General features: G+C 32.7%; 8 protein-coding genes across 9 annotated transcripts; 4 read left to right on the top strand and 4 right to left on the bottom strand.

Moving 5' to 3' along the window:
- Window positions 1-2,786: 2,786 nt before the first annotated feature.
- Window positions 2,787-7,941, bottom strand: LOC145595185 (uncharacterized). Its single transcript, XM_081651565.1, has 5 exons — window positions 7,405-7,941; window positions 5,269-5,880; window positions 4,260-4,383; window positions 3,683-3,755; window positions 2,787-3,209 (listed from the first exon to the last, which is right to left on the bottom strand). The coding sequence occupies exons 1-5, from the start codon at window positions 7,706-7,708 to the stop codon at window positions 3,072-3,074; spliced, it is 1,251 nt and encodes a 416-aa protein (XP_081507691.1). The 5' UTR covers window positions 7,709-7,941; the 3' UTR covers window positions 2,787-3,071.
- A 5,568-nt stretch (window positions 7,942-13,509) lies between these two features.
- LOC145593490 (BTB/POZ domain-containing protein At3g56230-like) lies at window positions 13,510-16,252 on the top strand. The gene is made up of 3 exons (XM_081649740.1): window positions 13,510-13,713; window positions 15,197-15,373; window positions 15,794-16,252. The coding sequence occupies exons 1-3, from the start codon at window positions 13,510-13,512 to the stop codon at window positions 16,250-16,252; spliced, it is 840 nt and encodes a 279-aa protein (XP_081505866.1).
- Window positions 16,253-23,473: 7,221 nt separating this feature from the next.
- On the bottom strand, window positions 23,474-25,238 carry LOC145594968 (uncharacterized). 2 transcript variants are annotated; one of them, XM_081651320.1, is made up of 5 exons: window positions 25,082-25,238; window positions 24,948-25,051; window positions 24,723-24,851; window positions 24,248-24,418; window positions 23,474-23,738 (listed from the first exon to the last, which is right to left on the bottom strand). In XM_081651320.1, exons 2-5 carry the CDS (start codon window positions 25,026-25,028, stop codon window positions 23,631-23,633), a joined length of 489 nt encoding a protein of 162 aa, XP_081507446.1. In that variant the 5' UTR covers window positions 25,029-25,051; window positions 25,082-25,238; the 3' UTR covers window positions 23,474-23,630. The 2 variants fall into 2 exon arrangements, with proteins under 2 accessions (XP_081507446.1, XP_081507445.1); XM_081651319.1 differs by having other exon boundaries at window positions 24,948-25,233.
- Window positions 25,239-39,509: 14,271 nt separating this feature from the next.
- LOC145594575 (ribosome biogenesis protein NOP53-like) lies at window positions 39,510-44,135 on the top strand. The gene is made up of 12 exons (XM_081650894.1): window positions 39,510-39,783; window positions 40,419-40,591; window positions 40,675-40,723; window positions 40,820-40,845; window positions 41,922-42,002; window positions 42,088-42,198; window positions 42,300-42,388; window positions 42,780-42,899; window positions 43,007-43,129; window positions 43,458-43,524; window positions 43,637-43,716; window positions 43,807-44,135. Exons 1-12 carry the CDS (start codon window positions 39,624-39,626, stop codon window positions 43,811-43,813), a joined length of 1,086 nt encoding a protein of 361 aa, XP_081507020.1. The 5' UTR covers window positions 39,510-39,623; the 3' UTR covers window positions 43,814-44,135.
- Window positions 44,136-44,743: 608 nt separating this feature from the next.
- LOC145596077 (protein LURP-one-related 10-like) lies at window positions 44,744-46,221 on the top strand. The gene is made up of 3 exons (XM_081652507.1): window positions 44,744-45,001; window positions 45,562-45,792; window positions 46,096-46,221. The coding sequence occupies exons 1-3, from the start codon at window positions 44,744-44,746 to the stop codon at window positions 46,219-46,221; spliced, it is 615 nt and encodes a 204-aa protein (XP_081508633.1).
- Window positions 46,222-48,497: 2,276 nt separating this feature from the next.
- LOC145594965 (uncharacterized) lies at window positions 48,498-52,496 on the top strand. Its single transcript, XM_081651315.1, has 6 exons — window positions 48,498-48,709; window positions 48,809-48,875; window positions 48,990-49,097; window positions 49,256-49,354; window positions 50,158-50,283; window positions 52,044-52,496. The coding sequence occupies exons 1-6, from the start codon at window positions 48,680-48,682 to the stop codon at window positions 52,169-52,171; spliced, it is 558 nt and encodes a 185-aa protein (XP_081507441.1). The 5' UTR covers window positions 48,498-48,679; the 3' UTR covers window positions 52,172-52,496.
- An 831-nt stretch (window positions 52,497-53,327) lies between these two features.
- On the bottom strand, window positions 53,328-54,947 carry LOC145594653 (small ribosomal subunit protein eS21-like). Its single transcript, XM_081650985.1, has 4 exons — window positions 54,835-54,947; window positions 53,962-54,052; window positions 53,729-53,861; window positions 53,328-53,636 (listed from the first exon to the last, which is right to left on the bottom strand). The coding sequence occupies exons 2-4, from the start codon at window positions 54,009-54,011 to the stop codon at window positions 53,574-53,576; spliced, it is 246 nt and encodes an 81-aa protein (XP_081507111.1). The 5' UTR covers window positions 54,012-54,052; window positions 54,835-54,947; the 3' UTR covers window positions 53,328-53,573.
- Window positions 54,948-57,158: 2,211 nt separating this feature from the next.
- LOC145594648 (amino acid transporter AVT6C-like) lies at window positions 57,159-60,578 on the bottom strand. The gene is made up of 5 exons (XM_081650977.1): window positions 60,147-60,578; window positions 59,013-59,165; window positions 58,629-58,832; window positions 57,773-58,229; window positions 57,159-57,691 (listed from the first exon to the last, which is right to left on the bottom strand). The coding sequence occupies exons 1-5, from the start codon at window positions 60,532-60,534 to the stop codon at window positions 57,571-57,573; spliced, it is 1,323 nt and encodes a 440-aa protein (XP_081507103.1). The 5' UTR covers window positions 60,535-60,578; the 3' UTR covers window positions 57,159-57,570.
- Between the last annotated feature and the right edge of the window lie 837 nt (window positions 60,579-61,415).

Consider the following 61,415-nt stretch of genomic DNA (forward strand, 5'->3'; position numbering starts at 1 on the left):
ATGAAAGCTATATTCTTAATGTATGGACCCTAAGTAAGGGACGTGAAACGGTGAAAGCCAGCTAAGAAGGCACAATAATACATGTTACGCTAATTTTGTTACCCTAAATTGACATGCATAATCTATTATAAGTAGTTAAGTACATAAGATTATAAACTAGTGTAGGACAAATTTGATGAAACATCAATTGGTTAAATTTTGGTGATACCATGTGCTTATTCACTAGGGGCTTTTCGATACCAATCTTCGTTGAATTATTTTCATAAACATTTAATAAGAATCGTCGGTGGCTATATAGTGGCTACATCACATTGCTAGCTAGCCTATTATTATAAGAGATAAAACAAAGGTGATGTGGACTAATTATGAAATATGAACTTATATTATGAGAATGAAAATTATATTTAAAAAATTAAATATATGTGATTGATAGTTTTATTTTTATTTGGAGTAGAGAGATTGTTATTTTAAAAATATATAAACGTGTAACTTAGCCGATGATGTATTAGAACTTAGAAGGGTGGTTTTCATAATATATATTTTGTGGGTTAAAATTTAAATGAAACAAAGTTTTTTTTTTTTGTTTTTTAACTCAGATGTCAAGGTAAACATAGAAAGTGTCGTGCCCTTCAAAGTGTAAATAATATGCGTTGCTTAACATACTTCTCTCCCATCAAAGTGCAAGGAACATTTGAGAGTTGTAGGTTGATAAGTTGGCTAGGCTAAAAAGTAAAAGTTACCCAAAAAAAAAAAAAAAAAAAAAAAAAAAAGTAACTTCCGGATAGCAACACTCATCACTAATAATGCACTAAGTACTACTCTTTCTGTCTTTAATTGTTTGCCTCATATCTAGTTTTTACTTTATTAACTTTTATTGAGTGAATTGATGAGAATAGAAATGGTGGGACTAAAAGTAATTTTTGTGAGTGTAAAACTAATGATCCCCCATACACATTTTAGGTATGGTGCAACCTTTAACGAACATCCTTTTATAGAAAGTAGGGCAAACAAATAGGGACATACACTTAATAAATTTAGGAATGACTCTTTAGAAGATATGTTGGTTACAATATATAGACTACCTATAGAGTAGGACTTTAGTAATGTACATTGTACATACTACATTCGTTATCTTTTAGTTGCAACTTTGGGATATTATTTGTGAGATATAAAATATTTCAAAGTTGCAACTAAAAGTTTATATAGTTAAGTACAAGAATCAACCAAGGCATTTGACTTGGCTTTCTCCTCTAGTGGTTGTTCCACAATCCACATGGTGTCTAATTCATTACTTTATTACTACTAATACATAAACAAGATTGATTACTTGTGTATTTTTGGGAAAAGTAATTTTAAATTAAATTAAACATATGAAAAAAGGGTAATAATTAAAAAGGTGGAAAAAGGAAGAAAAACAGCTTTCCTCTTCAATTAAAGGCTTTAGAACTTTCTTCAACAAAGATTCGATTTTTGTATGTTTCAATAAAAAGATTGTACGAAGTATAAATTACACTGTAAGTTGTAGATAAACTAAAGAAGCTGAGTGAGAAGTAAGCTAAGGGATACCCTCATCTCACATGTTGTCCTCTCTTTTTATTATAAGTTCATAGCATCTAATGCTCTCTCTTTTTCTAGCAATTTCATTTAGATCAACAATTTATTTTTGGTTTTATGGTCACTTTCTCCCTGCAATTTTAATTAAACAATATTTTAGTTGACTTATAAACACAGAAGGATTAGTATTAACACACTAGGATTAGATATTAATTAAGCATACTAATATTGGAATTGTTACTTATCATAATAAGACATAACTTACAAGTATTAAAGATAAAAACTACGAAGTATCTATGATTCCTCCATTTAATTTTTCCGCTTGAAGCATACCCTCTTGATTCGTATCTTCCCTCCTACCAATAATTTTGTGATTTTAATCAATTTTTCGATTAAACTTTACTAATCTATTCCTTTTTTTTTTTTTTTTTTTTTTTTTTGAGAAACCTAATCTATTCCCTAAACACATTAAAAAAAAACACATTTTGGTGAAAGAAAAAATGTACATAATCCCCCCTTTGTTGTGATTTGTGAACTCAAGGTCGCAACAAAATACTACCCCATTTCATATTATTTGCAACGATTTGACATAATGTAAAATGTTAAAATGTCTAATCATTACAAATAATATAAAACGGAAGTAGTAAGTTAATTGTTATGGGCCTAGTGCTACGCCCACTACAAAAGGTCAACCTGGCTTGATAAAAATTAGGAGGAATAAATAAGCAAGCCTTAGACTAGGCCCGCAACTAATTGTTACTTGAAGGCTTGGAGAAAAAAGTTAGGGGATGTTTAGTTCATTAGGGAAGTGTAAATTCCCATGAAATTTCAATTTGTGGGAAATAAATTTCATCTTCAAAATCATGGGAATTCAACAACTTTGTTTGGTTAAGAATGGAGGAAGTAAATTCCCATGGGAATTTCAACTTACCGGGGGGGTAACGTAAATGAATTCCCATGTTTTATGGTAAGTCAAAATTCACATAATTTTCAATGCCCCCATATTCACTTTTTTGTGTCAACCAAACAAGAGGGTGAAAATGAAATTCATGGGAATTTTGACTTCCCATAAAATATTTGGCCAACCAAACAAGGCCTAAAAAAAACTCTGTTTTGTGACTAAACAACTTATAATGCAGAAGTAACGTTTGCAGCCATCCACAACCGTCACCCTGAACAATAATATAGTCTACTACTATCGGGGCATAATTCTACTATCAACAAAATTCAAGTGAGGGCCAAGAGTGCTGGAGCATCAGTTAATGAGCACCTTAACTCTCAGATTTGCTACTCACTGAGGTTATCAGTAACAATTTACAGCCTGTATGCCTTGCATTTAACTTCTTCTAAGATTGATGACTTGATGTATACATCGACATGCTTTGATATTAACACTAATGGCGTTACACTGATCTACACTCTAAGTCATGAATTTTTCATGCAGTTCGTATTATATTAGCGGCTATACAAGAACTGGAGTGCCTATTTTAAGAAACCAAAATGATGCTTACATCCTATTACTCTAGCTCGCTTTCTGAAGCAACTTCTTCTGGCAACTCAAAAGCATCTATATCTGCATACATTGCTCTAAGCCTTTCTACCTCTTCTTTTGGCAAAACATGCATAGAATCATCATACTTCTGACGAGACCGCTTCTGCAGATACATAGAGAAATAAAAGCGTTCAATGAACAGAAAAGACTTTTCAACCGAGGTATATCACCACAAGTCCACACAGAAATGCAGTTACTGATGAAAGCAGATTGACTTCTGAGTATCTTGTTAAGAGATCCTCAGTTCATTGCCATACGAATCTGATGACCCCCCTCCTCTCCCCAAAAAAAAAAAAGAAAAAAAGTCGCCAAAAAAGGGTAATTCTGAGTCAAGATGTTAGCAAAATTCAGCAAACAAGATGATGTCCAGGACAGTTTACAAAGCAAACAAAATGTTAATTTTAAGAGGTGTGTGGGGTGGAGGTCAGCTTTCAAGACAGCTCACAACAGAGAAATTTTAAATGCATGCTCAAGTCAGAGAAAACAATATCATAATATGGGAACAGCGAAAGCATAGCATCATACAAAAGTGGATGTTGAATGTAATTTTCAAGCGCTGCTTGTCCAAGTACTAACCTTCTTATGCATTGGAAGAGGGTCTGTATGTGATCCAGGATTGCTATCACCTTGATCATAATCAAGTTCCAACCTGTAGTAAATAGAGTAGTAAGAGCAGTGCAAAGTATGAATGAGGATATACATAGGCATGAGATGCCCAAACTAAAATCTAACATTAAAAAACTATATTTGTTCAGGGAATAGGGAGCTGTCATAGCAGTGATAAAACATTGAAACTTGTACGGAGTCTCCGTACAGTATGAATTAATGGCATTCAAACTTTTTCATGATTTCAAGCTTGTGCCATCAATATAGTTGCCAAATATCGTTCAGAAGCTGTTGAGAAAAGCATCCTTACCATCACACCCAGACACTAACAAAACATACAACAAGAGGAGACTCTCATCTGAGAAGTACCAGAGTTACTTGGCATGACAGAAATTACTCACAAAAGCTTTGCATTATCAGAGAGAAATCTCTGTAAGGCATATGATATTGACATATTTCATGACTGAAATGCAGAAACATAGGGTTTGAGAGGGGGAGGGAAGCTGGGAAGATAGAGGGGTATGTTTAGAGGGAGAGTTTTGATTACCCTTTCTTCTTTATCCTCTGGCCAGGAGGGCAAGTTAAAGGCTCCCTGATCTTTCCAGCTGCATGCTTTCTTCCTTGTCGGGCTCTTCTATGAGTATAGACTGTTAAAGGTTTCTCGCGAGTTCCTTAGCAACAGCAAGGCAAACTCCATAAATCCAAACAGTTCCAAGAAACAACATTGCATATAAGTGATATAACGTAGAAAACAACAAAGCGGAATATATTATACATGTATGTAGTAAGAAATTTTCCAGGATGTAAAGCTCATTTATGCTGGAGATAAACTTGAGGCAAATTCATTGTGCAGCAAAAAAACATGACATATTGATATAAGCAACCAAAAATGAAATGGGTTTCAAAATATGACTCTCTGATCCATCTGATAAAAAAATATGAAAATAAGGATATAAAAGTCTGTCTTTCTGATGTTCAAATTCACGAAGTATTTCATAAGGTTTATAAGAGACTGCTGCACATAGCTAACGGACACATGAGAGTTAAAATAAGTAATAGTAATTGATGCAGGATATGTTACCCCCATCTCAGAGATTGAAGTTTTTTCATCGGACTCATCTCACATGAGAATTAGTTCACGACTCCTTTTTTTATCTACAGAAAATAATACAAACTATAAATACTACATATGCTTCCTAGCAGTTGTTACTAGTTGATGAGCTATTCCTATCTGATGTCTACTTACTTTTTTTGATATAGAAGATTGAAAAGGCTAGGCTAATTTTTTAATATCCAAAATGATTGCCTCACAAGACAAGAAAGAAGCTGTTTCATCTTTAGAGCATATATTATAAGTGTAAGTTGTATGATATACTGACTAGTATTTATTACTCTGTGCAGTGTCTAAAACAGCAGGACACAACTCTGAGAGTATATTGCACTAATTTACTACTCAGCTGATGGTCATAGCCAATAGCTAAACTTTTTATTTGCTATTCTTCTAAAAAAATTTTGGGGATGGGGAAATGGTTATAATATATATATAAATTATTTACCAGAAGCAGCTTGTGATGCATGAGGCGCATGTGGAGTTGAGGGTTCAGATGCCTCGGAGGTAGAAGTCTCTAAGACCATTTTGCCTTTATCCTTCCTTGTTAGTACATGGAGTTTATGACTATAAACTGCAGACGTCTTGGAGAGAGAATCATCCGAGGTGAATGATGATGATGATGATGATGAATGTAAATACTTCGATGCCCACGGGGAAGCTGATTCAATAACGGTAGCATCTACAATTGCCTTTCCCTTATCTTTTATTGTTTGTGTGTGTAGGCTTTCATTCTGAGCAGTTTGATTCTCAGAGGGAGAACAATGACCAGGAGCTGCGGATGATGATATCTGTAAGGAATTAGATGTGGGTAACTGAATGAAAGGAGCATCTGCAACCATCTTTCCCTTATCCTTTCTTGGTGCATCATGTCTTTGACTCTGATCAGTTACAAGAGTATCTGCAACCATCTTTCCCTTATCCTTTCTTGGTGCATCATGTCTTTGACTCTGATCAGCTGCAAGAGTATCTGCAACCATCTTTCCCTTATCTTTTCTTGGTGCATCATGTCTTTGACTCTGATCAGCTGAAAGCCTAGATTTCTTACCATCTACACCACCTTACAAAATCAGATTAAAAAGCTTCAGTAAATGTTGCATTATCAGGTAAGAAGATCAAACACAAGGTGGGATGAATAACTACACCTTTTGATGGATTGAAATTACACTGATGATATGAAAGTAGCAATGAAACTCATGTAGCTGTACCCCCATGCAATCAAAATAATCAATAAAGTTGTGAAGTAGCACAACAAAAGGCATAACCAAACTACCTAAGTCAAATAGTCAACAGCCAAGTGATAACATTATTAGCCTGTTTGGTTGGCCAAGATCCCAAGATAAATAGTTTTTTTTTTTTACATAAATGTCTCTTGTCACTCATGACCATCTTCAAAGTGGCAATAAAAACATATGCAAAAAAGAAATAATCAGGGAAAGAAAAACAAAATCAGGGATATCAGAATGAGACTTTCTATTATGCAATATAGATTTTTACAAGTAAAACCATTAATTATTGCCTGCCAAACAAGCCAGAAACTAAAGTGATGACATATAAGTATAGAACAATTTCCATGCAAGCAGCATGTACAATGGAAGTAAAGCAACAGGATGCCACTGTTCAACAGATCAATTTCAATGTTGTTAAGCAACTACATTCCATATAATTCCATGAATACAAACCCAGCGGCTCGATATCAAGTGTTGCAAGATACAATTTCATTCGCAAACATTTAATTAAGCATCAGGTGCCTTACAACATATTCATATTATCCTCTGCATCTCACAACAGCAAACTGAACCTCAGGTCTAATAGCACCACTACTACATGGGCAATCAAATTCATCATAATACACATGTCCGGTCTCATTGAAGCAAGTAAGCAACACCTCAACAAGCACAAAAAAAAAAAAAAAAAAAAAAAAAAAAAAAAAAAAAAAAAAACGAAACTATAGCATTCAGTCTATCAACGCATCTAATGGAGACTGTCATTTTTGGGATGATGAAAGTAGAACATTCAATCACAAATTCACATATGATCCCCATGTTACTCATCTTCACATCTCTTCCATCTAAACCCTTGTACATTAGGTTTCGAGTTCAATCAAGTGCAGCGCTTATGCTACTCTAATAGTCTAATTCCTCATTTTACCTCAACTATCCGTGCCAGATACTCGACACTCAGACAGGGGTACGACACGTAGAGGCTTCATTACAGATCAAATTCACAGAAAATTCACTTGACATGTTGGACACTTCTAGCCGAGTCCAAATAAGCTAATAGAGGAACACTTCACAGTTCAACTTTGGAAGCATATACTTCCCAAAAATTAAATTATAAAACCCAATTCAGCAAAACAGCTCATCAAACCCAGAAACTCAGTTCAATCCTCAAAAATCATAAAACCCAGAAAATCATCTCCTATCTCATTAACAAAAACAAATCTACAACTAAAAACGATTCAATCAAAGAAACAGCACACATAACAACTCAAAAACCTAAAAAACAATTCAAAACAAAATTCAAAACTAGGGTTTCAATCAAAATCAAAATTAACCAAAATTAGAGAAAGAAAATCACATACCAGCATCCGAAAGAGGGGTAACAGGTGCAGCAGGTTCGGGAGAGCAAGGAATCGAAGGAATGCTCTGAGAATTATTAGACCCAGTACTAGTATTCGATTTCGGCGAACTACAAACAGAAGAACTAGTATTAACCCGCTTGTTATTGACGATATTAGCAGAAGAATTAAAGGGTTTAGGGGGTTTAATTAGGGTTTGCGATTTGGGTATTTTGGAAGAAGATGAAGGGTTTTTCCTTCGATTTTGAAGGGTATTTGTGCAATCAGATAGGGGTTTCCTCTTCGATCTTCGTTGCTCAGCTTCCATTGTTGAATTGAATTAGCTTGATGTTGTTAACTGTGATTTGGTAATGGAAATCGTTGCAAAATTGCTGATAAATTTGAGGAGAGAGAAAGAGTGAATTGGGTTAAAGAAGTTTGAAATGGCGGGAAAATCTTCCGTCTTCGACAATTTCTGGAAAGAGAAAGAGGGAGAAAAGAGTAAAGGTGATAATTGTGGATTAATGGTGAAAAAGCCCAAATGCGCCAAAATTGCTTATCAATGCACTATTATTGGTTTTTTTATTTACAATGAAAAGGTGGTTCGACATGAGTTGAGTTTAGTGTTGGCATGGCCCAAAAGTTGTATTAGTGGATTGATTATTTGATAATTGATGTGATTTTTTTTCTGTTCTCACCCGTTTATCTTTTGTCCATTTAGGCTAATTCAGATTCGAAGTTCAATTTTCGGTGGTTATGTTTCAATTTCGGGATCGAACATGTAGTCCTCCTGTAGCAATAATCAATTGGTATTATTTGCAAAAATTTTATATTCAGTATAGAGGTATATTAGCCCATTTGTGATTAAATCCTTAATTGAGAAAATTTGAATACATAGTAGATTTTAAGTGACAGCCTGTTTGAAATTACTAATCAAACATGGCACGACGACATGACATGATGTGAAATCATTGAATTGTGTCTACGCTAAGCATGATTTAGCTCATGCTTATCTTTTGTTTTTAGTAAGTTTTAGTGTTAATAATTTACTGATAAAGACATTTTACAAAGTTTCATTGACTCAAAAACTTCATGACATAATTGCAAGTGTTATTCTTTTTTAATGTATTATTAGTCATGTTAATAATATGATTGAACCAAATTGTTTGCCAGTTAAGTCTAAACAAATGGTGTTTCGTAAAAAAGTGTTCTAGAGAGTTTACAAAGCTTAAAAGAAGAATGCGGGTCCATTCTAAATACACCATGACCAAATTGGTTGATCAATCAAATCGATCAGTGAAACCAACATATAATTAATAAATTCGCTTGGTGAAATTGGATGCTAAATGTTGCATCAAATATAAAACAGTTGCTCTTATGTTTCTAAATTTTGGTTTGATTGGATTGGATTGATAAGCTTCACCAAGTTGAATACAAGCCTCACACTGGGTGAGATTATGTTCATATATACTAGCATATAAAATTATAAATCTACTAGTATATAAATCTAGCATGGTTTATCAGTTTATGGGGGCATGGACCTCTTCTAAATCGAGCCTATAATAATAGCAACTATATATGGATTTACCTCAACACAATATCCAACCCTTGTCTCAGAAATGCTCATTAAATATCAACTTTTACATGTGACAGAAAATGTTGAAATCCTACTGCTATCCATATGTGAGTTGTCTCACATTACAAAAAGAAAGAAAAAATCACCTTATAAGCTAGAGGAATGCAATTATCACCATTAAATTTTTAGAATATAAACTCCTTTAGACTTATAAGTGGTTATAATATTCGAACAAGTGTAATTCTAAACCCCTGATTAAAATACTCTATTCCTTACGTATATGACTATTAATTCCGAACAAAATAACACTCCACACTCCCATTCCATAGCATCCTACAATTCGACTGTATTATTAAAGCAAGCAAAAACTGATCCCTATGTCAACAACTTTGTGAGGGGGAATCAAGACTAAATTCATGCACATAACCACTAATTAGACACTAACTGCAAAAATATGACTATCTTTATCCAAGCTTTTTAGAAGTTTACTACCAGTACTACATAAAGCCACCGGCCTTGCCCACAGCACGTGACCCATACTCTTCACTTTTTTCCTAGTCCTTTGCCTTATTTTGGCCTTAAAATTAAAAAACCAGGCAACTTGAGCCTCTAGTTTTCCACAAAACTAGCTAGAATTAATGAAAAAAATAAGTAAAAAAAAAAATAATATTAAAATGATACACAAAAAAGAAAATCCAAATCGAGGGGCCACACTTTATCCAACATTTTTTTTTTTGTTTATTACTAACTCATCAAATCTATAAATACCCACATTTTCCTTTCTTTGTTCATCATCAATTCTAGCTCATTACTACAATCTTTCAACATTTGCAAATTAAGAAACATACATTAAAAGAAATATGGATGCCATGCAATCATGGGTTTCTGAGCACAAACTCACTAGCATTGGTGAGCGTCTATCTTTACTTTTTGTAAATGTTGATGTAATTAATTTGATTTAATTTACATGTACTCCCTGTGTCTGAAATTAATTGTCATATTGCTTATTATATACTTTGAGCTAGTAATATGGTACCAAAATCCGAGCAATGGTAGTATTAAAGTACATTAGTAGTATTTAGCTAATTAATATCAATGTAACAATTATTTTAGGATGCATATTAGATACTATGATAAGTTACTAAACTATATAATATGATTATATGAAGTAGCAATAATTTATATGCTCTCTATGTATTGTCATGCAGGAGCATTATGGGCTTCAGCAATTGGAGGATCAATTGCTTATAATTCGCGTTCAAAATCATCGTCCCTCAAGCCAAGCCTCAAGCTAATTCATGCTAGGTATGCCTCATTTTACTATTAAACAAATATCTTTGATTCTTTTTTCGGCAAATCATAAAAAAAATAAAAAATAAAAAATAAAATAAAATAAAAAGTTCTAAGTTTACCAAATATCTTTGCCTATACATACTAGTATAAAATTTTAATATACAAGCTAAGTGAATCAACCAATAAACAATTGTTTAACGAGTAACAATATTGTCATAAGCACAAATTGTTGAGCTAGTATAAAATTTTAATATACAAGCTAAGTCAATCAACCAATAAATAATTGTTTAACAAGTAACAATATTGTCATAAGCACAAATTGTCGAGCTAATGTAGATAAATTGAAATTTGTATTCAGCTAAATACCATGAAATCTTATGAAAAAGAATTTATAATCACAATTTATTTTGTTATTAATTGACAGGATGCATGCACAAGCCTTAACATTGGCAGTGTTATCAGGGGCAGCGGTGTACCATTATTATGAGAAGCGCACTGCTGAGGAAAATACCCATAAATCGGTTTAATTAATGGATGATGACGATAATTTTCGATGATTTATTCATCCAAATTTTATTTCGTGGAAGTCTATTTTTTGATGGCAAAAAGATCCATCTAAAGCCTTGCTATTAGTAATTAAATCAAGTATGATTAAGAACCAAGAGTTTAATTTTTATGCTTGGTTATATTATGCTCTATTATGTACTAGCAATGAGTTTTTCCTACTTTATTTTCGTATGTACATAAACAAACAAATTGTTTGGCATCATTTTTGGTTTTCAGTTTCCTGTTTTTTTGAAAACAAAAAACCAAAAACAGGAAACAAGAAAAAGGTGTTTCCACTTTTTTATTGTCAGTTTTCAAAATTATCATGATTTTAATAAGTATAAATAATTTTTGATTCATTATGTGACATATATAATATACTTTTAAAATACAAAAAACCAAAAAAGGAAAACCACAGCGATGCCAAACGTTAAAGTTTTGATTTTTGATTTTTGATTTTTATATTTTTATCATGTACTCTGTTTATTTTTTACATTCGAGCAAGTTGAGCATAGAGCAATTGATAAAACCACATATTATCGATATATTTGTTGCAATGTGATTCTTAATTTTAATTTCGATAAACTAAAAAGTAAAAAAAACCATATTGACAGAGCTAAAACCTTTATCAAGTGGGTTCAAATCAATTTATAGACATCTTAACGAGGCTTATATACACATTTACACATAAAATGGTTTCACAAAGGCCTACATAATATTTCCTACAAGTACAATATGTTTTGGAGCTCAATTGAAAATGAGACAATTAAGTACAGAGTAATGGATAATATGATACAAAAATGAAAATGACCCAATAACACTTTTTTATTTTGGACTGAGCCCAAAAGTTATTACTAAAAAGTACAAGTCCAATAATCATTTATCATTGATGATAAGTTGCAAAAGACAACCCTAAAGACAATAATTGGTGCGGGCTTTGTGAGTTCCCTGATATGTTGGCCTGGACATGAAGATTACTATTTCATGGGGTTAATAGAAGTTGATGTAACGGACTTGTGGGTCAAACTAAGCACATATACTACTTTTGTTTCTGAAAGTTCGACTTACATATTACTCATGTGGTCAAAAAAAATTTAACCATAATTTTTGAGTTATAAAATAGAACTAAACTATGGCTTGGGTCCTGGATTATGCCGAATTGTCTTTACTACATTGCTATTCATGTGGACATAGTTTTTGCTTATACATGATTGAAAATATTCATACCTTCATGGTTAAAGAAGTTCACTGGAGACCGAGCAAACACAAAATGGTTTTGTCAATGATACGCTTTAGGTGTAATTGGGCCATTAAAGCATTTAGTACTCCGTATTAGCTATGTCTATAATTATTTATGGCAAACATTTTACAAAAAGATTATGTTATACTATTATTTTTTTTTTTTTTTTTGAAAACATGTTATACTATTATTAATTTCTATACATTTTTTTTTAATTATGAAAATCAAGTTGAAAAAGAAAAATGATGATGTCGACAGTAAAAAGGAAGCCAAAAAAGGAGAAGGTGTGAGTTTGAATTAGATGATTAGACCGTTAGACGTGCAAAGCTTAACTCATATCTGCTGTTAGTAAGGTTGGAAAGTCCCTTTCTTTTTCCAAACCTTCTTCATGATTCGTCTCTAAGCTATAAATTATTCTAGGGGCCTTCTAATACTTGCCTACCAACTCTTAACTTACTTTGCTATTTGACCATTTTACCCTTCTATTATGCCATAACTTTTGTTAATAATCAGCTGGCTAAATTTCACCAAACCAATAATTAGTGAAATGAAATACATATATTTTCATTCTCAACTCCAAAAGACCTTGTATATATATTCCAATATTGTATTATTTGATGCATGAATGTCTATTATTAATCACATAATTATTGGTGGTGTTGATCTAAAAAATTAGAAGGATAAGGCTGTGGTTATGGTTTAATATTTAGACATTAACTAGTGTCTATTAAATATCAATAATATTAATTAGAAATAAATTTAACTTTTTGCTAAACTTTATGTTGATTACATTGTTGTTTTGAAAAATACTCCATATAAAAGTAGTGTAAATAAAGGCACGAGGCCCATCTATCAATCACGAAATAGTGTACTGTAGTTTTTCTACTACCTCCGTTAACTTTTAGTTGCAACTTTAGAATATTTTATACTTCGTATCTCACAAATAATACTCCAAAGTTGCAAATAAAAGTTAACAGAGGTAGTAATACGGAGTACATCATCTACTTGTTTCAGTAAGTTAATAAGTTATAACTTTGATATATCATCTAATTAACCTTTAAATCTTTATCAATTTTCTAAGGAATTTTTGCCTAGTTGAACATGATTTAATTGTTTATCAACCTATTCATTGATCTATTAAATCAACAACCCTTAAACAGATAGTGTAAGGCCAATTTTGTCAATTGTCATCCATGCATCTATAATTACATATACCCTATAAAGAAAGCAATCATTAATCCCTCATATTATAATCAAGTAACTAATTAAATTATACTTCAACAAACTTTTAATTTTAAAAAATGAAGGGTACGTAACTTAAAGTAGCTAGTACATATACTTCTCAATTCTCATGACGTTGACTTAGATTAATACTCATCAACTTATACAAACTTTATCATATATCTATATAAACATTCTTCTTTCTTCATCCTCGTCTTTTCCAGGTTTTATGCTCAAATTTATTTCATAAGACATGGATTGTTCAATTTGCACAACCATGCCTTTCATTCTAAGGCCACCGAGGAATACGATTTGTGCAGCTTGCTATGAAGGTGCAAGGAACTTAATCTCCTTGGTTAACAAATTCGATGGCGATATCAATAGCAATCATAATCATAAATTTAGTGAGAAATCAGGAGGCACCAATGTGATTTCATCTTCTAATCCATCTTGTAAGGTAATTACCATCGTTCCATGTTATTATTTTGTGATCATGTTTATGAATTGAATGTTTTTTAATTATGTTTGGAAACCCTTTACTATTTAAGTTGATGATATTATATTATTATATAGTATTTAAGTTGCTTCATATTGGACTTAAGGTAGTGCTTTAGTTGTGAATTGTTATATATAGGAAGAATACTTATAGTATATAAATCAAAATGAAGGACCATCATGTCACAATTCTTGTAAGGCTAATAATAATAATTAAGGTGGTAGAATTTTTCATATGTAAGTGTTGATGACATGATAATTAATAATTATATAGGGGAAGGGACTTTGAAATGAAATATTAAAACAAATACGTGGCTGATAGGGCGAAAAGTATGATGCTACGTCCCTCAAGTCGAAAATTTATTTTTGTTTTGAGCAATTCTTATTACTTTTTTAACTTCCGGTTACTTTCATGAACTAAACTTATCTTTAAAAATTTATATTTTTTAACCCGAACATATTTTCACAAAATTAAATGAATTTAGTGACTAGAACTTGGCCTAAATCATAATTTGTTTCGAAAAACAAAAGATAACTATGGTAAGGTCCTTTTCATCATTTTTTAATTTTCTAGGAAGACAGACGAAACTTCACCAGCCATGCAATTGAGTTCATTAGAAGATATTAAGTGCCATATTGACCTTCAAAAAATAATTTCATATACAATAATAATATAATCTTTAGACCATTTAATAATCTAGTCATAAAATGGTGGAATTTGCTAAATTAAGATTCCCCGTGCTTAATCCAATAATTGCGTATAAAGCGGGTGATGTTGTAAATGTTCATCGATGGCAATATGGTAGGTTGAATTTCCTATTTAATTTGTTTGTCTCTAATAAGTACGATTTTAGGTAATATGTAACGCTCTACTATATAATTTATTTGGTCTTGATGCTAAGTTTCTAACTACTGTACTTAATTGTAGTTTATAACTATCGACATCTAATGTAAGTAATAACCGTTACACGACTTAACCAAGTTGTTCATCTTTCAAATTCAACACGAGTATATCTGTATATGGTGTCTTGTGCACTAAATTGTCTTTACTACATTGCTTTATTTGTACAAGAAAATATTGTGTTACTATACATTAAGCAATCTTGTTTTGGGATGCCTTGAGTATGACGATAAGATCTCTATGTACATTTTTTACTTGGATTTATTTTAGGCTCATATATATCTTGGTCGATCTATTTTGTTTATGTATTTTGAGATTAATATTAGCATTTTTGTGAAATTAGATAACGCGTTATTAATGAATCATATTGATCATTTTGAAATGAATAATAATTGAACATCATTTTCTAGTTAGAATCCTAATTTTTTTTGAAAGGAGTTAGAATCCTAATTATTATTGTTGTTGTTGTTAATTTATATGAGTATTTAATTCAATATATTACTTAAATACAAGTAGTATTTATGCTATTTGAAATTGGCTTCAGGGTTTTGCCAATGTACTTAAATGGGTGAAGGAAATGAAAGACATGGAAGAGGAATTAAATGATAAAATGAGCTTTTTAGGTGAATTTGAAACAGCCTTCAAAGATGAAATTCATACAGATATCCTAGTAAAGCCTGGTAACAACGGACCTCCTATTCCTGCTCACAGAGCATTATTGGTATGTCACTTAATTTACCTCTTTTATTCATTAATTACATTTCATTTAGTTTTGCCTAGTAATATTAATTAGATTTGTTCATTACTTTTCATATATTATTGTATCTTTAATCCACTTAATCATAGTAATAATAAGTTAGATAGGTTATTTAATCAACCTTGGATGTAATTAACTACCTTGTTTTTTTTGTTTTTTTTTTTGGTGGGGGGGGGGGGGGGGGTGGTGGTTAAGATATACCCCGTACTTTGTATTAATTTAGACAATGTTGAAAACAACTAGGCTAGGACGCAACAATTGTTACATGCAAGTGTGACTGAGTAAGTATTGTGTGTCCCACATTAAAAAAATCAGATAAGGGCGAAAATATTCTTAAAGACCAAAGTGTATGTTATAACATAGGTTTGTGGTACATTATTACAGGCAGCAAAATCAGAGATCTTCAAAAACATGTTAGATTCAGATGATTGCAAAGAAGCACCCAATGAAGCCATAACTCTACCAGAACTCAACCACGACGAGCTAGAATCCCTCCTTAAGTTCCTCTACTCCGGGACCTTGCCCATTGAAAAGGTCGAGAAGCACGTGTACTCGCTATCAGTTGCAGCTGATAAGTACGAAATACACTTCCTACAGAAATTTTGTGATCGACAAATGCTGAATTCTCTTAGTTCATCCAATGCCCTGGACATCCTAGAGATTTCAGATGCGTGTTCTAACTTAACATTAAAAGATACTGCCTTGAGTTTTATCGTGAGAAATATGGAGGATATAGTCTTTTCTTCTAAGTTTGAGTCCTTTGCTTTGAAGAATCCACATTTGAGTGTACAAATTACTAGGGCTTCTTTGATGGATATCAAAAATAGGAGAAATTCAATGTAAAATTGTAAATTAGAAAGGAGAAAAATTATTATTATTATTATTATTATTATTATTATTATTATTATTGAAAAAAATTCAAAGAAAATGTGATAGAGTAAAAACATATTATATATTTATATTATATATATAATATAAATATATAGTATATATTTATATGGAGAAGATGGTGGTATTACTTAATATGGAACTTCTTGTATATTTTTCATTTGGAGGTAAACTGTCGTAATGGAATTATTGTAATTTATTATTGAAACCAAAATGGTAATACTTCGTAGTTGTGAGTAGCTATATTTTATATGGAGAACTTGCATCAACTATATGCTTCAAATAACATAACTTTTTAACGTAATTTCTTCTCTTATCATCTCTGGATTCAACGTAAGGAAAGGAATTTGATTTGCTTAGGATTTGTTAGATCAATATATAATGTAAATATATTTGGTAACAATCTAATGAGGGAGACAAATATAGGGTATACTCTTGATGAGGATGACTTAGCCATATATTTTTATCATCAACATTGTTGGAATCGATAGAATATCACATTGAGAATGAATTATAGTGCATGAGAAATTATTTCGTGTTTTGTAGTGGCATAACAATCTGGAGGACATGTCTCATAAATAGCATTACACAAAATTAAATTATACATTAATAAAGTGCAGCAGATAGAACTTGATTTTACAGATTGTAGTTCATTTTTTTTGTATCGTACTCAGTATTCCTGTTTTGGAATCTGTAGTTCTATACCCTTAGGTTTTGAATTCAGAACCACTATTGTGGTTTTTGACGGTTAATAACTAAGCTAAAACACACGAGTACTTCATAATAAGGATAATGTGGAAATTACAAAGAAAAAAGAAAAAAAAAACATGTAGGATATTTCTTACCAAATATTACGTATATGATATGAAGTGGGTTAGAGGCAAAAACTATGCTCAAAATATAGAAATGATTAAAAAAAAAAAAGGCAAGAAATCTTGGTGTGTAGTAGATTGTACACACCAAGATACTTATGAATTGAAACAAATATAAATCAAAATCCTCACAAAACCTTTTTTTTCAATTTGAAGTTAAATAAATTACATTGTTATTCACTTTAGTTAATTAATCCCCCATACCAAACTACTTGTGTACATTTTATATATCGACGCAATATACATTGAATAAAAAGATGACTTTAGTAGTGAATCTAAACATTCTTTCTTTGATCGATTTTCTATAAAAATTTAGTGATGTTGCGTAATGACAATGAATTGCTCCTATATGCTAGTCATTAGTAAATTTCATTAGTTAAATTATGCATAAACTAGTTGCTATTAGCTTAATGCGTATCAAGCATGCCAACTACCATAGAAACATCAACAAATTGTACAAATTGCAATTCTTGACCAATCCAATTATATTAGAATTATTAGAGATTCCATCAACGGAAGTGGAGGATCAAACATCCTAAATTTATTCTAGGCAACTTCTAATACTTGTCTACCAACTTTTAACTTACTTTGCTGTTTGACCATTTTAGCCTTCTATTATTTCAAACATTTTCATTCTCAACTCCAAAAGACCTTGTATATATACTCCAATTTTGTATTATTTGATGCATGAATGTTTCACATAATTATTGATGTTGATCTTAAAAATTAAAAGGATAAGGATGTAGTTATGGTTAAATGTTTAAATCTTAACAAGTGTCTTTTAAATATCAATAATAATATTAGAAATAAATTTAACTTTTTGTCGATTACACTGTTGTATTAAAAAATACTTCATACAAATATAGTTTAATTATGGACATGAGGTCGCTCTGTCAATACGAAAAAGTAAAGTTTGAGTCCTTTGCTTTGAAGAATCCACATTTGAGTGTACAAATTACTAGGGCTTCTTTGATGGATATCAAAAATAGGAGAAATTCAATGTAAAATTGTAAATTAGAAAGGAGAAAAATTATTATTATTATTATTATTATTATTATTAGTATTGAAAAAAATGCAAAGAAAATGTGATAGAGTAAAAACATATTATATATTTATATTATATATATAATATAAATATATAATATATATATATATATATATAATATATATATTTATATGGAGAAGATGGTGGTAGTACTTAATATGGAACTTCTTGTATAAGGTATTATTGTAATTTATTATTCTTCTAATAAATTTATTGAAACCAAAATGGTAATACTTCGTAGTTGTGAGTAGCTATATTTTATATGGAGAACTTGCATCAACTATATGCTTCAAATAACATAACTTTTTAACGTAATTTCTTCTCTTATCATCTCTGGATTCAACGTAAGGAAAGGAATTTGATTTGCTTAGGATTTGTTAGATCAATATATAATGTAAATATATTTGGTAACAATCTAATGAGGGAGACAAATATAGGGTATACTCTTGATGAGGATGACTTAGCCATATATTTTTATCATCAACATTGTTGGAATTGATAGAATATTTGAGAATGAATTGAAGTGCATGAGAAATTATTTCGTGTTTTGTAGTGGCATAACAATCTGGAGGACATGTCTCATAAATAGCATTACGCAAAATTAAATTATACAGTAATAAAGTGCAGCAGATAGAACTTGATTTTACAGATTGTAGTTCATTTTTTTTTTTTTTTTTTGTATATTTCTATACCCTTAGGTTTTGAATTCAGAACCACTATTGTGGTTTTTGACGGTTAATAACTAAGCTAAAACACACAAGTACTTCATAGTAAGGATAATGTGGAAATTACAAAGACAAAAGAAAAAAAAAACATGTAGGATATTTCTTACCAAATATTACGTATATGATATGAAGTGGGTTAGACCGTTAGAGGCAAACACTATGCTCAAAATATAGAAATGATTAAAAAAAGGCAAGAAATCTTGGTGTGTATAGTAGATTGTACACACCAAGATACTTATGAAACAAATATAGAAATGATTAAAAACAATGTTAATATATACAGTAGTTGTAGTAAATCAAAACCTCACGAGCTTTAATCCCTGTTGTTTTCTGGCTATGACAAGATTCGGACAAGATTAATCCATTTGCCCCCTTCCTACCATACCGAATCTTACAAATTCTTAAATGAACCTGGTTCACAGTAATTTATTGCGGACCACTAAAATTTACAAATTCTTAAATGGACCTGTTTCACACTTATTTATTGTGGACCACTAACATTAGAGAAACTATGGCTGTTTTATTAATAAAAAAAAAAAGTCACTATAATAAAATGAAGGTCACTATGTTGAAAATAAAAGTCATTTTGGTAATATATAGGCTATAAGAAGTAAATTTTTTTAATGAAATATTTTATAAGGTCAATATAAATAATAAAGGTCACTATATTAAATTTAGGGTCATAACGTCGTACTTCAAGTTCACAATAGTATTAAACGTTATACAACTTTTAATAAAGGTTACTATATTAAAAATAAGGTTACTATGTTAGAAATAAGGGTCACTATGTTTAATATAATGTCAGTTGCGAGTGTATAAACCTCGGGTCCACGCAAGTATTTCTGACTAAAATTAGAGAAACCATGGTTATTTTATTAATAAAACAAAAAGTCACTATAATATAAAAAAAAAAAAAAAAATAAAATAAAAAAAAGGTTACTATGTTAAAATAAGTCATTTTGGTAATATATAAGCTATAAGAGGTTAATTTTTTTAATGAAATATTTTATATGGTCAATATAAATAATAAAGGTCACTGTGTTAAAATTAGGGTCATAACGTCGTATTTCAAATTCACAATATAATGTCACTATGTTAAAAATAAGGTTACTGTGTTAAAAATAATAGTCACTATGTTCAATATAATGTCGATTGCGTGTGTATAAACCTCGGGTCCACAATAGTATTATTGTGAACCAGGTCCACGCAAGTCTTTCTGACTGCATCTTTAGTCTCTCACTACATTGTAATATTCATAGAGGATCAATTAGTACTAACTTTAGCCGAGAAACTTACCTTATGTACTGATTACTGATAGCTCCATTTGCCCCCTTGCTACCATGCCTGTTATCTTCAGATTATTTTCAGTTCAATTCAGTTTCAATAAATTCAATTCAGTTCTGTTCTGTTCTTAATTTCCTTCTCTCACAAAATATTCAGTTCAGTTCAGTCCAGCTCCAATAAGTTCAGTTCACTTCAGTCAATCATCAGAACAAGCCCTAAGGGAACAAAAAGCTTAAGGATCAAGAAGACCATAGCTAAATATTTCATTCTAACAGACTACCTTCTTCCAACATACTACCTCCATTTCTTTATAGTTCACACGTATTCCTTTTTAGGAAGTTTTTTTTTAGTTGACACGTTTCCTTTTAGGGTAACTTTTTTTACCTTGCATTTACAAACTACCCCACTTGCTTTTTCACTCTCTCTCACTCTCTCTCCTCTCCTTAATATATGTGCCTAAATCAAACGCGTCAACTAAATAGAAATGGAGAAAGTACTATATAATCTGTAGATTAGAACGTGAATATTAGTTTTGGACGGAGAGAGTAGAATATAACTTTCATCATAAATTTAACATATAGTTAAAAATACTATCCTAAATAGACAAGAAGTTTTGGTCCAATTATACAAAAGAAATGGAGTACGTACAAAATAAGAACGGTTTCATACTTGTACCTTGAAAAATTCAGTACAAACTGGATATGTATGTGTACCATTTGATAGTTCTGCATTCTACTTCTGTACTATTGTACATTTTTAATTATAAATGTATCGAAGTTTTGTTTATACGAACTTAATAATGTTGTTATTGAAAGGTGAAGTCATTCTCAAAATATATTCAAGTAACACATACCTATGCTTGTTTAAACCTACTCTCTCCTTAAATTATATATATTTGTACATTTGACTTTTGTGGTAAGAAGTTTAGAAACTTTGTTATAAACATTATCAAAATTATATTATGTCGGATATTTTAGATTCGGTTTGAAATATATTTTCTAAATATAAGTTTATAGAATAAAAAGGAATGAAGAGAGTAAATGTTTTCCTGAGTGGAAGTTACTCTTAAAGAAAAATTCGGCCGCTTTGTAATAATAATATTTGAGACTATTTTTAAATCCATGCAATGAACAATATAGAAACAAAGTGTAAAATAAAGTATTTTTTGTACAAAGTAGTCGATTACTCTTAGTTAAATAGTTACTTGTATATTCTAATCCAGCTAATATGTGATGTATGTTTTAATTTTTTCAAAAATATGTGGTCCAACTTAAATAATATGTAATGCACACTATAAATATTATATATTTCTCGTCAAAAAAAATTTATATATCAACTAATTTTCCTAGCTAAATACTTGGATTTGTATCTAATCAAGTACAAATTTCATACAATAATTAATAATTTTCCATTTTAATATAATTATTGATACAATAGCTAGCACTAATTAATTAATTGATTAGATTTTTTGTAAATAAAAATGTGCTATATATTTTTGTAAAATCTTTTTGATGCTTAGTTGCTTAAATTCAAAGGGAAGCAACAGTACTAAATATTGTATTGGTATCATGAAGTGACAAATAAATATCATTATAAAGCAACAAAAAATTAAGACAAAGTTGGTTCAAATGACAATTGACAAGTACTAAATTCTCATTTATATATGAAATTTTATTCGTTTAATTTCTTGATTAAGTTGATTGGTGAGTCAATAATTTTTCTGTAGGTTGAATTGCATGTATTAGCCATGAAAAGATATGGCATTTTATAATTTGTCGTCTTAGCTATAAGAATCTCCCTTTATACAACATAAAATAAAGTGCCAATTTTTGAGGAATTAGTACTGCATTTCGATCCTAATGCTCCAAGTTATTGATCGTGCTTGTGCATCACAAATTAATCATTCATATATTTCTTCATAAAAAATAAAAAATCATTCATATAATATAATCAAGGGAACATCTATATTCATGCCCTTCACGTGTACACATAAATTTGTTCTTATTATTAGTCCTTTTCTATAAAGACAATGTATAAGAAATAAGGCATTGTGTACACTCACTTTTCTAGCTGATCAATTACAGAGCTAAATGAAGAACAATGACCTCAACTAGAAGTATGATTATTAGAACAATTCAAATTTTGTCATATTCATCATATAGTAAATCTTTTCTTCTCTATATATTGAACCTTTGATTGCAAATTAGCATAATCAAAGTCTTAATACGTATTAACTGAGATTTAGATATATTTTGACAAAGTAGAAACGACTGAGATATTTGAGTATTTTATGTTACAATATACTCCGTTGCTCTTATTGTAAACATTGTACCACCTCTATTAATGGTATCTGCAACTTTGGAATATCTTATATCTCACAAATAATACCCCAAAGTTGCAAATAACCATTAACAGAGGTAGTAGTTGTCTTTGTATTGGATCATGAAAGGCCAAAGAAGCAACGTACCATAAAATCCTAAGACTTTTGAGAGCTAAAACACAATTAATAATTAGTGGATATAAATTATTCCTTGGAAATTCAAAAAAAATTTGCTATTACGTTTTCATCATTCTATTCCACCTCTTTTAATTCACAATGTCATTTACATGCAATAACTCAATGAAGTACTAGGGACCTAGGGTACATATTTTTCAAGTTACATGTCACAATCATAACCCATGGACCAGGAATGTACCCTTTCCAATCATGGAAACACAATGAACTGAGATTGAGTTATTAAAGGCTTTCAATAATAGGTTAGTTTGACAGTTCCTTTTGCCCCCTTTTCCCCTATCCATAAATTGCAATCCACATCTTACATGGTGAAAAAGGATGATAGAACGGTGAATTTATCCAATATTAATCTTAATTGACGATTAATAGTGGACTAGACAAATTTTCACGACTCATACTTGAAACTAGAAGACTCGAACCAAATTTAAATTGATTAAACCTAAATAAGTAAATATGGCTAAAACTTATATAATATCCAATATGAGCTAATTGATACTTCATACTCCGTATTAGACTTGAAAATGTTCTAACCCGAACCAAAGTACTTATCTAATTGACCCAGGCTCAAGAGCCTATAGCATCATACGTAGGTATTCAAGGGGTAAGGATCAATTAATCGAGACTCGACTTGTAAGCTTTATCAATTTTAGGTCGTAAATCATAATCCTGCACCATAAATAGTAGTTACAAGAGCCAAATGAGATATTATTCAATTTAAAGCTAAATTGTGCAGGATTGGAAAAGCTCACGTGAAATCTTCGATTTTTGATTGTGAGCATAATAGCTTCCGTACAAAATATTTAACCTACAAACTCGGTGCATGGTGGCATGAAAAAGGGGGGTAAAAAATAAAAACATAAGCTTGCAATTGATCAATAAGCTAACTGATGATTTACTCATCTTGCTGATCATCAGTACTTGTATTCCAATGCCTAATAGCCTTCAATACCGCCCGCCTTACTACCTGAGCATCAACAATTTTCCCTCCATTCGCGTCACCCTACAAAAACATTGATCAATTTTGAGACATTTCTTATATACTTTAATACTAATTTCAGTTACCAAAAAAGAGGGAAAATTTAAAAACATATAAATAAATTAATAATAGATCTTTTTGCAATTTTTTGTAAGATAAAATCCCAGCATCGGTGCATGATACATGTGAATAAAACAAAGAATATTCACATGTCATAACTTTATATCTCAGGACGAAAAGCTCATTTTGGCCTATGGTACTCACAACCAAAAAAACAACGATCAAGTATGAATATGAATCCAATGATCAAAGGATTTAGCTAGCTGTCTTCTTGGAGTTTCCTTTGTTTTCGCTCTATAATTTTAAGTATCCAAACATCATACTTTTTAGAGGTATGAAAGGCTATACACACTTCGGGATGAAATGTCGAACATGGTTCACGAGTACGAAATATGTTGCAGTATTGGTTATATGATCGTCTATATGTTAAGATAAGTAAAGAAAAGAGGGATCAAGTGAAAAGCATGTCTTACTTCCACACTGACTGCTTCCAATTGAAAATTTTCTGTACAGGAAGCCCTAGCTTCAACTACAGTAAGATTCAGTTCTTCAAAAGCTTGGAGCACAGAAACCAGCAATCCTGAGCAATTCTTTTCTGAGTACACATTTATAAGGAATCCTTTCTCTAGGGTTTCAACTGTGACCTGCACATATTATGCAGAATATACAATTAAATGACTGTAAACTAAAATAATTCGCGTTTCACAAATGCAGTGCTACAAATGAAAGATAGGTAATGAACTAATGATCGATTTTATACTCGATCGATCACTATTGCCAGGACAACTTTAGTTGGTAGGACAACATAGATTGATCCTCAAAAATTGGCAACAGTGAATATTGCCTAGGGAAATTAACCTTCCAAGAAAAAAGGGTGATGAACTTATAGAGACGATAATATTATCAAAAGCTATTATTCTAATTATTTCCATGAATCAGAATAGATACCGTAGGTTGTGAATCTTGGATAGTTGAACTTTGAGCATTATTTACGATATCTTGATTTAGCCGGTCCACCTTCTGTTTTAGGTCTTCTATATACTTCGATGCATCAACAACGATAGCAGTATCACTTTCCTGGCAAAAACAAAAAAAAATTATATATGTAACATATATATTGAATTAAACAAGATAGTTAAGGATGATTATTTATGAGCAGACAGATAGAATTACTGCATGAGAGTTAGTGATGGAGCGAAGTAGTTGCAGCTTCTCATGCAGTGCTGCAGCTCTTTTGTGCTCCCTGGAAACCATTGACTCTCTCAGACTCTAGTTTTTTTTTCTTTCTTTTTCTTTTTCTCTTACGCTTTTCTTTTTCTTTTTCTTTTTCTCTTACGCTTTCGGAACTCCCTATCACACACTCTGCAAGCTGTTCTCTGAAGCTTATTTTAAAAGAAGAGGGAGGGAGGGAGGGGGATGTGCTCTCATATCAATATGATCATCCCTTGTTTGCTTCCCAAATGACTGCCCCAGTTTCATCACATCAATTTTTTTTAAATGCATACATGCTACTGTGATTTGACATAAATGCCCCTCACTGATGTAAAAACAAAGTCTTGACAATAAATTTAAAAAGATATATACCGAGATAATATTCATGACTTATTAGATAATAATGTTCTTTGTGGATGCCAACTAGCTAGCTTATACGTATTAGTTTTGGGGTAGAGCTAAAGGTCCAAGACCTAAGATAAGATTTCGGATACAACATCATTGCATGCATGACTCTCTCTACACCAAACACCAAAAAAAAAAAAAAAAAAAAAAAGGGCTTCTATTCACTAGAAAGCCCAAAGACTGTAAACTCAAAAAAACAAAAAAACTTTAACAATCAACACTTTTATTTTAGCCTGTACACTAAGAATACGTCGACAACACAAAGTATATAATATATAATACAATAACTTTTGTTTTGATTTTACAATGATCAAAGTTAGTATATAAATAAGTACAAAAGTCAAAATGTTGCAATTGTAAACAAGCACCTAGAGCAAACTCAGTATAAAAGGAAGAGACAAAACATGAAGGAATTGAAATGTACAATACAAGTGCTCAATTTGGAAGTCATTCAATCTAAAATAAACTCCTTTTTTTTTTTTAACAAATGAAAAAAGATTAATTTTTGCAAATATCAGAACAAGATTTCATCAAATTAACCTAAGCCATAATTAGAGCAATTGCCAACTAGCACATGTCTAGTTTTAAAAATCTTAATCATAATTAATCTCCCAAGAATCAGGATCTTAGCTAAATCCGTAAATCTCAATCCAAAGGTTATTCAAATAATGTAACTCGACCACATCATTTTCGTGTTGTCATTGTCACCGGCCACCGTCATACCAGCGTTTTTTTAACGTTAATGTAACAACAAAAACCACTTGAAATTCTAAAGGTTAAGGGAAACATATGCTCCTTAATTTCCACCCTAAAAAAAAAAAAAAACTTGTATAAGTAGCAAATGAATTATTACCAATCTATTTTAGCAAATTTGCCTCATGCAAATTAAATACTCTCAATATCCATGACACTATACACAGTGCTATAGTAAATTAATTACTCATACTAATCCAAGGAAAATTAAAACATTAAATCCTATTTTACTTGTAATACTACTAAACAAAATTTCATGAATGATCAAATGTTAGATAAATTTTCTTGTAAAATAAGTAATGCAATTATATCAATACAAGTATAAATTATGAAGAAAGAAGATATATTTGATTCCAAATATACAAAAAATCATTTCTGGTCAAACGTTTTTACTTCATGAGATTTATAAAATAAACATTTGCTTAACTCTCATCACCTATCCACCCTACTAATAATAAACATGTATTATTGATAATATGAGCCACATAAATTAGCCCTGACTGTTAAGATTTTGTTTCATTCTCCTTAAAATTCTATTAATGGCACTATCCACTTGGACCATATCTTGTAAAATCAATAAGGTCACTATCCTTTGGCTTCTTTAAATGATACTGTAAAACATTTGTGCAGTGCTTTCGACAATTCGTATAGTAATCTACATAATAAGTTAATCCCATCATATTAAAGGTCAACTAAAAACAACCTCTACATAATCACGAGAACAAGGTTATGTATATCCGACTCTCATCCTTACCCTGGTTGGCATTTGGCCAAATAAGATCACACTCTTCTATCTATAACTACGGATGAGGCATAAGGACAAATCGCATACGTGATAAGTCTTTGGTAATAAACTCAAAATGTAATAAACACGGTAAGAAATAAAGGACATGAAAACAGGATAAATTAGAGAAAGTAAGAAGAGAAGAAATACTTCGTATTTATAGATATGAAGTCGAATAATAATTATAAAAATAAAAATAAAAATAAAAATAAAACAAGATGGGGAGAGAAAATTAAATAGAAAAGATAAAGAAGGAATCAAAGACTCGTGATGAGAATAAGAGGGGGAGTGTTTGGCACTGAAGAGCCATAGAAAGCAGCGAAGGAAACGTCAAAATGGGATGTTTAGTTTTGGTGATGTTTTTATGAATGCCTCCAAACATTCCTCACGGGGGTCTTAATTTTGGTTGATTGAGTTAAGTGAGTGATAGTGTGTTTGTGTGTGTAGTGTTGTACTAACACCCCCACCCTTGAACCCTTTCTAACTCTTTCTCTCTCTAGATCTCTCTTTCTCTCTCTAGACATCATCTCTTTGTCTTCTCTCCACACGTGCCTTTCTAACCCACCACTGCCACAAAACCCACAACTTCTGATCTAATCATATTTTCTGCTTCTCTTATTAATGTTTTAAGCATAATAAACATTGTTATTTACCTAATTTTGTTGCAGACTAGATAACATAATTTATCTGATTATCATCACCGATCGATGATGATGATGATGATGATGATAATAATAATAATAATAATAATAATAATAATAATAATAATAATAATAGTAATGCATGAGTCATAACCTATTATAATTCGATGAGGTTTAGATGTATGTAACTTTATTTTTCTTATTGTACTAGTCGAACACTTCATTAAGTGATCAGACGTGTATGTAGTAAATTATTTGTCAATATATTTTGTTAAATATAAGTTTCAATATATACTCATACTTTCTTCCTAAATTTCAGTACTGTAATTTGAAATAAGCCACAACATTCATGTATATAAGTTCAGAATTGGACAAGGTAATAATCAATAAGTTATCATACTTTCTCTTATCAACCAAGCTATCTAAAAGTACAATCATATGAATGTATAGTACACTAAAGAAATTAAATAACCCTACTATTATCAATAATGCTAGAAGGCAAAAGGAAGAAACACAGTGAACAAACAAATTACTCCTAAATAAATACTCATCCACAAATAAATTTTATAAAATAAAGGAGAACAAACGCAAAAGAAAAGCAGTGTAATATGATTGAAAGCTCACCAATCCAAGCATATGTTCTATGTACCCCACAAATAGACTCCAATCCCTCTCAACTAGTATTGAGTCCATTTTCTTTCCTCTCATAGGCATAGCAGCCATCCTTCTAAATGTGCTTTAGAATGAAATAGATATCACTAGAAATTTTTATTTTTCTAAAAGAATCATATATTATCCAGAAACCTCATCATAATTACTATCAAAATCATATATCCAATGTGTTACTAACAACAATCAACAAAGCCCTAATATGATTATCGAGTAGCGACGAGCTGTTTAGTGACCGGTTACTAAGGTCAGAGGTGGTTGCTACTCGCTAGTACTATCTTCCATCATGGATTATACAGTTACAACAGGTGTATCAGGAAATAAATGCAATGGTGTGCATATCAAAACATAGTTCCTACAGTTGAACTGAGTATATAGACTTGAAATAACCTCATCTATCCTTCTTTCTTCCCAGAATAAAATTGTCTCCATTCCAAATCACATGGACAAATTACGTACCCACCTATTCACATGTGTGCCATTAATCATCACAACACAACAATATACTCCATACTCATATACTGCTCCAGCCTTTGTCCCTTGCCTTCCATAAAAATGCTGCCTCTGATCTCATAGGTGACTTAGATTTTTAGTATCAGTTTCGGTTGTTCGATCCGTGGAATCTCTTTCTCAACTATGTCAACAATAGCTTCAATAGCTAAATTTATCACAAGATAGGATAACTACCTGTACTTCAAACATGTATCCATACAGTTACTGCGCCCCTAATAAGTTTTTGTTACAGTGCAGTTATCAATAATTCAATAGCCCTAAATAATGCACTTTAATTAGTTTTTATCAAAAAAAAAACTCTTACACTAACTTTAAAAACCTTCAAGAATTAAGGGGGAAAAAAAAAATGTTTTACCCCAATGAACATTCAAACTACTCTAAAACTAATAAGAGAACAAGCTTGATCAGACCCAAAACACCCTTGACTACCTTAGGTCTAGTAACCAGTCAACAAATCTAGCCACATTAGAAACAACTAATGATGAAGAAATTGTACATTATGATCTAACGGCTTATGTTAGTTTTCTCTCAGCATTTAAGATCATACATGCTTTGTCTTACTTAGAACACTGTTGGACTTTCAGGTCAATGTATTGGATTTTGTCGAAGAACTAGATTTGTGATACTCATAGCTAGTTCTGGGGCACTATGTGTTAGAGACTTAGAGGATGACTAATGTAAAAACTACATTGCTCTAGGTCTCCTTAAGAATTGCAGCTAATCTAGTTAGTTCTATTTGACAACAGGGGTAAAATCTACTCAAATACATTCAATAACATATATAACATGTAAAAGTTTATCCTTGTAACTGCTTATAAAAAATACACCAATGATTTACTTGTATCACGGACCTAAAGACATTCTTGCAAATTATATAGTTGGAAAAACCAGAGTACAATTGCAAATTGCTCAAACAGTATGATTAGAAATTTGACAAAACTCAAATTTCAATATTTGTAGAATGAGCGTGACTTGATGCTTATCATAACAATGAGGGTAAGAATACAAACCGGAGGTTTGTCTCATACATCTGGAAACATATAAATATTCCTTCATGATACCAATAAACTGTGATAGTTTTGTATTTATTTCCCTTCAATTCCAACTATTTTGTTTTATTTTATCTAAAAACTTCAACTCTAATTATTGAGGAGTTTTTATTTCTGCTGGCATATATGACTAGTGCTAATAAGGGGGGTAAATGTTTAGCTTAGAATAGAAAAGTTATGGGGTGAAAATTAAATTGGGAAAGATATATTGAATTGCAAACATCTTATTATATTACTTAATTTATAGTTCTAACACACAGATTAAAAGAAAAATAGTTTCTTGAGTTGAGCTTAACTTTGCTCAACTCAATTTCCTCAACTCATTAAACTCCCCATTCCCCAACTAAGTTGGAGTTCAAGCCAAACTTTGACTGAACCAAGTTTGCACAGCTTGCAAGAGAAGGCTAGGGATTACTGTCACCCTTTATCTGATAAACTCTCTCCGCTCTCTTATAAGATATGCAATTTAACAAAATACTGAAAAATGTGAGTGCATCTAAGATAAACAAGGATAAAGTAAGAGTAAAACAGGTGAATAAAATAAGAGAGAGTGCAGAAGGATGTAAGTTTTGTAAGGTGAAGTAATACGATGGTAAAAGGGACAAGTCAAAATTGAATGAAGCAAAGTGAATAGCACAAAACAGAACAAACTATAACAGAAGTAGTTAGAACAAGGATGAAAGGGAGAGTATCCACTACCTTAAGTCTAGTAACCCTAGCTCACCCTGCCACATCCAAAGGGTCTATATTAATATATTTTTTAAAAAAAAATATATTCCAAGTGCACTAGAATTGATGCCCCCACCTCCTCAAACCCTCCTGTTTGAGATCTCAAATTCGGAAAATGAGTGTCATACTCATACTACTCCACTACACCACACAACTCACAAGTACAGAGCAAGGGTATGTACATATATGAGTATAGTTTATTGATGAATGTCAACTAACTTAATTAATAGGTCATAAATAAATTACCACCAGCTAATCTGATACAATCAACTATATCTAATTTGTGGCAACCCAAAAAATATTATGACTGTGGTCAAGGATAGGGTGTTGATGATCTGCTTATGCTCACTCCTCCCAAAAAAGCTACAAGCCTACGTTGTGGAAAATTTACTCTATTAAAGATATAAATGGCAAGTCCAATTATAAAGGAGGCAGCTGCAATAAAGTTGGAGGATTGAGAAGATTCTTCATCAGATTTTATTACCATTGTTCACGTGTTGTACAATGAAGAACGCGTATAAGTATGTAGACTAGATGCTAAAAAGTAAACAATTTATTATTTAAGTCCAAAGTTGTAGAGATTAGCTTAATAAAATAAGAAAATGATACAGTAACAAATAAATAAATTAAACAACTCAGCATGAGGAAACATCAACTAAGGAAAACATTGCTGACAGTATGAATTTCATGAGCTTATATTATTCAGATTACATATCAAATCAGCAGAAGATATAAATCCAAAAACAAAGAACACATTTGGGACCAATTTATACAGTAAAGATATTATTCAATTCAGTAACATATCTCGTGACCATACCAAAATAAACTAATTTATTTGATAATTGAAAGCATATTATATGTTTCCTTTATATTGCCAAATACAAGTATGAATTATGAATTTACATTGTGATTTAGGATTCCTGTGACTAGCAAGCATGGCGTCACGTGAGTTATTTCTTTGGGAACGTACACTCACATGCAATTGTATAAATGAAAAAAACAAATGAATTTAAACTGTAAAGTTGAGGGACAAACACTAGTGCCCTAAGTGCCCTTAATTTGCATGAAGCACAAAGAAAAAAAAAATATGAAGTTTTGATCTGTCAAGAATCCACTTAACATAAATGAGAAAGACAAGTTTATAATGACAAGTATGAACAGATGTACGAAGTTACTACTTCTTAATTATCTAGGTTTGAAAACAAACACCTATTGCCTAATGGTGTATTCTCTTCATGTGAATTCCTCTTATACGAACTTAATGTAGTAAAAATTGTACTTAATTGAGTAACTTTTATTGGCCCCTAAACTAAAATTACATGAACTTATTGTTAAACTTAATTTTTCCGAAGTAAGTAGAAATAAGATGAGGAGAATTCATCCTAATTGCATAAATTCTAACATTTGAGTGATAAGTATCACTCCTATTTTATTTTTCTTGGTATAGAGAGCAACCATAAAGGAAAGTGATGTATTCTAGATTCGATCTAAAGTTTTACTTGTTATAAACACCCACCAAAACTTACTATGAAACACATTATGGTTCTCTACTCCTCTAACAATCAAGTACAATTCAAACATCACCAACCTTCAACGTTATAAATTCTAATCCTAACTTCATAGAGGATTAGAAGTTATATGTCCGTAACTATATAGTGAAACTTAAAAATATGGGCAAGAAAAATAAGGTCTTAAATATAAAACATCAATAATTATGACCTGTGAATCCGTGAGTCATACTCCCTCCGTCTTTTTTATGTTTAACATGGTCTAATCTGACACATAAGCCTAGGTAATCCAATAATACTGCTTTCTCTCCCACAATATGGGTGAAAAATGAAGGGGAAAAAATGTGAGGATTGCTGGTGTTTGATGTGTCTAAGAAGAGATCAATGGGTGAGGTTTTGGCCAGGGTAAAAAAAAAGGAATAAATGACCAAAAAAGACAAAGCGAATAGGAATTAACAAGTTAAAAAATTGATGGTGGGAGTAACTTATTAGACTATCAAAAGAGCTATCTTGTTAGAAGTATATATTGCATGCTAGCATGCAAAGCAGACCATACGTCCAAAAGGCTACATACCAACGACAGCTAGGGTGCTGTCTTCTTCTTGAACTATACACATTGTTCTTCCAATAATGATGTCAAGTTATATATGTTGCCTTTACATATATTCTTGCTTTTCCTTGTGGGCAGTGGGTCCGTTCTATAAACTAGAATTACATCCCCAATTTATGCCAAAGATGAGCAAACCAATTTCCCAATCATGGCAATAGACTAATAATAAAAAATAAAATAGATAATGGCCTGGCATCGTTTGACTGAATTTCGTTATACAGCATCCTACTTAATTGAGGCAGAAAAAGAAGAGGCTAATTGGGAAATCCTTCTTAGAGTTCTTGCTAACTTAGTTACACAATAAGTGCTACATACATCAATGCTGAACTGACAGTAGAAATTATAGACTACATGTCCTCCCTCAGGAAAAAAACATCAGTAACGACGCTCAACCAGAATAAAAACCTGTGTTTTCTGTGTAAAAGCTTTTGAATAAGTGCGAAAACTATTGCGTAAAATCTAGGTCAGATCACAATGTTTTGTAATACTTTCCAAACATGAATAGATCAATCTAAGACACAACAAAGCCATCAGAATGTTAATGTTGAGGTATATACAAGATTTGCCTCTGTCCCTTTACTTCACATGCAAAATAAAACCAACAAAGCCTACAAGTGGGAACAATTAGGCCACACAAAATTTCAGGAGGGTCTCAATGTCATGACTAGCTCCTACTACGACATTTCATTTTGGTGTCTTTCCAACTATTGCATCACTTTGCCAACTTTTGGCTAGTATATAGAGTGCACGGATTGTTACAAATTGGTTAATTGCCTTGTCATCCTTTTAACATGTAATACCCCAAAGGACTAAGAGATGCATTTTAAGTTAACAAAAAAGTCCTAGAAGAAAACGACTTCCCTTCAATTTTAAGAGAAGGGCTCAAGTCTCCAACGTGTAAGTTAAGTGACAGCTATCCTACTGCCTCTTGCCATTGCTAGCAAGTATTTACAAAATTTCATCCTTACTGGAATACAGAATAGTGGTCATGGACTGCGACACTTTCCAACACTTCTTTTGTATTAGCACACCTTAAAACCACTACTAAAGTGAACTAAGACAAGATCTTCCCAGGATTAGGCATATTCAGCATCATACGCTTCAATTCCTTACATAGTTTATTCTGCGAAGATATAACTTTAGATGCCTTTAGTATCATTTTACTCTAACCAGGTCCCCGTCCTCTGTTTCTTTCTGAGAAAAAAACTCATATCTGCACAACTCCTTACACATACATATACTCCTTCCATCATATAAGATAATCAGTCACAATATAGTAATTTTGGGATGTTTGGAAAAAGTTGTCCCCTTTTACTAAATAAGTATAGGGCTTCTCAAGATTGCTCTTACTTAAGCTCAACCACTAGGTGTTCAGTGAACTCAGGTTATATCCTACAAGACATTGGGACAATGTGACAACAATTCATAAACAATGAGAGTATCTTTTGCTTATGCCAAGAGATAAAATCGACATTCAACCTCCAATAGAAACCCAAACTTCAGCATTATTTATCTTAAAATCTTCTGCATAAACCAATTTTCAGACTTCTTCAAGTAAATCGAATGTTTACAAAGACATAACTCTACCTGATACCAAAATGAGATCCAAAAATTATGACATCTCATAGCTCATCACATTGCTCTAACAAGTGTACTCACATAACAATAACTAGCATAAATATCACCCTATTCTCCAGTAAAAATTTAAGCTCACCGCTATATAGTTGTCCTAACTGCCACCCCCCATAGGAATTTTTATTGGACCTATTCTCCAATATTGTCCATTTATTTACTCATCAAAGACCACAACATACATGAGACTAACTTAAAAAGTTGAAAGGGTGCAAGAAGGAAGTCATATAATGTTTTTTGAGGGGTATTTATGTTCTCATTCCTAGCTCCTAATATTATACCCTGTTGGGGATAAGCGATGCCAATGAAACTTTTATCAACATTTGCCAATACATGCTAACTGCTACTCCTTCACAGATTTTACATGATGTTAAGTATCTACAGTTGATACTTGAGCATATCTCAATTAAATGTCTTTGATGTTGGTCAACAAACAAGTAATATCATGAAAGATGATCATGAAGTAATTGGTAAAATAGATAACAACACACTAAAAAGACTCTTTCCAGTGAAAATGAGCAGCTTACAGATTTCATCAACTAGATTACACATATTTTAAACATCTCAAAAGCCACTTGGTCCGTCCAAAAAAAGATCCAGCCAGCAACTAGAAGCACGTTAGTATTGCACTATTATCTACCTTTAATAAACTTTGCTAAACTAACAAACTTGTTTGAGCTGTCTGAATAATCATCACAGATCCAGATATATCTTCAAGTATTGTATATCACCCAAAAGGTAAGTACTAAAAATTCTCAATTAACTTGCAAACGAAAAAAACATCAACTTCAGAAAGCACACATCAGTTAAGCTGTCAACCTCCATAAATATAACCATTCATGAAAAATTGACTCCAAAAAATTCTCCATTTCAATCAGATGTCTCTTACAACTCTTACAAGGATATGTCTAACAAAGTGGTAAAGGGGATGGCAAAAGTGTCAATATTCAAGTCATTCAATCACTGTTAGAAATACTCATCAGCCAAAAAGTCATCATGTCATAGAAATCATTTAGTGGTTCAAATGAAATTACTTAGGCCCTGTTCTGAAGAACACTACAGAGCACAAAAGAATCAACTAACGTAAGCAGGCCTCTAATTAACACTAGCAACAAATTCACTCCTTTCACATTTGGTTGAGGCCTATGAATTTATTTATAAAGGATCTAATTGAAGAGCTTAACAAGTGCTTATGCTGTTAGCCTGGTATGCAGACATTTCTCCATTTCTATGAAGCTCTTACTTCACATCAAAATTGAATATTATTTGCTTTAATTAATGGAGATAACTTCATTGCAATGCTAGAAAATATATGGAACACTCATGTAACAACTAAGGCACCCTAATTTCAAGCATAAACATCAGGTGAGCCTATTAGTGTTCATCAAAAATCTTGTGTATTTGCCTAGTACTCGTATTATTCTCCTCGAGTAAAAACCTATACTATTGCAGGGCCCAAATGGTTCCACAAAAACCTGGAATAGCATACGAAGATGTTCAAATGGAGACAATGCATTGCATTACCCTAGTCAAAGTATTCATTACATACATGACCAAGTTGGAGATGACAACAATTTGCTAACCATTGAAAACTTTCATTTGAAATAAGGTCACAATACTAGCAACAGTAAACAATAAACATCACTATCATTTAGAAGTCTCAATTACTTACATAAAAACAAAGAACATGCAAATCCTTTTGTCAATTTTTCCACGACATATTGGCATATTTTCCTAATCTTTTTCATCACATTTTATCTAGAAGATTAGGAGATGTGTCGACACTTTACAACCAAAAACCCATAACAACGTGAATTATAGGTTTGTTTTCAATAGTGAATAAAAGGCCTTCAAAACACATTACATATTTGGAAACCTCAACTCGGAAATATAGATACCAAAGCTTACTAAACTCCAAATAATCCACCTTTAAGCCACCACAAATCCCAATTATATAGAACCTCTCCAAATAAATGTTGTTACGCTAGTTACGTCCTAAGAGGCTAAGACCTATACTGTCCTTAAGTTGGAATATCCTCTTACGAATGGATTCAAGCATTTTGTTGTTACCATTCCTTATTACTCCGTATTAAGTAACCCTATCATAGAATTCGTTGGAAATCCACTTGCACCTCAAAATTACGAAAAAAGACTTCTACTTAGTCATAAAACCCCAACAACACTCCTCCTATATACGAAGTACAAGTATTAATTATATATATATACATATAACCGTAATATTCCCTAAACTCTCCATTATAAAACGGAGCACGAAAATATTATAATTATCATATATCACACGACGATAAGTTTGTGGACACAGACAAAGTCTAAAAGACACAGACAGAATTGTAACACAAGTCGGTCCAAGGCATTCAACATCAACTTAAATCACAGTAAAACATTATTTTCTCATCAATTTCACTCTTCAATACAAGTATAACTTTTGGGCAAAAAATTAAAACTTATACATCCATACCTTATTTAAAAATTCGCTGCCATCATTTGATCAAGCAAATGTGATAAACATGGCCGAAAAGCATTGAGCTGAGAAAATCATTACAAAAATAATATATTAAAGCAAATTATAAACGCATCTCTAACATTAAAACTGCAAAAGAAAACAAATTAATGAAGCTAATCTATCTTAATGAGTTTATTCTCAATTTGATCCTACGCTATTTTTTGGCAAATTTCTCATGTAATGTAACTAAATTATGAACAATAAATTTTCCAGAAGAAATTTTGAAGTTTGAAATTCAATTAAAAGTGATGAAAATGGATTAATTTCGTTACCTCACTGATCACGATTGCGGAATTTCAGCGAACATTTGGTCTGCATTACACGTCGAAAACACAAAATCGAATTTTCTTTCTCATCAAATTTGTATGAATTGAAAGAATTCGTAAAGAAATTGTTGCAGCGAATTACTGTGTGATCGTTTTTGGTGTAGTAGGGGTGCAATTTTTCCCTCGTTTCTCTGTTTATCCACCGTATACACGCATTTTGTTTTTTCCTTCTTCCCCTAAAATAAAAGTCCTGTAGAGTATTTGCAAAATAAGGTTGGTTTAGTGGTAAGGTTGAAGTTAGGGTTCAATTCGGGGTTTTGAGGTAGGGGTGTTAATTCGGGTGATTTGGTCGAGTCTAATCATATCTAATAAAGTTGAGCTGGTTTGAATTTGAAGTGTGCTAAATTACTTTGTAATACAATTATGATGGAGTCCAAATCTAGACCACGTTACTTTCTGATTAAGTTGGGAAGGGTTGGTTTTTGACACCTATATTTTGTGGCACTTTTTAAAGTTTAAGGTTGGAATGAAACATGACTATTTTCACGGGCATTTTTTAAAGGGTGGTTCCTTATCTTTTATCTCACTTTCTTAAAGTTCTAGCATGAGTTTGTAGTTGTGAAATTTAATAAAAGTATCGAAAAAAAAAGTGCAAAATCAAAGCACGAACATCAAAAAAGCAGAGGAAGTAAGTATAAGGATTTTAATTGAGAGATAAGGGCATTTAAGATTCTATGTAGAAGTGATCACAAGTAGCACCGGGTTTTGCCCAAAAGTGTCCCATTTCAATCCAAGGCTTTGGGCAGGGTGGGGCAAGGCTAGAGGTGATCAAAATAAGCTCAGCCTAAATTTGGGCGGGTTTAGGCCATAATTTTTCCGCCTAATATTTTATTTTTTAGGCGGGTTTGGAAATGCGTTTTATGCATATTTAGTTGATTTTTTAGGCCCGACCCGAAAAGCCCGTACGACCCAACCATTTTGGGCGGGTTTGGGCACAAAATATTCCAACCCGAAGCTTGGCCCGGCCCGAGATGTGGCCTCATTTTTTACCTTCGCCTTTGCCCGAACTCGACCGGCCCAGCCAATGATCACCTCTAGGCAAGGCCCAATTTCGAGTCGAAGAAGTCATGCCCAAAACTGCTATTTCAGACAAAAAACACTGCAAAGTAGGTTATTTTGGGCCAAAATTAAACCAAACCTAAATTTGAACTTAAAATTGTCTGAAACCCAAATTTTATCGATTAGTATTATGTGCACCATGGTGCACCTAGAAATAGGTGCACCACGACTATACTTTTGAACATTTAGTAAAAAAAATTGAACATTTTACAAAAAAAAAATGAACATTTAGTAAAAAGAATGTGAACACGTCACAAAAATTGAACATAAACATGCAATTTTTATGTCCATATTTTATCAAGAAATGTTCATTTTGTATACATTAAATGTTCAGTTTATATTACAAAACTATTGAATTATTACGAGTCAGTTCAAAATTTGTCTGACTCGTAATAATTTAAAATTGCGATTGTTCAGATTTTTTACTAAATGTTCAAAAATTTTTATTGTTCATATTTTTTTACTAAAAGTTCAAAATTATAGGTGTGGTGCATTGCGATTGTTCATATTTTTTTACTAAATGTTCAAAATTGTGATGTTCAGATTTTTTAACTAAATGTTCAAAATTCTTGATTGTTCAGATTTCTTTTACTAAATGTTCAAAAGTATAGGCATGATGCATTGCAATTGTTCATATTTTTTAACTTAATGTTCAAAATTTGTGATGTTCAGATGTTTTTACTACATGTTCAAAATTTGCAATTGTTCAGATTTTTTTACTGATTGTTCAAAAGTATAGGCGTGGTGCACCTAGAAATAGGTGCATCATGGTGCATCTTAAAATTTGCCAAATTTTATTTTAAAAAAAAAGTAAGGATTGCTGAGCTATAATTAGGGTCTAGCCAACTTTGATTAGGTCTAATTTTTTGAATCACGCACCGAAATTGTTTAGATTTATTGAAATGAAATACATAGGCTAAACTGAAATTATTTTTATTAAAATGAAATTATTTTTGTTGAACTAAAATTATTCTTATCGTGTTTCAAAAAAAAAAAATTATTCTTATCGTTTCTCTATCATATTAGAGTTATTAAATTCAACTTTATAGAACTAAATTTATTTTACTATGTACGTTGTATTTTTTAAGGTAGAGTGAACAGCGTATTACCGGTTTTAGATTGGATAGCAAATGTTGGACATCTTGTCACCGACAAATTGGATATTTCATTTTGTACCTCTTCAGCTTTATACCCCATTCTCACCTCATATGTTTTAGGATCGCCCCTCGTGAGGAGGGAGTTTTAATTTTTAATTTTTTTTTTTCCCTTTTTTCTTACCTCACAAAAAAAAAAAAAAAAAAAAAAAAGAAAAAAAAACATACACCGTGCTAAAAAGGAAGCAAGGAACCCTGAACCAAAAAAAACCACTCTTGAACTTCATCTGTCCGCCTCCATTACTCGCAGAAACACCCAAACACAAAGAACACCTGCGAAGATGGGGAAGAAGAGAGCGAAGAAGGTGAAGAAAGCATGGCGTAATATCAGCTCCCAAGAATTCGAGGATTTCAACGAGAAAACTACTCGTGACGCTAATTCCGGCGGCTCCCTTGCTTCTGCTCCCAGTGATTCCCTTTTTGTTCTTGATAAATCCACCGGTATATCTCTTACTCTATCTTCCCTCCAATTATCTTCTTAGTTTTAATTTAATTTCATGTTTTTTTCATTCAATTTGATATAGTTTTACTGTTGAGAGTTTAATTTTGCATATGGGTTTACCTGTTAAATGAACAATTTTCTGTTTTTTTTTTTTTCCAAGTATAAGCTATTATACTTTGATATATGAATATTTAATTGTTTTGAGGGATTCAATTTGATTTAGTTATATTGCTGTGAATTTAATTTTGATTATGGGTATTTGTTAAATGGGGTTTTTTCCTTTGTTGTTTGATTTATTTCAAATTGAAGCTAGTATATGTAGCTATATGAGCATTTGAGGGATTAGTTGTAGTCTAGTAGGCTCTGGATTGTCGGGTGAGGTACCCGAGTGTGACCTAGACCTGTATGTTAAGTCACAAATATTGTTACAGTAGAATCAATATATTATCGTAAGTAAAAGTTTGTATTAGTACAATAAATGTGATTTTAATGGGGAATGTAGAAGCAAAAAATCATAGACGATATATGAATTAGGAATTTTTCTGAGGTACCTAGGTTAAGGAATTTATTTTGGGTGTGTCTACAGTTTTTACATGAAATAATTGAAGAAAGTTGGGGTTTTTGCATGATTTAGATGTACCGGTGAAGCGTAAAATTGAGAAGAAGAGGGAGAAAGTACTGCGTTTCGAGAGTATACTACAGAGGAATCCATTTGTTAAACCTGCGGAGTCATCTATTCTCAAGGATTCCAAGAAGAAAAAGAAAACAGTTGATTTGGCTAAGTCTCAGGATTCTTCCAAAGATAAAGTGAGTATTTTGAACATCAGCAAATAGCTATGTTGAGTGTTAAGACAATGTATCAAGTGTAACATGAGCTTTTGTTTTTTCAGGATAAAAAAGCCCCCGGATCTGGCAAATTCGATATATGGGATGCTCAAAGTAATATTTTCTATCTTTGTTATCTTGAGTTTCCAGATGATCTTATTGTTTGCTTTATCGTGTGATTTATAAGTTGTCTTTCATGCATTCTTGCAGGTACAGTAAATATCAAGGGCAAGAAGGTATGTTGATGACTAGCTATTCATTTTCCTCCGTTAATGGTTATTTGCAACAAAGGAATATTTTATATCTCACAAATAATACCCCTTTGTTGCAAATAACCATTAACGGAGGAAGTATATATTTGGTGCACAGAGTCTATTACTTGATTCTTTTTACTGTTTCATATCAATTTTTGGGCTCATCCATATTCCTGGAGTATCATTGCAGTACCTCTTCAACTTGTCCTCAGCTAGTAACTCTTAAAAGGCCATTTGATTCAAGAACTGTAGTGATTGGGAAGTGTTTAGCATTCTGAATATGATGAATAAGTGATGTGATGACAAATAGACAATAGCTGTAGTGATATATGCATTGTCAGCTTTTTAGTGAGATTGGTACCTTTTATAAAATCTTGTAGTATCAAATTTATTGCATGTTTGCACAGTGACATAGGTTGTTAATTTAAAAGGAACATAACATAAAGAACCAAGACTTTTAGCCTTAGTTCCTAGACTATTAGGAAGCTTAGAAATCTTCACTCTCAATTGGCTAGGTAGTACAAATGGGTTAGGTTGCTTAAATTTTGATCTCACTAACCCCTCTCTTAGCAATATTGCCCCTCCCCAATAAACTTATCGTATCTTTTATTTTGTGTCTTATAAAAAGATGTCCTTGATGCTGTGTGTGTAAGTGCATAACTACTTGTGTATGTGAGTGCGTGTAAAAACTACATATGTAGTGTGTGCATGTGTAAACAAGGGGCTGTATATTGTTTTATCTATGTAAAGTTCTCTATTTCTCTTGATGACCCATGCCTTTGCATAATTAATATTGCCAATTTTGTCTTTTTTTATCCCTTTATTTACTTATTATCCTTAACTTATTACTATAAACAGTCATACTCGGCAAGATGTAAATTTTATTTGTCCATAATATTATTGATTTATCTGTGGAATTAAAAACCCCCTAGTCTGATCATTTGGAAGGGTTTCCATGTAGCAATATCTTTTATATTGGTCTCATCATATATCTGGTTGCGTATGATCTAGCTCTCCCTTGTCTGACTGGTGACCATTATGAATTGTTTGATTTACAGAAAGGTAAACCTTCAAAAATTCCAGCAGTTGAAGTTGAGCCTCAAGGATGCTCTTTCAATCCAGAAGATGAGTATCACAAGGTTATTTGTTAGCCAATATCTCTTATTGTCTAGCGGTTTTAATCACATTAAACGTTGACTTAATTTTAATCGATGAGCATTTCAGGACTCCTTGGCACAAGCTGTTGCAGAAGAGATGAAGAAAATTTATAAAAAGGAGCTGGAGCCTGAGCCAATTCCTTTAACTGTACCTGGAGAACCAGTTACTGAAGATGATGTGAGTTTTTATTCATTTTAGCCTGCCTGGTTTGAGCCTTGTGCTATCTGTAGCTGTCTTATGAAATAACAGAAGATCCTGACAATAGTAACATTCATCAGAAATATTTTCTGGAAGTGGACAATGAAGATGATGAAGAAATGGACGAGGAAAATCAAACTGAAGATGGGAATATCGAAGATGAAAAAAGGTAAATTTTGCATTTCTTTTATAACTAGAAGACCTGTACTCCTTTTATAAGTGCACCATAACTGAAAATTTTGTTGGACTTAGAGTTTCTGCTTCTGAAATATTTGGCAATATCTTTTGTGCTTGGCCCCTTTCCCCTTTTGTAACAAGTCAAAATTGTTGCTTAATCTGTACAGCCTTTTATTCCAAGTTTGAATTTTGCTTGGCTAGAAGATCCATCTGTTAATTTTCCTTGCTCTTATCTTTTTGGTTGCAATTTTTTTTTATCTTCTTTATTTTCTGTAAATTAAATGCTATCTTCTTTGTAGACAGTTTTGTTCTAGTGTATTGACCTTGGTAAGATGTAAGGTTGACCTGGGAGCTCATGTAGCTAACAAAAAAAAATGCTGCAGGAAACCTAAAGAAAAACGGATTACCACTGTTGAGAAAAACAAAAGAATTAGACGGAAGGAACAGGAAAAAGCCTCAGCAGAAGCCAAGAAGATTGAAGAGCTTTCAAAGGAAATTGACAGGTATGTTTTACTCATCTGGGGCAATGAAGTAGTCCTTTTAATAATAAAATAAAAATTAAAAAAAAAAAAGACTGGTGGTCATTTCTTTAGTTGTTTCCTTCTTGCAGCATACCAGATCTACTTAAGGAAATAGCTGAAGAGGATGAAGAAAAGCAAAAGAGACATCTCCGTCGTATGGTAGCAAAAGAAGAAAGGCTAAAATCAGGCCCTCCGCGTTTGGGAAAACGAAAGTATGTGGTACCTGATGATCTAATTTCATGTTGAATTATTATTACATGTGCGCTCCTCCCCCCCCCCCCCCCCCCCCCCCCCTCTGTCGTCTTAGATAAACTGATCAGACCCAAAATGTACCGGAATTTGATATGTAGCCATGAACAGACCTGGAATGTACTCTAAAAGTCGAAATCTATGATTAAATGTGATTTATCTTCCATATTAAAAGAAAGCACCCCCTGGACCCAACCTTACCCTGGACTGAATGACTCACCACCAGAATGCTCCTGAGCCAAACTACTGATTTTCCACCTCTACTTCAATGCCAATGAATGTTGCTTTCAGGTTTGAGCCTGCCCCGACTCAGGTTCTCCTGACTGAAGAAATTACTGGATCTCTCCGCAAGCTGAAGGTGTGCTGCTTATAAAATCAACTTCCCTTCTGTGATGGATTTATGTCTGGTCACTTGTTCAATAATTTCAGTATATTGCCTAATTCTTGATTTCTGTTGCTGTTTTGCTAAGGCTTGTTATACGTTAGCAAGGGATAGGTTTAAGAGTCTAGAGAAGAGAGGAATACTTGTCCCATCATTGAAGAGGAACAGGTTAGCTTGAGTTTCATAGTAGATATGCTGGTGTTTTCTACAGCAGTCACAAATTCCTAATTCTCACCCTTTTTTCATTTTTTTTTTCAGGAAATAGTCAGTTTTGAGAGCTGCTATTTTTCAAGAGGGCAAGGCTTGTATAAGATCACTTGCTGACAAGATTAAATTAAAAGTAGCCTGAGCTGTTGACAAAATCCTACACAAATTTTGATCTGTCTATTTTGTAGTGAACGGGATTTCCCCGTTTTTCCAGTTTTTTGCGTTTAGTTCTTTGTTGAGAGGTTTTGCTAGCCAAATCTGTAGGAAGTAAGGAAGATATGGCCCTCCCCAAAACAAATGGGAGTGAATACTGTAATTCCAATTCATGGATCATGATAATTATTACTATATGTTATAGAAGGCCTAGTTATGTGAGTATTTGTTTTGCCTGTCTTGAACTAACATAGTTCTGAACTACTCTTCCTGTGTATTCTGTTTTTCGAATATGACGAGCACACAAGATGGTACAGGGCAATAATAAACAATGAAATGTGTAATTTTAAAGTACTCCATACTTCTGCGGTATTCTGGGAAGGACCATGTATGATGTACCACTAAACAGGTGACATGTAGGATGTACCACTAAGCAGGTGGCTGCAGGTGTAACCACTGCATAACCACTCATCCAAGAGAGCACAAGGAAATCCATGTCGTGAGCTCAGGCCGTCCTCGGATGTTGATCCTATTGGCCAGCATCACAAATGTAATTGTGCAAGAATAGCATGCATTCCTATATTTGCAACAATGGACAAAGGCTAAAAACATGTTGATCGTTTATGGTCCTACAAACTCTCCTTTCCTCTCTAATTATGCAATTCTACTTTAATTGTGTTAATGTGTTATGCTTTTATTAAATAACTTGGGTTTTTTTTTTTTTTTTTTTTTTTTTTTTTTTTTTTTTTTTTTTTTTTCCAATTTTCCAAAAACTAAAAACGGATTGAATGCAGTAAAATTTTTGACAAAATTAAATTCTAAAGGAATGCAAGCAATGGCGGATGAACCCCAACTAGAAGATGATAAACTAGCATCTAAAGTAGCAATTATTGATGAAAATTACTGCACCCAAAAATCCCAAGAATTTATAGTTCTTAAGAAAATGACCAAATTTCAAACAAATGCTGTTTTCCAAGTTTTTGATGTTAATCAAAATCTTCTCCTCCAAGCTGACGGTCTCAATTGGTTGCTTCATAGGACATTCCTAATGAAAGACTCTCATGATTCTCCTATTGTCACACTTCATGAAGCGGTAATTATACAATATACCCTTATTATAGCATACATGCATGATCAAGCTCAATACCAATTCGTATAAACAACCCGTTTCTTTATGAAATTATGTTGTTCTCGTTAGAAAAATTTAACCATGTATATGAAATATACATACTCAATTGAAAAAATACATAGGAAAAGGTATAGACATGTGAACGTTTATCTTTTCACGCTTGTCAATGCATTATTTTAATCGTTTATATTTTTAACTATCAATATATAAAAATTATGAACATTGATATTAAAATAGTATAAATCGCGATGAATCTAACAAGATCTCACATGATTATATTTTTACTTAAGTATAAATCATCAAAGTTAGTCAAAGTAAAACACACAAATAGTGTAAAAGTCAAAATGTTGCAACTATTTAAAAAAAAAACGAAGGAAGTATGTTTATACCTATATGGCTATATTGTCTTTTAAGTGAGTACGCTACGACCTTTGCTCTTTTGCAATTGTCTATAACGGTTGCAAAAATTTCCAAGTTATATAAGATTGAAACTTTTGGTGTTGATGTTATGTTATGTTATGTAGCGTACTCGTATTACGGATAAGCGTCGATGGTTAGTGTATGAAGGAGATAGCACAGATGCACCAGATCACATGTTCAAAGTGCAAAGAACAAGCGCTTTTCAAGTCAATGCACGACTTGATATCTTATTTCTAGACAACCCTAATCCTGAAGAAGCCAGGTTTCAAATTAAGAAAGATGATGCAAGTTCTAATTCCGCTGCTATGTACCAAGGCAATAGAATTACCACCCGAGTAAGTCGCCCGGATTAGTAATTTTTTAACTTCCATCTTTATACTTAATAGAACTATAGTATAATTAAACCATCTTTATTACGTGATGTAAAAAGAAATGGAGAGCATAATCATTATATGAACGGTTTTTAGGAGGGGTCGGAGTTTATAAGTTTTTAGGCTAAACCTATTAAACTACGGTTGAAAATAATAGAGAGAATTCCAAGGTAGATTACTTTCTAGTATTAACATTCTTCGAAACAAAGGTAAGGCGAGGTAGTTACTTATGATTAATAGGGTAGTAACTTAAACATTATTTTGCAGGTCGAACATAGAAATACATGGAAGAACTTTCTTCAAGGAAAGGATGTGCTGAAGGTTGAAGTTATTGAAGGTGTAGATTATGCATTTGTTATGTCTGTACTTATAATCATGGGTAACGCCATTTGATAGTATATAATTACATACTCCCTATTGTTGTACACTTGTACATATCATGCTTTGTTTTTCTATTCCGAAAAGTAATTTTTAACAATTTTCATTTTGTGGGTCCAAAACTTATTTGTAACAAAATTGTGGGAAATTGGGGATCATTTTTAATTTTAAAGTGTAAATTCATTTTGTCAACATATGGTTCTTGTACTATTCTTCTGTAAAGTTTATTATTTTAAAAGAAATGAGGCTAATTTTATTTTTAGTTAAATTTTTTCTCCAATTAAGATATTTGATGAAATATTATTAATTTATTTAGAGTAATGAAATATAAAACCTTTAGGACAGTGAGTAAGAGTTTAATATATTTCTTAAATTAGAATTAATTTAGAAATGCATGTTAAAAATCAAAATTACACATTGGTCGGTATTTTAGTTTAATATTTTCACTTTTAGCTCTTTATATATACCGTGTTAAGGACTTTAGAAACAAGTTTCACTTATTTATTGAGATTCGTAATATTCAATAAAGTGAAAGGAAGTCTATGAAATGTCTTCGTTACTTGGATGGTTGCTATGCTAATTGTAAGATTGTGGTTGATATCCTTGGGCACAAAAAAGAAGAAAGCTCAACCTAAATTGGATAGATTTCTCAAAGAACACATGCAAAAAGTTAGTTAATCTATGCAATTCATACGAGTATATCAATATATGAGCTTTGCTAACTTTTTTGACAACCGAGCTTTGCTAACTTGAATTAAGAAAAAAAATGTTAATTTAATACAAAATTTCCCTCACCAAATTAGCCAATATTGACCAAGGAAAAAAAAAACCAAGTAAAAAGTGATTTACATAACTCATTAGGTAAATGAAAATTTTAAGCTATAGGCGGTGGTACCAAGCATGGTAACACCAATAAACGTGGAAAGAACATGTAGCTAATTTGTAAAGAACGTACAACTATTTTGTAACGAACATATATCTGTTTTGTAAAGAACAACTAAATGTTATCACTTTTTATTTATCTGAAGAACATCTGTAAAATTGACAAAGAACATCCTGTCAAAAAAAAAAAAAAAGATAAAGAACATGATAATATTATGTAAACATTATTTATGTATACCTACCATAATTCAAAGACGAAATTCAAAGAACATTTCGCAATAAGCAACGAACATAATATTACAAATAAAAGAACATTAACTGACAATAAAAGAACATGGAAATATGTTCTTTTCACTCTTTTTTGGTAATAATATGTTCCTTTTACTTTAGGTATGTGTTCATTACAATTTAATAGTATGTTCTTTTCACTATAGATGTTTGTTCTTTACATTTGTATAATATGTTCTTTCCGCGAGAAACGTCTGTACAGTGCATGGTACAGGCGCCTGTAGGAACCACGCACTGCATTAGGTAACTATTCAAAAAAAAAAACATAACTCATTATATATTGATAGTAAAATGAAATATAAACTCAAAAATTAATTGACCAAGCAAAACCCAAGGTTAGCCGATCAATTGGTGCGAATAAGCAAGACATTAGGGATTTGTGGGTAGTGTCAATGGATTGGTCAAGCACAAAACGGTTAAGGACGTGACATGATTATATTTTATTATTTGTATTACAGTTGAACAAATTTACGAGTATCACAATTGACATGACCAGAGGAACTAGAAATGGAAGAAAGTTAGGCATTTACAAATGCATAACAAGGGGTATTTATGTAATTATACATATGTATAAACGAATGCATATTCTGGTATCATTGGATGATCAAATGGTACCACTGAATATAAAGTGATACTATATAAGCACAAATTGGTATTATATATGCATTCAGTTGTATAAAATTTATGCATAAATAGTATCACTGAGGATTCAATGGTACTATATAAACTTTCAGTGGAACAATCAACATGTGGTCCCCCATCACGTGATACAATCCGACCAAAAAATAGGTGGGGTCTACCTACAGACCTCTCTCTTCCTATTTCTCTCCTCTTTTCTCTCTCTATTATGTGTTTTAAAAATATTTAATTAATGTTATACATTTACAAATGCCTAACTTTCATCCCTTTAAAATTCCTCGACATGACTATGAGTCTATGACGATCTCATGTTGTATTAATGTATTACTCGCATACCACTCGACCTACAAGCCAACATAGGTTTGTTTGGGGCAGACCAAACTTGCATCGGATCATGTCGTGCTTTGACCCATCACCAACTTTGCATCTAATAAGACTTTATAAGAGGCAAAAGACCCAAAACTCCGAAAGAACCTTCCAATTTTTTCTCCTCAAAATTCAAGTCCATATTCTATAGAGACCCGACCTTAATTTTGTGCCCAAATTCGAGTTGAGTGTTGGAACTTCACTTTTATTTGAGAAATACCCAGAAACATTCTGAAATTAAGTAGTTTTGTTAAACACCCATTAACAAGATCAAATAATCCTCCATTGTTCAATACCAATGCGAGGTTTAGCGGCTCAGATTTATACTGTGAGTTTTTATTTCATAAATTCAATTTCTGGGATTATTTCAACCTATTTCTTCTTTAATTAAGCTTGTATTAATCATCATATCTGTTCTTTTTTTAAGTATTTTTGCAGAATTAGACCAGGGAATGTACAGTCTAATGGCAACTCTACATTTCTCAGAGCAAAAGGTCAAACTTGTTGCCTCTTTTTTTTTTTTTTTTTGTGATTAATACAAATTAAATTGAATAGGGTTTAGGTTATATTGTTAATTAATTAAGGTTTTTGTAATTTGGGATTTTCAGAAGAATTAACTCTTGAAGAAGAAGCTGAAAGAAAAATTGGATGGGTGCTTAAGCTTATATTTGCTGGCACTGCTACTGCTGTTGGTTACCACCTTTTCCCTTACATGGGTAAATTTTGGTTTTAACCTTCTATCTATCAATTTATTTCTTGGATTTTTGTGTATAAGAAGAAAAGACTGAACCTTTGCATAATGTAGCTATTGAGTTGTTGTTTTTTTTTTTTTTTTTACTGATTTGTTGTGTTTTTGTTCAATTGTGTTGTACAGGAGATAATTTGATACAACAATCTGTGTCACTTTTGCAAGTAAAAGATCCCTTGTTTAAGAGAATGGGTGCATCTCGGATTGCTCGTTTTGCTGTAGACGGTATAATTCAGTGTTCTTTAACCTGCGTTTCTTATGTTTTCCTTTGAATTATATCTTTGGTGTGGTTTTTGACTTGTTATGTTGGAGCTATGAGGTTGGGAGACATTTGCTCAACAAGTGTTTTAGGGCATTTATGATGTATTTTGGAAATGAGGATATATAGGCATTGGTCACATTTTCCATCTTTTGATATGCATAGTGCACTAGTGCCATTAAGCCCATTACCAATTTCAGCTTTATTTTGAGAAGGCAATATGAGAAAGGGGGTATTGCAATTTTAGAAAAATAAAAAAAAAAAATCAGTTTCCCTCTTTTTTCAGTAAAGGATCAGTTGCATGTGCATATTCCCGAGCTACAATGTGTTTACCTTCATGGTTATGTTACATCTTGCATCTCACTTGCCAGCCATTACTTGAACTTCTATTGATAACCAAGCAAATATTTCAAATTATATAAAACATATCGATTTGTAAAAGGATGCAGGCTTGCTAGATCTTGTTAATGTGGATGTAAAAACATGTTAAGTCATGCTGCACGTGGGTAATTATTATTGGTGATCAATAAGACAACAACGCTAGAATGCTACCGTTTATAATACCCCTTTGCCATTGACAAAGTGATGGGTTCTGTAACTGCGTTATGGAAGCCAATGCAACAAGATGCAGTTTTAATTAATTTTATCTCTATTTTTGTTGATGTTTCTGTGCATTTCCCTTGTGCTTTTCTCCCTGAAGTGCATTTCTAAGAGGCTGTAAAAGGATGAGACATTTTTTATATTATCTTGTGGCCAACATGTGTTGTAGATGAAAGGAGGCTGAAGATTCTAGAGATGGGTGGAGCTGAAGAGCTTGTGAAAATGCTGGACACTGCTAAAGATGACCGAACTAGAAAAGAAGCACTTAAAGCACTTTCCGCTCTTTCAGCTTCAGGTACGATTCAAAATTTGTAGTTGCAAGTTTTTTTTTACTTAATGCTCTCAAAAGATAGTTTCTGCTGGGTGTTCGGGCCTGCTGAACAATACAGAATGTTGATATTACTGAGTTCAGAAAAGAATGCCCCTTCTGTAATTTTATCTATTTTTGGGGGGTAAATTTGGGCTATGTCACATTTTATATGATAGTAGTAGGTGATTTACCATACCATTGTTCTTATATGTTATTTCACACTCGGTATGAGCAGATATCTTCAATGAAGGATGAGTTATTAACTGTTTTGTGACTCTGAGGACTTTAAAACATCCAGATCATGAATGTTTGGAATCCATATCATGCAAGGAGACATTGCTTTGTCATTTACATAATACTGATAAACAAGAAAATAGGGCTTCTACATATTGCCTCTACTTACACCTTACTAATAACTTAATAAGACTGATACTGTCCATGAAATCTGAAGCTTCTTCAGAAGTAACAGGTTGATCATTTAGTTAAATTTAAGTTCTGAATAAAGGCTCTGATGTGCAATGAAAAAATTTGGTTCATGTTAGCCGACCTCACTTATGGGATTAAGGCTTTGATTGATTGATTGATGTGCAATGAGAGAGTACTGCTGCAGACTAGTACATAGGCTGAAAAATCGAGAGAAATAAAACAATAGTCATTCCGAGCCACCAAACTTGCAAATACAAATTATTTCACGGATTTTAAGGTGGTTTTAGGGACGACAAACTTACCTCACCTTGCATTTGTTTTTGAAGAAAGATAACCTCTGTAATGCATAGGATTTGAACGGTGAAAAAAGGTATGAATATCTGTGAATATCTTCCTTTCTTTATCACATTGAGAACTCCTTTCGCTAGCATAATATAGAATTTTCTTCCAACATTTTAAAATGGATGATTTATGTAGAAATCAAGCATCCTTATGACCTTTTGCCTTTTGTTTTCTTATACTTCTATTTCGTTTGTTAGGACTATATGGTACAAGTTCTCTTTGTACAGCCTTTTTCGGGTAGGAATTGTAGACTTGGAGACTGAGCATGTTCTTGTTCAGTTGTTCTATGGGAAATTCTTTGAGATTTGTGAAATCATCTTTATTTTGCGAGGAAAACTTCCAAGGGTAACTTTGTTTTCTTGCTTTCCACGATATGAACATGATACCAAAAAAAAAAAAAAAAAAAAAAAAAAAAAAAAAAAAAAAAAAAAGAAAAAGAAAAGATCATGGGGGTATAAGACTAGTAGTGAAAATTTGTAATTTATGGTATGGAAGCCAAAGATACATCAGCTTCAAGAAGGCAGTTTAAATTAGGAGTTTGTGGTGTGAATCAGTGAATGTGACCTCATCCACTTGTGGGAAGTGGTGGTATATGCTTAATGTTTCTCTCTTCTACAGAATTGGGTTTTCTCTTTTCTAAAAACCAAGGAATTGTTTCCTCTACTTATTCCATAATATGATCAGGATAGAGATAGAATGCTTTATTGAGTTTCTCACATTGATTAAATGCTCTGGTTAAGTTCCCTTGTTGAAGGAAGTAGATGATTCACTAGATTCAGTCGGTAATTATTTTAGAGTCAAATTCTAGGTTGTGATGTAGACCAATGCCAAAAAGGGCAAAACTGGTCGTTTTGTGCTATATGAAGTGATTGACATGGGAGTTTTGTTTGTCATCCTGAAAATGTTAAAGATCTCCTTTAGTTTTGGATGTAAAGTTGATATTTCACTTCCTATATCAACAACATTGGTTTCTGCAGACGAAGCTGCTGCTGCGTTACACCAAGCTGGAGCAATTTTAGTGATCAGGTCGGTTCCAGACCCTGCTGAGGATCAAGACATCACCGCTTACAAGTCAAGCTTACTGAAAAAGTTTCAAGATTTGTGATACAACTGAAAATCTTGGCTTTTAACTAATACTTTCATCTCCGAGACTATCCATTTACAGTATTAAAGCCGATGCCAGCAACAAAATGCAGGTGCAGCATGATCAATTATGACTCTTTTGAAGACTAGAATGAGATGTGCTGCCCTCCCATGAGCACAAAATAAATACTACGCATGTTTTATGTTCCTTTTGATGTATTGGGGCAAGGAGGTCAGCTGAGTATAGTGCCCTATAAACCTGTGTCAATTCCTGATAATTTCAATATGTGATTCATACTTCATGGGAGTGTGATCCATTTGTAGAGTTATGATCTTGATTGACACACGGGTCCTTCTAATTAATGTAATTGTTGATCAAATTGTTTCACTTGTTCATTTCTTAATGCATTACCCTTTTTCTTTTCCTACCCTAACCTGAACAAACTAAAGGAAATCCCAGTTACAGAAAACGTTTTTTCAAATTGGCTACACTCCAATGTGAGTACCTTGGCACTATGATTTGCACTTGAATGAGTTGAAAATCTCGACCTAAAACCTGGGCCAATACTATATACTCCTCAACAATGTTTCAAGGGCCAATACTATAAACTCCTCTCCAATGGTTAAGTGCATAGGCTTGTACTTGATTCCTATGACCATTGTGATTGAATCCTTCTCCAAAGCATACCCCTCATTACGCTTAAATATCAACCTTGAACCGTCAAATCCACTGCTTTCTCCAAGAAACAATACTATATACTCCCTCAAACCGTTCAGTGCATAGGCTAGCGCCTGAATCCCTAGCCTTTGCGCTCAGATCCTTCTCCAAAGCATACTACCTCATCACACTTAATTCTCGACCTTAAACCGCTCAAGTCACTGCCCTCAACCATGACCAACACTATATGCCCCTCTCCAATACTTCAGAACATAGGCCTCAATCAAAAGTAATCTCAAATCGGAGCTTGAACGGAAAGGTTGATGTGATTCAATATAAGATGTTGGTTACACCAGACACCAGAGTTTACACATTCTGTAGTAACTAAAATAAAAAGTACTTCAATTCAAGACACATAAGTAGTTTGATCCAACTATATATGGTTTCACTTGGATGCCTGCAATACTGCTCAGAAATAGCAAACCAGAACATGGAAAAGAAACCAAGATACTTCCAAAAATTGAGCACTGAATAGAGTGAAGACTGCATAATTAATCATTTTAGCTGATGATATACCATCAAATCCAATATTATAACCAAAGAACTAACATTCAATTCAACTAAAAACAAACTCTAAACTCCAAAAGAGTAAAAATACAAAATTGAGTTCTTAAATCTTTTTTGATTCATAACATCAGCACTCAAACTTCCACATCCTTCCTGGTTGATACTACCCAGGAACACTAACTGAGAGAATGTGAACTCCTTACTGGCCACTTTGAGCCTTCTTCTTCTGCCAAAGGCGATCAAGGGCACTGTCGGCATCACCCTGCACAGAAAATAAAATCCTAAGTAAGGCTACCCAGTGCAGACAGCTATTTAACAAGAAAGAATTACGAAGAACATGTAAACTTTGCAGACCTGAGCACGGACGAAACCAGAAAGAGCAAAGGTGGTGGCGCTGCCAGTGTAAATACCCCTGTCATCTAAATGACCAACGTTGATTTGGACTGAAGCATGGTCCTTGGCATAGATCAACCTGTTAGTGGCCGAACTGAAATAACACGAGACCCCGAAAAGACGTCAATTATCCAGTAAATCAAGGATTTTACAAAATAAACTAATCACATTAGCGTAACAAAATGTAAGCATACCATTTCCTGGGAATGTAAAGATCGATGATCTCTCCCTCGTCGTTTTGCATCTTTGCTTAGTTTGTAGGTGGTAACACAACAATGCAAATACCTATTTCAAATATTACAGAAAACTATCAAAATATGCTCCAAGAAAACCATTATCAGCAAATGCAATAACCCAGATTATGCAATACATTAAATCAATACATAACGACAACCAATGACCGATTAACCTAAACATATACCGTGATCCATGGATATAGCATGAACCACCATTAAAGCTAGAAAACTTGAAACTAAACTGCAACCTCAAACTAAATCAATAATTTGCAAACTTATACTAATATAACTAATTACAATCAAATCAATTCAAATGGTCCAAACAGAAATTACATAATATATTCAGCAAGGGTTCAACAAACAGCCTGATTATCAAGCCATAATTTTGATTTTAGAATACAAGTAACTTCAAGTAATTGTGAAACACCAAACAAAATTCATAAATTGGAATTCTTGTATATTACAACTAGTTCAAACACTCAATCCACTAATCCCAATAAACTAACACCCGCAAATTATAACAAAAAACCCACATCCCAAATCATATTCTTCATTTCTAATTCAAATTTCAACGACTTCATAGTTTTTAACCCAGAATAAAATCGGGGGGAAAAAAAAGGGTTTTCTTCAATTATCAAGAAATTTCAAAGAATAAAACCAAAATTAAATTAACAGGTACAACAACAGCACATACACAAAAAAGCAAGAATGTAGAATAAAACATGAAATTGAAAGGTATAATTAAAATGCAAAAGATCAAACTAATTCAGAAATATAAAATTAAAAGGATAATTCAAAGAATGAAGCAAAGGTGAGAGAAGAGAGAGAAACCTGAGAAGGAAGCAGAGGAGAGAGACGGCGCAGAGTGATAATAGGTGAAGAAGACGAAGAAGGGGAAGTGTGAAGGGATTATAAGACCTTAGGAAAACCCTAACTTCTTATTAGTGGGCCAATTTATGGGCCTTTAACTAAACCTACGACTTTTTTATGGGCTTTTATTGGGCTATTTATCACTCATTGCAATTTGCAAACGATAGGTAAAGTTTAAATTGATCAATTTTCTATTAGGGGTGTCCATTATTCGGATAAAAACCGAAATCTAATCCAATCCAAACCGAATTATTAATTCCGATCGGATTCAAACTTTAAACCGGATCGGATCGGATTGGATTGAAATTTTTTGAAAATTCGGATTTTCGGATCGGATCGGATTGACCTTGTTCGGATCCAAAAAACCGAATTAACCGAAATATAAAACCACACTTTTACAAATAAGGATACATTATATTAATCATGTAAATTTTTTTTGATAATTACATTAATATAAACTATGAAAAATTATGTTTTTAATATTTGTATTAATCATGAGGAACTATGTATTTAAAACTAGGCTTTTCATAATTGCATTTTTATTTTTATAATCACTTAAGTCCCTAAAAAATTTGCAATGTATTTTAATTCGGATTTTCGGATCGGATCCAAATAATCGAATTTTATTTCGGATTGGATTCATGAGAAATTCGGATTGGATTGGATTTAAAAATCAAAAACCGAATTTTATTTCGGATCGGATTGAATTTGGCCTAAATCCAAACCGAAAACCGAATAGACACCCCTATTTTCTATAATACACCCTTTTTTTTTTGTTGATGAAAAATCCATTTTATCAATCTCAATTTTGTTCTTCTTCTTCTTCAAAAAAAAAAAAATAAAAAAAATAAAAAAAAAAAAAAATCTCAATTTTGTTCAATTTAATTTCAATAATTCCAAGTATTGATTATTCCTCAATAATCTTAATTTCACCTCCGTTTTCTTCTAACAATAGTTACATGAAGGGAAATGGGGGTTAACCTCATTTTAAATATCACCTCCCGCACCAATAATTATTTATGTCATTTTCCGCACCCAAACCCCAAATTTCGTGTTGTTTGCTCCACTTAAAATTCAGGTTGTTGAGCGCACCTAAGCAATAGTTTGTGTTGTTCTAGTCAATTTCGCCTTAAATAATTTACATATTGCTATATCGATAGAGTTGGAGACCTTAGAGGTAGTATTATGGTTTTTGGTAGGGCTGTTCAATTTAAAATAGGAAAAAATGCTACCATTAATCCGAACTTTGCTCCATCCGCCAATATTAATCCCAACTTTAGTTTATTCCCTATCGCTCTCAACTTTGCTCCTTATTAATTTTTATCGCCCCTAAACAGTCATCCAACCTGATGTAAGAGGTTACCAGACACATGTCAGCATGTGATAGGTTCAAAAAAAATTAAATAAAATAGAAATTCAAAAAAAATTAAAAAAATTTAAAACCCTAACCCATACCCAAGTAGGTGGCAACCCCTGCCATTTTCGTTTTCGCCGCTTTCCTCTCCCCGCCGTTTAAAGTCCTCAACTCCTCCTTCCTCGCCATTTCCGCCCCCTTCCCCCTTGTTTCTGCCGCTTCCCCACCGATTTCCGCCTTCTAATCCCTTACCTGTCGAATTCTAACCACGTCCCTCTTATCCCAGCCGATTTCTGCCGTTTCCCCGTCGAAATTCGACCATAACCCTCCTATCCCCTTCCCATTCTGACATCCCCCCACCCTTCCTCCACTGTTTTTGCCCCTTGCATTCACTTCCCCGTTCAATTTCGACCACCCTAATGCCTTCTCCATCAAATTCCAGTCTCCCCTCCTTTCCCCTCCCCGATTCTGGCTGCCTTTAACGGTGGTCGGTGGCTGATTTTTTTTAAATTTTGTTTTTTTTTTTTTATTTGACCAATCTGTAGTGACACGTGTGCAAAATAAATCTAACACACAATTGTTAACCTGATTAACCGATTGCAAGTCATTTAGGTGTGATAACAATTATTAAGGTGCAAAGTTAAGAGTGATATGAAATAAACTGAAGTTAGGATTAATATCGTCGGATGGAGCAAAGTTAGGATTAATGGTGACAATATTTCCTTTAAAATATTGGTAGCTTATTTGATTTAAGAATAGTACTATAAGGACGGTCTTCAAAGATCTTTCTAAATAAAAAGTACTCAAAATTAAGATTTCACATTTTCACTCCATGATTGTACTACATATCTATTAAAATGAAAATGCTATGGATGTGAGTTTTTTGACTGAAAACTGAGAATGCACCTTTGATGTGGAGCATTGAAGAACCAACAGAGCTCGTCGAATAGCAAACAATCTGCCGAACAAGTGTTGTTGCCCTCTTCCATATAAAATTACTGCCTTGGTATACCATTTCTAAATAGTCGGGTTTTCCCCTGAGTTGAAATCCATATATGTATAAAATTTTACATTAGACTACATAAACCTCTCATCCTATTTCTATCTGCAGATGGCCAACTCTCCAACAATACTACATACATATACCTCCAGTCCATGATACAAAGACATCGTTCCAAGATGGAACAAGGCCATGGATTTACTTACATCTATAAATGAATAGCTCATGGTGCTAAAATCAACCGCATTCCCGCTCAATTTACAGACACTATAATCATATAATATACCAAAAATACACACGATGAATACATTCGAGCCAGAAAATCATGATTAAGAGGGTAATTCTAAGACTTGCTTCCGTTGAAAATATTTGTCGCAATAGAGATCGTGCTGGTAACTACAGCCAAAGTCAACATTATCAAGGCAACAACTTTATCTCTTGTTGAAGATATACCCCGGACATCTCTGCCATGAGAAAACAGATATCATAAGCAACGACAATTTGCATCCTTAGCTAACGAAAAAGAAGTAAAAGCCAGAGTATACCTTAGAGTGATGGCAGCAGGGAAAATGAATGCTATTGAAATGATGGTAGTTGAACCAACATACTGAAAGAATATCCATATATCCGGGATGGCAATAGCAGCCAAGTATGATAAGCCCAATAGTACTAAAGTGAGAGAAATGAATCTGAATTTGTCATTAGCCAAAACTAGCTTCTTAGGGAACAGGAGCTCATCTATGTTGCCCCGAAGAGAGAAGTTAAGCAGAGGATACACTAGCACAAGGTGAAAAGCATAGCTCAATCGTACCACATCATTCAGGAAAGGACTTGCAGAGGACCTGTCGAAGTTTACAAGTATGTCGGAAGCAATTGACTCACCAAACAGAAGGTACCCGAAGAAGCCAACAGAGAAGTAGATGACAACACAAAGTATGAGAGAAATTCTTGTTGCTGTTGTCATCTTAGACGGCTTGCCAAGTTCTGAGCTAATCGGATGGACTATAAACAAAGGAAAACAGAGTTACAGACAATTCAGATGCACTCCATTTATCATAATACAGTATGATTTAATTTATCTTTTACTCGTAGTAATTAGTATCAAGAAAATTTGCTTAAATATTCTGAAAGTAAGCAGCTTGTGCTGAACTGAGAAATTTTCCCAGCAAGACAATTTTGCATATTTTTGTATTCAGTTTTGAGGAAAAAACTGTATCAGGAAAATCAGAAGTTTTAACCATAGTTATAGTGCAACGATTAGAGAAACACCTTCCCTTCTAAATTTTCATTTAAAAAGTTCCTCTGGACTAGAGAACAAAAATATGTAAAAGTTGGTACAGCTGAACACAATTATGTCCAAATTCACTTAATACTATTATAGTTGAAATTTATTCTACTCACCATTGAAGTGAAATGTGAATGCTGTTACAATTACTGGGACAGCAGTGAAGAGGTTGAAGAATGACGAATGACCATCCAATTCAGGAAACAATCTAGGCTTTTGAACATTTCCTTGAAAGAGCGCAGAGATGGCCATCACGAAGCTGATGAAAACAAACACCACAGCTAGGAGAACAGCCACTGCAGAGGAAAACCTCAAGGATTCTGCTTGCAAAGAAAAAATGGGAATTCAGCTCATACTTAGATCATATTTAAACAGATTCTAATGATCACGCCTGAGTAACATTTAACTAGCACTTTAATCAGTTGTTTTTCAGGAAAGCATCTATTACAGCCATAGAGTAAATTATGTTAGCAGCACGAATAGACTGAGTTTGAGCTTACCAACACGCCGGAAAAGTGCTAAAGGGAGAAGAATGAATACGACAATGAAGAAAAGGGCATAAGGCCGAGCATTCCACCAATGAGAGCCAAACCATTCTTGTAAAACACCCAAATGAATGGAATCTCCATTCTCACTTCCAGAGAAAACATCGCCTGCAGGGATAAAAAGCATTAGGATATTAAGCACAGTTTTAAGTGTTCATCATGGAAAACATCATCATATGTAAGCCAAGCATACACGAATATCTAACACAACAAGATCATCACTGCCAAATTGTTACAACTTACGTGTAATCACCGAATCAGATTGTTCTATGTACCTCATTGACAGTCCAGATTTGTCCCTAATAGAACAACATTCTAATTCAACCAACTTGAATTTGATCTTTTGACATTAATTTAAGCTGCAAGTTAATTATATATGCCAAAGCTAGCATAAAGAGAGAGACGAGTCCAATAAAACAATCAATCCAATACCAAAACAGTCTCTCAAAAAGCACATAAATTATCTACCAAAGTTGTTTGATCAAAGTTGAGCTCTTTCAAGAAGGGAGTACTGTATATGATCGGATTCAAGTTCATTTCAGATCAGATTCGAGTTGGTCACACCTAATTATGATTATTAGAACCGTAAACACTACATCATATCTACTTTACATATTTGTTATCGAATACGTACTGCGTACAAAACATATTAAGGTTGGGCTAGGGATTGTGACTTGTGAGCGCTATCGATTATCTACACTAACACAAGTACATCGATCAATTGTTTCGGCTCTATGCCTCTATCAAGTATCCACAAGACTACCTACACTAACACAAGTATATCACATTATCACTCGATTCACTTCATTAGTACTCACCCAGCACGACTATGTACTAATCCACACATCACGACTATGTACATAGTTACATACTAGAACCTTTTTCCATACAATCATTATAGTAAGACTTTTGCTAAACTTATTATCTAATTTTAAATCTATACCACCAAAATTAACTATTTTAAAAACACTAAAATCAAAGTACAGATTAAAAAACATAATCAAACTACATGTATCAAACTATCAATGCAAAACATCAACAAAAATGCTAAATTAAGAATAAGTAATTTTAAAAAATTTAAAAAGTCACCTAAAATAATAAGATAAACGATCAAGCAGCCCCAATTAGAAATGATGACACAAAGCTTAACAAGCAAAGATCCAACCCAACCAAAAGACTCCCTCATAACACCACCATACGTCGCCGGCTCGCCGGAAAAATTCGCCGAGCTACCGGAGTAAGTAAACCGAAGCAAAAAGTTGACAGATAAATCCGACAACAATGCGACGGTAACAATCAGAAAAAACGCCGGAATAACTCCGAGAACCTTCAATGTCGCCGGAATTGACATAATTCCGGCACCGATAATGCTCGTCGACACATTAAACACGGCGCCAGAAATCGACGCTTCTTTATCGGTTCGTTTTTCGGCGACGCAATTCGTCGGAAGTAGTGGAGCTCCGGCGTCGGAAATCATTTCACCGGCGATGTGGTGAAATTACGAAATTGCCCCGCGCTATTTTATTTTTGTTGGTTTGGTTGTGGTGTGAGAATTGTTGGGGGGTTTTAAAAGAGATGAAAGTAGAAAGGGTGAGAGTGGTATTTATGGTAATTTTGATGAAGGGGCGTGTACCTGGACGTCACATGGGGGACAAAATAAGAAATTGATGTGAGATTGTGAAGGATGTACTTGGACGTGGTATTGGCCCATGTGAAACACGACGATTTCTTTTACAATTATTGAAGAGTTAGATGTTGGAACAAGTCTTAAATGAGAGTCGTGAATAGAAATGAAATTCGATTTAAGGTCTTGGATATCAAATTTGTTATTTTTATATTGTTCGACAAAGTAATGGAAGTAAATAGCTTTGAGCCGTTGTTAATTAATTTTATAGGATTGAAATGATTAAAGATTTAAAGTTAAATATTTGAACATTAATAGACGAACAAAGGTAAAGATGTTGACGAGAATTAATGACGAATATGTAATGCGGGTACATTAAATGAATTTGTCAATTCGGTATTCATTTACAAGGCTAAAGGCAAGTACTAAAAAAAGAAAATTTTCCCATCAAATATAAAAAAAAAAGAATTTCTTCTTTTTATTATCCATTGTAATATGAATATGAATGAACATGTTTCAATTGCAATAAAAATGTTTATCACAAGGTTTGAACACAAGACCAATAACAAATAAAGTAATGTTATTACCAACTTTGCTATCTTTTCATTGTGCTTCATGTTCAATAATAATACAATAAATACTTTAATTTGTACTTTACAAGACATCAATTTGAGAGCGTTTATTTAATTTCATTAGTTATTATTGTCCACTTATTTTTTGTAATTATATAGTTT

Source organism: Chenopodium album, chromosome 19 (assembly GCF_948465745.1).
Source record: "Chenopodium album chromosome 19, dcCheAlbu1.1, whole genome shotgun sequence".
In the NCBI taxonomy this organism is placed as follows: domain Eukaryota; kingdom Viridiplantae; phylum Streptophyta; class Magnoliopsida; order Caryophyllales; family Amaranthaceae; genus Chenopodium; species Chenopodium album.

Coding starts and splice junctions, on each gene's coding strand:
- LOC145595185 (XM_081651565.1), bottom strand. CDS start 7,708: ATGGAAGCTGAGCAACGAAGATCGAAGAGGAAACCCCTATCTGATTGC. Junction 3,756..4,259: donor CAGAGGATAAAGAAGAAAGG/GTAATCAAAACT, acceptor TATTTACTACAG/GTTGGAACTTGATTATGATC. Junction 3,210..3,682: donor CTCTTCCAATGCATAAGAAG/GTTAGTACTTGG, acceptor ATGTATCTGCAG/AAGCGGTCTCGTCAGAAGTA.
- LOC145593490 (XM_081649740.1), top strand. CDS start 13,510: ATGGATTGTTCAATTTGCACAACCATGCCTTTCATTCTAAGGCCACCG. Junction 13,714..15,196: donor CTTCTAATCCATCTTGTAAG/GTAATTACCATC, acceptor AATTGGCTTCAG/GGTTTTGCCAATGTACTTAA. Junction 15,374..15,793: donor CTGCTCACAGAGCATTATTG/GTATGTCACTTA, acceptor ACATTATTACAG/GCAGCAAAATCAGAGATCTT.
- LOC145594968 (XM_081651320.1), bottom strand. CDS start 25,028: ATGGTTTCCAGGGAGCACAAAAGAGCTGCAGCACTGCATGAGAAGCTG. Junction 24,852..24,947: donor CCATCACTAACTCTCATGCA/GTAATTCTATCT, acceptor TGTTTTTGCCAG/GAAAGTGATACTGCTATCGT. Junction 23,739..24,247: donor TGGAAGCAGTCAGTGTGGAA/GTAAGACATGCT, acceptor ATGTTTTTGTAG/GGTGACGCGAATGGAGGGAA.
- LOC145594575 (XM_081650894.1), top strand. CDS start 39,624: ATGGGGAAGAAGAGAGCGAAGAAGGTGAAGAAAGCATGGCGTAATATC. Junction 39,784..40,418: donor TGTTCTTGATAAATCCACCG/GTATATCTCTTA, acceptor TGCATGATTTAG/ATGTACCGGTGAAGCGTAAA. Junction 42,900..43,006: donor CTTTCAAAGGAAATTGACAG/GTATGTTTTACT, acceptor TCCTTCTTGCAG/CATACCAGATCTACTTAAGG.
- LOC145596077 (XM_081652507.1), top strand. CDS start 44,744: ATGGCGGATGAACCCCAACTAGAAGATGATAAACTAGCATCTAAAGTA. Junction 45,002..45,561: donor TTGTCACACTTCATGAAGCG/GTAATTATACAA, acceptor TATGTTATGTAG/CGTACTCGTATTACGGATAA. Junction 45,793..46,095: donor GCAATAGAATTACCACCCGA/GTAAGTCGCCCG, acceptor ATTATTTTGCAG/GTCGAACATAGAAATACATG.
- LOC145594965 (XM_081651315.1), top strand. CDS start 48,680: ATGCGAGGTTTAGCGGCTCAGATTTATACT. Junction 48,876..48,989: donor TACATTTCTCAGAGCAAAAG/GTCAAACTTGTT, acceptor TGGGATTTTCAG/AAGAATTAACTCTTGAAGAA. Junction 49,098..49,255: donor CCACCTTTTCCCTTACATGG/GTAAATTTTGGT, acceptor TGTGTTGTACAG/GAGATAATTTGATACAACAA.
- LOC145594653 (XM_081650985.1), bottom strand. CDS start 54,011: ATGCAAAACGACGAGGGAGAGATCATCGATCTTTACATTCCCAGGAAA. Junction 53,862..53,961: donor CTTTACATTCCCAGGAAATG/GTATGCTTACAT, acceptor GTGTTATTTCAG/TTCGGCCACTAACAGGTTGA. Junction 53,637..53,728: donor CTGGTTTCGTCCGTGCTCAG/GTCTGCAAAGTT, acceptor TTTTCTGTGCAG/GGTGATGCCGACAGTGCCCT.
- LOC145594648 (XM_081650977.1), bottom strand. CDS start 60,534: ATGATTTCCGACGCCGGAGCTCCACTACTTCCGACGAATTGCGTCGCC. Junction 58,230..58,628: donor ATTCACATTTCACTTCAATG/GTGAGTAGAATA, acceptor CTTTGTTTATAG/TCCATCCGATTAGCTCAGAA. Junction 57,692..57,772: donor CCTGCTGCCATCACTCTAAG/GTATACTCTGGC, acceptor TTCTCATGGCAG/AGATGTCCGGGGTATATCTT.